This window comes from Giraffa tippelskirchi, chromosome 10, assembly GCF_054371585.1.
Source record: "Giraffa tippelskirchi isolate mGirTip1 chromosome 10, T2T-mGirTip1v1.2.pri, whole genome shotgun sequence".
NCBI lineage: Eukaryota > Metazoa > Chordata > Mammalia > Artiodactyla > Giraffidae > Giraffa > Giraffa tippelskirchi.
The window spans coordinates 25,216,217-25,288,305 of NC_137284.1; the positions used below are offsets into that span (position 1 = coordinate 25,216,217).

Consider the following 72,089-nt stretch of genomic DNA (forward strand, 5'->3'; position numbering starts at 1 on the left):
AAAAATGAAGCCCTTTATTCTTATTACATATTCAACACTTTTTGTTTCATCTTTATTGTTCGCTTTTTGTATTTTAAAATTTATGAACATGTCTGTCCCATCCACTAACTTATTAGCTTCTGGAATAGCAGAAGTAAAGCTTATTTCACATCACACACATTTTGGAGGCCTTGGTTTATTAGCTGTGTAAGAGATGCATCATATTCTAATTAAAAATGTACAATGTGCATATAAACGCTCAGTTATTATATATTGCACCTATTCATGTCTTCAAACATAAAGCTCAATATAGAGCATCTACACTTGTTTGCCTTAAGCTTTGTATTGATTTTCTATTGCTGAATAACAAATTACCACAAAGAATTAGTGACTTAAAACAACATAAAATTATCTTACAGTTTCTGTGGCCCACAGATCTGTCACAGTATCCATTCACTGAATGTTTCTTGCTGCTAAGTCGCTTCAGTCGTGTCTGACTCTGTACGACCCCAAAGACAGCAACCCACCAGGCTCCTCCGTCCCTGGGATTCTCCAGGCAAGAATACTGGAGTGGGTTGCCATTTCCTTCTCCAATGGATGTTTCTTGAGGGCATCCTAATAGCAACTAATCAAGTTTTCTGTGCCCACCTATCACAGACCTGAGCTCCTGAACAAATTAGACCCAGGAATTTATTTTGATTGATGTTTCATGGTCAGAAATGCAAACCAAGTTTCAATACAATCATTAATTTTAAAAAACATTAAAAAGCACAATACATTTTTGAGCAATTGTTTTCTTCTAGATTCTGTGCAAGCATTTTATATATATTATGCATTTTGCAAGATGAGGAAACTAGGTAGAAAGAGATTTCATTATTTAAGTCAGACAGCTAGAAATTATTAGAGTCCACATTAAAGTCTGAGACTATCTGAAACCACACTTCTACTCTAGTGCCATTATTTATCTCTTATTATTTTTCATCTTGCTGAATATCAAAAAAACCTAATCTGCCATTTTGCATAGTCATTTCTAAGACTCTCCGTTATGCAATCAGATTAACTCCTGGCTAACTTGATGAACTGGTTGATCCCAGGGTCAGGAAGACCCCTTGGAGGAGTAAATGGCAACCCCCTCCAGCATTCTTGACTGGAAAATCCCATGGACAGAGAAGTCTGGCGGGATACAATCCATGGGGTTGCAGAGTCAGACATGTCTGAGTATGAGAACAAACTTAGTAAATTAAAGTTGGATGCATTTATTTATACTTACTAGACTTTTCAGTCATGAACAGTATTAGTTTTTTGATGTTTAAAATATTTGAACTTATTCATATTTTATGCAGGCATGCATGGGTGCATTCTAGGCGGTTTCAGTCATATCCAACTCTTTGGTCATCTGATGCGAACAGCCAACTCATTGGAAAAGATCCTGATGCTGGGAAAGATTGAAGGTAGAAGGAGTAGAGGGCATAAGAGGATGAGATGGCTGGATGGCATCACTGATGAAACAGACATGAATTTGGGCAAACTCCAGGAGATGGTGAGGGACAGGGAGGCCAGATGTGCTTTAGTCCATGGGGTCGTGAAGAGTTGGACACGACCTAGTGACCAAACAACAATATATAAATAATCAGAACTTGAAATTAGCTAATTATTAGTTTTTAATTTGACGTTGAAAATGTATATTATTTATTTTTTCTTTTTATATGTATAAAATACATATATGAAGGTGATTATTGCATATACGTGTGTATATACCTATATATATTCTCTATCATCACTGGCAAATAGAGGCTCTACTCTGTCAGATATGGTACGCATTTTACATAAATTTTCTGATTTCAACTTCATAAAAACTTTCAAAATAAATGTTAGTAAGGCTCATTTTATTGATGAAGAAACTGAGAGCTAGAAATGTCAAATATCTTATTGAAATTCTATCACTAGTACATATTAGTGCTAGAATTTGAACATTTTGTACTTCTTTCATGTATGTGATGTCATTTTCCAAATAACATATACTAGTGATTAGTAGGCAGGGACCATGTTTTTCATTTCTTCCATATTTTACCCAGTGCTTAGCCTGGTTTATAAATCTTAGGTGACCAAAAAATATTTTCTGACTGAAGCTTAGAGGCTGAAGCTTCATAGAAATTAATTTTGAAGAGAAAGGAAGCTAGAGAAGACTAAAAAATGTTCATATCACTTATTTCTACAGAGTGTACCCTGAAAAAAAGTGGAGAATTCATTCCTGCAAAGATCATAAACATTACATAGGCAATATCAACTATCGCTGTTGTCTTGAGGAAAGAAAACTGAAATTTGCATTTGGAAAACTCTTTAAAATAGTTGACGTATTTTCACAGATGTCTTCAATCAAGGAATGGCTTTCGATAATAAAATTATAGATGTAGCTCCCTACAGTATTATGCTAATGAACAGGAAGGACTGATCCCTTTAAACTGAAAAATTAAATAAACGTACACTAGTTTAGAAAATCTTAGCCAGCAACAGGGTATAGTTCACCTAGTTGCTGTAACATTTTGTAAAGAATGGATTTGGAAGTCGGCCTGCTTAGCTAAGTAGGCATATTTGGGTGCGGTGAGCTGTTTCAAGCAAGCCGTTTCAATTATGTGAGAGTATAAACTACTTTAGAATTACATTGTAAACAGCATTTTCAATCTTGTTCTGCAATTATACATTGAATGTAGAATCAAATCAGAATATAGAAATCCTAAAGACTTCTGGCAGGAAGAAAAAAGGGGCCGATTCTCTAAACAAGGCCACAGTTTCCCAGCAGCTGGCTTGGCTTTCCTAGCAGCCACTCAGTTAAATTCTTGTTACACAGGCAAGTTCCATAGATATCAATCGTGAGCAACTCATTCATGGCAAAACCCTGCCACTAAACACATCCGCTAGTTATATCCTCTTTTTGCTCTCTTAGAATTAACTCTTTATGCAAAGTAGTGGAGCATGAGAGGCAGCAGTGATGATGTGCTGAAAAGCATGAGTATTAGAATTGATTAGTCTAAGTCAGAGGTTTGGCACCTGAAGGACCTCAGGCAAAATGACTTAACATTTGTGAGCTTAGCTTTCCCCTATGTACATGGGGATAATATTACCAGCTACATCTTAGAATTACAAAAGTATGAAAGATAGAGTATATGGAAAGATCTTATCTCAGTGCTTAGAAGCATAATTCCTCAAAAAATATTAATTTTTCTCAGAGTTGACTTTCCAAATGGTGGAGTAAGGAGCTCAAAAGAAGTGATAATAACTGGTGGAAAATATTTTTAAAAATTAAAATCTCTGGAAATAGTCCTAAAGACATATAGAACATGAAAATATATATATATTCAAGTAAGACTACTAAATCAAGGTAAAAATAGTGAGAGACTATGTCATTGAACACTCTTCCCTTTCTGCAGCTCAGCAGATGGAAGCTCTCCTCTGGGCAGGTTGAACCAAGAACACTATGCTCTCTCTCATCCCAGATCTGAGTAAAGAGATGTGGTTTCTATTTGGTAAATATACTTCAGTATATTTCAGCTCCTAGTTATGAAGCTAAATAAATGCCAGGCAGTTGCCCCCAAGAGATCAGAGACATTTAAGCCTGAGGATGCTGCTGAACAAAAAGAGAAAGAGAGCAAGAGAGGGATTTCTAGTGACAAGTAATTAAGAGGAAGCTGATAGCCCTATGAGAACAATAAGCTAAATCATACGCTAACTAGGAGTCTATCAGAGAATCATAGAAAGAGACAGCTAAGAAAAGCTCTTCAGGAGCCAGAATGAACTGAAAGACTGGCCTCAAAAACTACTCCTGCAATTGGGAGATGGAGGCTGACATATACACACTACTATATATAGAATAGGTAACTAATAAGAACCTGCTGTATAGCACAGGAAACTCTACCAAATACTCTGCAATGGCCTACATGGGAAAATGACCTAAAAAATAGTGGAGATATATGTATAACTGGGTATATGTATAACTGATTCACTTTGCTGTACATCCAAAACTAGCACAACATTGTAATTAACTATCCTCCAATAAAATTAAAAACAAGCAGACAAAACTAGCACTGCAAAATTATCCTGTTTAATTAGACCAGAATGAGAGCAAATCATGCTCCACCACATTGTTGTAAACAATAAAGCTACTGGCCAACAATTAGTGAAGGCAAAGACCTGGCTGTGATGCCAACAGAGGCAGCTAGTGTAAGGGGAAAGATGGGGGAAAGAGATAGTAAAAGAAAATCCTTCTAAAGCCTCTCACCGCATGCTGTGCCCTGCATGGAGTGATAGCAGAGGTTTCACACTGCAGGGGAGAAGACTTCACTAAAATAATTCAGCCAAGTCACCATAACAGCCAAGTCATCATAAATAAATAAATAAATAAATACAAGGCAACAATAACAAGCTTTGGAGGAAGATTAGGATTCAGAGTTGCTACAACACATTTCTAGCATGTTTAGTTTCCAACAAATATTTTAAAATATGCAAAGAAACAGGAAAGTTTGATCCATGTAAAAGAAGAAAACAGAGGCAACATAAAATGGTTTTGAAAGGGCTATCAGAGATAAAACACAAAGCCTTCAAAGAGACTATAGTAGATGTGTGTAAAGTAGCAAAGGTAATCAAGCTGCAGAAAGTAAAGGAAGGTTCAAGGACAAGGATTCTAAAAAAAGAAGATCAATAAAGAGATATATAACAACAAAATGAAAATTTGTAACTGAAAAGTACAGTGTTAAAATATCATGAGAGCAGCTCTACAGTAGATGTGATGTGTAGCAAGAAAAAAATCATATATTCACCCAAGAATGGGATACCAATTCTTCTCAAGTATACATGGAATACTCTGAGGGGTAGATTATATGTTAAGTCATAAAACAAGCCCCAGTAACACAACTATACTTGAAGAAAGTTTGATAGAGTTTATGAAATCTAAAGAACAGAGAAAAAATAAAGGACAATGACCACAGATTCAGAATTAAAGGATACAATTAGGAAGAACAAAATATACATAATGGAAGTACCATACAGAGAGGAGAGAGGGAAAAGGGAGAAGAAAGACTATTTCATGAAATAAATGTCATATTTAAAGTTTGGAGGGGAAAAAACAAGCAAACAACTCTGTAACCAAAAAACTTAAATTCACAGAAACTATCCTTCAGAACCTAGAGCAGAGCCATTACTTTACCAACAAAGGTCCATCTAGTCAAAGTTATGGTTTTTCCAGTATTTATGTATGGATGTGAGAGTTGGACTATAAAGAAAGCGGAGTGCCGAAGAATTGATGCTTTTGAACTGTGGTGTTGGAGAAGACTCTTGAGAGTCCCTTGGACTGCAAGGAGATCAAACCAGTCCTTACTAAAGGAAATCAGTCCTGAATATTCATTGGAAGGACTGAAGCTGAAACTCCAATACTTTGGCCAACTGATGAGAAGAACCAACTCATTGGAAAAGACCGTGATGTTGGGAAAGATTGAAGGCGGGAGGAGAAGGGGAAAACAGAGGATGAGATGGTTGGATGGCATCACCGACTCGATGGACATGAGTTTGAGTAAGCTCCGAGAGTTGGTGATGAACAGGGAAGCCTGGTGTGCTGCGGTCCATTGCATTGCAAAGAGTCGAACATGACTGAGAGATTGAACTGAACTGAACTCTCCTTCAGAGAAATAAAAGAGAATATAAAGTCATCCTTAGATAAATAAAAGCTGATAGACTTTTGCTACCAGACCTATTTTAGAGAAACACTAAAGAGAGTTCTTCAGAAAACAAGTGATCTCAGATATTAATTTGAATCCAAAGAGCACTGGTAAAGGTAATTCTGTAGGTAATTACAGAAAGCAGTGCAATTGCTGTTTCTTCTCTTTCTTCTCTCAGCTAGTTTAGACAGCTATTCCATAAATATATATTTTACAGGTAATTGTATTGTTGGGCCTAAAATGATGTATATGCAATCTATTTGACAATAAATCAAAAAGGGAGAGGTGGAAACAAAGGTACATGGAAATGGTGTCAGATGGTGTGCATGCATGCTAAGTCACTCCAGTCATGTCTGACTCCGTGTGTGGACTATAGCCTGCTAGGCTCCTCTGTCCATGGAACTCTCTAGGCAAGAATACTGGAGTGGGTTGCCATGCCCTTCTCCAGTGGGTCTTCCTGATGCAGGGATCAAAACTTGTGTCTCTTGCAACTCCTGCATTGGCAGGTGGGTTCTTTACCATCTGCACCACCTGGAAGCCCTATCAGATGGTGTCTAGAATCTAAAGGAACAAGGAAGAGAGTGAAATGGTAAATGAGAAGATCCACATTAGCAAACAGTAAGTATATACATGTCCTCCTTTTAGCTTCTTTAAAAACATATATTTATATAAAATCAATAATTATAACATTATATTGCTGAGTTTGTAGAATATAAATGCAATGTGTTTAGTAATCATATCAAAAGAAGGGAGGCGAGGGATTTGAGCTATGTAGGATTTGGGCTATATAGATATTTCTATATCTCACTTGAAGCACATTCTGATAAATTAAGGGGAGTATGATAGGCAATTAAGCAATCACTAAGAAAAAAGTCCTTTAAAAAAAGGTTTGTCTGGCTTCTTTTACTTAGAATAATATTTTGAAGATTGGCCTATACTACTTTGTGTTTTATTAGTCCATTCCTTTTTAATACATGATGGTATTTCATTGTCTGAATGCACTAAAATTTGTTTACCAAGTCTCTTATTTACTTTGAATAACTTTGCTTTACTTTTATTAACTAAGTCTACTGGTTGGTTGATCATTAGGCCAACTTGTCTCTGTTAATTGGATCAAAAATGGTGGCTAGTAATGTACTATCGAAAATAAACTTATAATTCAATTTAACAGTGTGTAGTCCATGGAACAGGTGGTAAGAACACACAGAAGAACTGTACAAAAAAGACCTTCACGACCCAGATAATCACAACGGTGTGATCACTCACCTAGAGCCAGACATCCTGGAATGTGAAGTCAAGTGGGCCTTAGAAAGCATCACTACAAACAAAGCTAATGGAGGTGATGGAATTCCAGTTGAGCTATTTCAAATCCTCAAAGATGATGCTATGAAAGTGTTACATTCAATATGCCAGCAAATCTGGAAAACTCAGCAGTGGCCACAGGACTGGAAAAGGTCAGTTTTCATGCCAATCCCAAAGAAAGGCAATGCCAAAGAATGCTCAAACTACCGCACAGTTGCACTCGTCTCACACGCTAGTAAAGTAATGCTCAAAATTCTCCAAGCCAGGCTTCAGCAATATGTGAACCGTGAACTTCCAGATGTTCAAGCTGGTTTTAGAAAAGGCAGAGGAGCCAGAGATCAAATTGCCAACATCCACTGGATCATTGAAAAAGCAAGAGAGTTCCAGAAAAACATCTATCTCTGCTTTATTGACTATGCTTTCAAAGCCTTTGACTGTGTGGATCACAATAAACTGTGGAAAATTCTAAAAGAGGTGGGAATACCAGACCATCTGACCTGTCTCTTGAGAAACCTGTATGCAGGTCAGGAAGCAACAGTTAGAAATGGACATGGAACAACAGACTGGTTCCAAATTGGGAAAGGAGTACGTCAAAGCTGTATACTGTCACCCTGTTTATTTAACTTATGTGCAGAGTACATCATGAGAAACACTGGGCTGGAAGAAACACAAGCTGGAATCAAGATTGCCGGGAGAAATATCAATAACCTCAGATATGCAGATGACACCACCCTTATGGCAGAAAGCGAAGAAGAACTAAAGAGCCTCTTGATGAAAGTGAAAGAGGAAAGTGAAAAAGTTGACTTAAAGCTCAACGTTCCAAAAACTAAGATCATGGCATCTGGTCCCATCACTCCATGGGAAACAGATGGAGAAACAGTGGAAACAGCGTCAGACTTTATTTTTTTGGGTTCCAAAATCACTGCTGATGGTGATTGCAGCCATGAAATTAAAAGATGCTTACTCCTTGGAAGGAAGGTTATGATCAACCTAGATAGCATATTTAAAAAAAGAGACATTACTTTGCCAACAAAGGTCCATCTAGTCAAGGCTATGGTTTTTCCAGTGGTCATGTATGGATGTGAGAGTTGGACGGTGAAGAAAGCTGAGCGCCAAAGAATTTATGCTTTTGAACTGTGGTGTTGGAGAAGACTCTTGAGAGTCCCTTGGACTGAAAGGAGAACCAATCAGTCCATCCTAAAGGAGATCAGTCCTCGGTGTTCATTGGAAGGACTGATGTTGAAGCTGAAACTCCAATACTTTGGCCACCTTATGCGAAGAGTTGGCTCATTGGAAAAGACCCTAATGCTGGGAAGGATTGGGGGCAGGAGGAGAAGGGGACGACAGAGGATAAGATGGTTGGATGGCATCACCAACTCAATGGACATGGGTTTGGGTAGACTACAGGAGTTGGTGATGGACAGGGAGGCCTGGCATGCTGCGATTCATGGGGTTGCAAAGAGTCTGACATGACTGAGCAACTGAACTGAACTGAACTGAGTTCATGGAAGTTAAAGTCTTATTAACTGATATTTTACAAAGAATTTTCCATTATGAAATACGGTTTGAAAACTGCAACTTTATCTCTCTCACGTGCACACCAACTTATTCCAAGCATTGAGATATCCTGCAGTTAAAGAACCCTGTTTATCAATTGAATCCAGATTCTCAGTTTATTAACATTAGAACTCTGCCACTTTCCAGGTTACATTACAATTTTGGAAACATTGTTCTACATACATTCTGTATTTGTATTTAATATACATACGCACAAAGTAGCACACATTATATTAATACTAAAACACATGTACACGTGTGTTTCACAGGTACACCTGTGTAGATTATTGAGGCAATTACCAGAGTAATTTAATGGAACACTATTCTGCTTCATGTCTAATAGTTCATGGGAAAAATTCCCACAGACTTGTGGAAAGGAAATGCATATGAAACACGCATTTTGAAGTCAATAATTTCACCTTTCAGCAAAAGTACAGAGAAGGGTGGAAATTTTTCTTAAAGCTATATAAGAATTAATGTAGACAGTTGGAATTTTTTCCAATGATTCGCTCTATCTTGCCTCTTTGTATGTAATTTAATCCCTTTTGATGATAAATATACATGTAGACATAAGAGGATCATCTTAAGTAAGATAGGCTGCACATCCCTTAGACATGCTGCTAGTACATGGATAGCATTTCAATAAAAGACTAGCTTGCCCTGGGATGAGTATTTGTAATCATTTCAATGTGATATTCTGAAATTTCCAGAAGCAGAAAGTGCAGATATAGCATGATTTATTGTTTCCAGTTACTGAAAAGGTGTAGCATAAACATAAGAGTGTGGAAATTGATAGCTTTGGTGAAAAAAATGATTTATACGTTTAACTATGATGTCCACGTCTGGTAGAAGGAAGGCCTGACCAGGTGGGAGTGGGCAAGCTGAGAAAAGATGGAATAATTAGCTGTTAGAGGACTGAAGGACATTGAGGACTATATAAAGTAGAAGAATAAGTCAGTTTTTCTTAGGAGACCTAGAAGGATAGGAGGCTGTAGTTAAACTTTGAAGAATAAAATATTAAGATTTTGTAACTACAAAGTGGTTCAATGATGAAGTTTAGTGTTTGTAGAGTTGAAACAGGAAATGTGTCAATCATCAGTGGAGTGAGTCAGAGAAGAAACTGTGAGCTGGATGCTAAACAGGTTACTCACATAGAGTTTAAAGGCCCTTAAGAAGATGAAAATGCCTGAGTACGAAAGCAAATATGTTAGGCAGCAATGTTAGACACCAATAAGGAGTGTGAAGAGTCACAGAACATGGCAACATACACCTCAAATGAAGAGAGGATTTTACAAAAGAGAGGAGTGTTGTTCTGGAAGTCATGTTGAAGTAGAAGTTGAAGTAGAACAAGGGAGGAGGCACGGTTTCTCTTGAAATAAGTGCAAAGGGGATTGGGTTTACAGAGAGGGAGTCAGATTTTTGTTAGAGCAAAAGGGAGAGTAAACATTCTATAAAAAAGTTTATTTATTTATTTTGACAGCAAAGATAGAAATATTTAACAGTCTTGGTTTCTCTAATTAGCATCAGGGGAAGGATGACTGCAGACCCAAGCAATATAATAAAAACAAATTTTTAACAAAAGATCTTTAAAAGTAGGAATGTTTTCACTGTGGAGGATTCCTGAGGGCATAGTAGAAATGGATGGAAAGGAGAGGAGGAAAGGAAATTAGTCAGAGAAGAGGAAGTACAGAGAAGCATTGGTATGGGAGTTTAGAGAGGTACGGGTAATGAGTATGAGATAGTGTTGTGGTTATGAGCAAAGGCTCTGGAGTTAATCCATCTTGGTTAAGATCCTAGTTCCACTGAGTCACTTGCTGTGTGTCCCTTGGAAAATTGCTAAACTTTCTAAGCCTGTTTTCTTATCTCTCAAATGGGAAAAAATTGAATGAGATAATACATGTACCATTTTTCTATACAGTGCCCTAGATACAGTAAGTGCTTAATTAAATTATGAATATATATATGTACATTCTGGCTTCAGAAGACCAAGGTTGTCTAGTATGTGAAGCACAGTTAGCTAGCCTAAAGGCTCTGGGTTTCCAGTAGATCTCTGTCACTGGGTTGTATAGATGCAAACTAACACCCACAGAAGAAGAATAAGAAGCCAGAAGAATTTTTACTTGTTGTTATAAGCACTTTACTTATTACATTAGCAGTGTAACTACAATTTTAGTGCAGGGTGATATTTTCTCTATTGGAGAATACATATAATAGTACAAGAGCAAAAACAAGGCATGACTAATTCTATTGGGTTAGCCAAACAATTCATTTGGTTTTTTCCATAACATCTTATAGAAAAAACTGAAAAATTTTTGGCCAACCCAAAAACTGTGTGGGAAGTCTGCAGTACCATGAAGACATTTACTATTGAGATTAAGTCAGATTATAAAAGTGGAATAGGAATAGAGAGGGAACTGCAGGTGCAAAGACTTTTAGTCATGAAAGGCATAGAATATTCTGCTGAGAACAGTAAGAACATTCATGTGATAAAGCCTTGAGACAGAAGTAGTGAAGGAATAGGAACTGAAGCTGGGAAGTGGGCTGATTCTAAAAAACCAAGTAACAAGGAGCCAAACAATAGCTGAATGAGTCATTTCAGATCAGTAAGAAAAATAAGCTGTTTTTGGAAAGACATCCTACACTGGATTCTCCCGAGGAAGAACATTCTTGGAGGGAGAAAAAAGGAATTCTGGGAAGACAAAGGCAATGGATGTAATAGGTACAATGAGTTTGTAATAGACAAAATGTCCAAAAGCATTCAATGGAGGCTGGCTTCTAGAGAGAAACATAGCTTTCAAATCACTGTCACATTCAGATCAGGGCCTCAATTCCATCAATAATTCATCTCACATTGTTTAACTTCAATAATTCTCCCAAATCGTTCACACCAAAGGGTCAATGACACATAAAAATTTACCAGATCCAATCTTTTATTTAAAGATAAGGAGACAAATTCAGAAACATTTAGGTGCCTGGACCCAGAATGTGTTGTTGCTTAGTGGCAGAGTTAGAACTTGAATTCTGGCATTTGGAATGGTAGTGAGATGGGAATCCAAGTTCTTGTCCAGAGAGCCAAAGAATGGAATCCATGAACAAGCAAACACTCATGGTAGCAAGCAAATAGGATTTATGATAGAGGAGGAATGTAGAAAGCTCTCAGCATAGACACTGAGAGGGGGTAAAGAGTCCCCTCAAGGTGGGACTTACAGCAGTTTTTATGTCCTTCCTTAAATCATATTATTTCTAACCAATCAATTTAGGTCAAGATACTTGGAGAAGGAAATGGAAACTCACTTCAGTATTCTTGCCTGGAGAGTCCCATGGACAGAGGAGCCTGGTGAGTTATAGTTCATAGGGTCATAAAGAGTCACATGACTGAAATGACTTGGCATGACTTTTGTTGATCCTTGGATTAAGTCACCACCCCTTTTCACCCTCTGGCCATTTTCTCATGGGCTTAAGATTAATGATCACCAGTTGTTTTTCCCTTAAGCATATTGAACAGAATTTAATTGCTGCACTTCCCTGGATCTGAGTGCTGATAATTTATCAGACTAAACACACATTCCAGGAATCCAGGACAATGGAGCAGAATGTCAGAATGTTTACTGAAAACAAGACCAAAGTCTCAGAAGCCCTCTCCTCCTAAGATCTATGACAGGAGAGGTTAAAAAAAAAATGTGTATTGTGAGAGTTGCAAGGTTAAGTTTTATTTGGGGTAAAATGAGGACTGCAGCCTGGGAGACAGCACCTCAGATAGCTCTGAGAAACTGCTCCAAAGAGGCAGTGAGGGAAGGTCATTAAGGGGGAGTTCAGTGCAATCAAGCACTCATTTTACAAAAGGTTTTCTGCTAGTCATCAGGAGCTGATGTCACCATGAAGGGATTTATTGCTTTTCTAGATATGAGGAGATGAAAGAATTGGCATCATGAAATCAGTTCCTAAAAATATCTAACTATCTAAAGATCTTGAGAAATGCTGGACTGGATGAAGCACAAGTTGGAATAAAGATTGTGGGGAAAAATATCAATAACCTCAGATATGCAGATGACACGACGCTTATGGCAGAAAGTGAAGAAGAACTAAAGAGCCTCTTGATGAAAGTGAAAGAGAAGAGTGAAAAAGTTGGCTTAAAACTCAACATTCAGAAAACAAAGATCATGGCATCTGGTCCCATCACTTCATGGCAAATAGATGGAAACAGTGGAAACAGTGACAGACTTTATTTTGGGGGCTCCAAAATCACTGCAGATGATGACAGCAGCCATGAAATTAAAAGACACTTGCTCCTTGGATGAAAAGTTATAACCAACCTAGACATCTTATTAAAAAGCAGAGACATTACTTTGCCAACAAACGTCCATCTAGTCACGGCTATGGTTTTCCAGTAGTCATGTATGGATGTGAGATTTGGACTATAGAGAGAGCTGAGCATCAAAGAATTGATGCTTTTGCACTGTGGTGTTGGAAAAGACTCTTGAGAGTCCCTTGGACTGCAAGGAGATCAAACCAGTCCATCCTAAAGGAAATCATTCCTGAATATTCATTAGAAGGACTGATGTTGAAGCTGAAACTCCAATACTTTGGCCACCTGATACAAAGAACTGACTCATTTGATAAGACACTAATGCTGGGAAAGATTGAAGGCAGGAGGAGAAGCGGCTGACAGAGGATGAGATGATTGGATGGCATCACTGACTCCATGGATGTGAGTTTGAGTAGGCTCTGGGAGTTGGTGATGGACAGGGAGGCCTGTGCTGCAGTCCACGGGGTTGGAAAGAGTTGGACAAAACTGAGTGACTGAACTGATATAAAGATCTATTCTACCAGTTTCCCTGGAGTACAGAGTGCCTCACTCTCCACCCTGAATTCCACTTGAGGGTGTTGAAGGTCAGCAGCTGCAGCAGCACAGGCAGATGGCAAGTGCTCTTGTTGTTGTTGTTCAGTCACTGGCAAATGCTCTTGGCAACTGGCAACTTGTAGCTGACTTAGACATGTGTAAAAGGGCAAAAGGGCTGGGGTGGAGATAGGATGGTTGAGAAAGGGGAGAAAGGAGAGAGACTGAAGAGCTGTGGAAAAGAATAGTACAGAAATGACAGAGTGGGGGATGTATTTGTTGCTGAAACTTGGTCTCTATTCACCTGTGCAGAATAGAAACTTGGAGATCTAGGCTTGGGTGAAGTCGAAAAGGATAGCTTTTATTTCTTTGCCAGGAATAAAGGGCCAAAGTGGGCTAATGCCCTCAAGTCTGTGTGATATAGTGTTCACAGAGCAGATCATGATCAGCTCATGGACAATTCTTGGATTGGTTGGCATTGTGGTGAAGGTTCAAGTATTATCAATGTCCTGGTTTCAACCAGTCTAGAGTTTATGGTCTTGTGGTCAGCAGTTTTCATCTGGATGCGGTCTGCCTATAAAAACAACTTAGGAATGTGTGTCAGGCCTTTATCTAAATCTTTCAGGGAGCTATGAGTTCAGTGATTCTGCTATGTGGCAGATTTACAGTCTAAATTGTTACTAGTTCCCCAGCTCAACAGCTATTCTTTGTTTCTACATCTTCACATTTCCCAATCATTAACTCTTGAGTCAGCAATACACTTCAAAAGGGAAGGATACAGGGTTTGTACATGGTTTCATACTGAAGGCCAATGTCCTTTACCCTCAATGGAGTGTGCCTATACGTGCTGTGATTATGCCTTCCTGGTAAAGGTATTTTAGACTTTTCAGCTCAGGTAGTTATATAACTAAGACTCTCATGAGAATTTTCCCATTAGTTGTTTGTTTGGTTTTTTTTAGATTTTTATATGAAGATATTTAACATGGGTCAATAGCAAGAGTCTCCTACAAGTAATTGTGAAAAATTATGATCTCTGAGATTTAAAATGTAGGAGCAATGTATAATGCCAGAGATCCACAATATATAAAAGCGTCTTAAAAAGATGGAAACCCTCAAAGGGCTTGACCCAAGGGGTTAGCTTCTCTATAGAGGATGTTTCAATTAGGAAGCAGCTCATTTGCCAGAAAGAGCAGAAGAGAAGAGTGGAAGGGGTAAACCTTGACAATGTCTATCCTCCTCCATTCACTGTGAAGAGGTGTCCTGATACAAGCTCTCAAGATGCCAGTCCCTCTGGCAAACTGATCTCTATTGTGGAAATGGTTTCATGAAGACATCAGAGGTTATGCCTGGTGCTACTGAAAACAAAACGGTACAACTCACTCACTAGCCTGGCCCTCTTCCTTGCTCAGCCAACAAACGCAGATTGTAATTTGACTTCCATGAAGATTTGCTTAGTGGAAGACTGAAGTGGTCATATTGATGCAAATGTGCTCAGCTTTATGACAATTATATTTCTCATTGTAAATCAATAGGATAGCCTTTGCTTTTCACATCACTCAACTTGAGATTGACTCATGGGAACTCTTTGAAAAGACGAATATGTTCTCAATACGTTGACAAAATTGTGTCTCTGAGTTGGCAAGGCTGAAGGCCAGACTGTGGACTGTGGTGAATTCTCCAAACCAAGGACATTTCATGTGCCTTTTGGTAGCCAGCTTTTCCCTTGAGGGCTTTGACATTTCTGTGTCCTTAGCTTCAAATACTTACTCTTTCCTACCCAAAAACATATGCCTAAAGCAGAAAAAGATTTTAGTTATCTTAACAAATAAAGATAAAATTCCCTTAGTAGGGTTCTTTTTTTTTTTCACTCCAAGACCAGGAAAATACTAAATAAACATTATATCAAGTATTAAAGGAGCACTACAGAAAAACAAAGGAATTTTTCCTCTTTTAAAGCTTTCAGTTACATTTAATAAGCTGTCAAATCACCTTATTTTTACTGTGGTGCATTATGTAGAAGACAGTTTAGATGCAATAATCTATATTTCAAATGATGCACACTAATGATTTTAGTAAATAGCCATATTTTTATTATTGTTTTAGCAAACACTGTATCTAAAAGGTATCCTGTATTTTAAAGCAGAAAAAATGAGCTCATGAATTCTAATACCTATTTTCTTGACAGTAAATTTTTCCTAATGCGTTAATTATGACTCCAGATAGACCAATGATTATTTCATATATTCTAATTAGGAATTACTTTATTCAGTCAGCCATACACTTCAGTAAACAAGTGGAATAAATTCCCCAGGGAAATGATAAAAAGACAATGATTTCCTTCCCACTACAGCTTGGAGAATTTACCCCACAATCAAGGAGTAATTAGAGAAGAAAATGGAGAGTTAGAAAATATAGTTGCAGGTGTAAGTACTTGGCAAGTCATGTTGCTTTGCAAGGATGAGATGAAAATGGACATCTTTATTACTTATCATATACAGGGAACTGCACTAGTTATTATGATCTCCTTTAAGAAATAAGCAAAAATACAATCAAATTAGTTGTTTTTGTAGGAGAACAAATTGGAATGTAATCATCTCATTTAAATACTAGATTTACAGAAAGGAGAAAGAAGAAACCAACTCAGCACATTTCTAATTATTTATTCCTTTAATACACAGATTTATCCCCTCAAGATCAAGCTTATCTATATTAATTTTTGAAGCTACCATATGCAATGGAAGTCCTCATTTCATGTTTTGGTCCAGGATCTTATGATGAAAATAAGGACCAGAGGGGGTAGTGGGAAGAGGGAGATTCGTTAAGCTGGCTGATTTAACTACTGTCTGTATTTGGATATCCCAGTTATCATTTTATTTTTAGCTGTCAAAGACATTTTCAAAAATCATTGTGTAGAGGGAAATGGTATGGCTTTAAAATACATGCATTTGTTATATATATTTTTTCTTATCAAGTCAGTGTCACAAGTATAAGCTGCATTCTTCCAGTATAGCTTTTAGACTTGTTTTGAGTAATTTGTTCACTCGCCAGCCTTTGTTACACCACATCAGTAAATAAAATCTCATAATTAACAGTGATCCACATTACTTAAGGTGAAATACTCAGAGGTCCTTTAGTTCACATTAGGGGCTTGGAAGTAGAACATTTTAATTATCTGGAATGCAGTCAACAGCAAATCAAACATTAAAAGACCAAAAGCTTTTTTATAAAATCACAATTCAGCTTCTGGGCTTTTATAATAATTTGTTTTTCTGACCATGGAAAACCTTTAGAAAAAGTCAGCAAATCATTCTATTTGTTTTAAAGGAGGAATAAAGTCTTGAACTCATGAACAGCTGGTTGAAATAATGGCTAAAGGTCCCAGCTTATTAAAATTAGTGTCAATCAGTTTAGACAGATAATCAATAACTGTCCACTTACATTGTTCATCCAGGCATAGTACACAAAAATAACTCCTGTATCTATTTTAGTTTCACTAATACTTTACTAGGAATAAGTTGTGAGTGAGGAAACTGATCATTTTGGAAAATACCTTGGAAAAAAATTTACCAAAAGAGTTGTAAACCTTAAGTAGTTAGTTGTGGTTCTCCTGTTATGCTAACCTGGACTGATAATGAGAGGAAGTTTTAAAAAAGAATCTGGGAAAATAATGTTCAAGAGCAAAAACTTTGACAATATTCTTTTGAAATTTTAAAGACTTTTTTTGTTTAAATCTGTTTGCTAATGGATTATGGGTTTAATACACCATAATAAATGTTTCAAAAGAAGAGATTATTTTTGAAAGATCATAATTATATGTGTTAAAAAGATGCATATTTAGGTATAGACCAATCACTTAACATATAATTCAATAAAGTTGTGAAAATAAAAGTCATGGTAGTTCATGGATGATGTATTGAATGGTTATGGCAAATGATGGTATCCATATGCCAGTTAGATTATCGCATGGCTCGCTTTCTTGTCAATAATACCAAGCCCTAATTTTCAGATATATGTTTCTCAAAAGCCATTAGAAAAAACCATCTAGACACTGAAATTCTCATTTACTCTGGAAAAGTCAACAGGCATATGAGATTCACACACATACCCAAATGAAAAAGAAAAGGAGAGCAATAGATATGTTTATTGTATCCTGAGTGTCTGTGAAAAGCATATACTAGAATAGATGCTAGAAAAGACAGTGGAATATCTAAATCTTCTATTTTAGAGAGGATGGAAAAAATTTCCCAAGAATATCAGCTACTTAAAGGTAAAGTATAAATTTGAAGGAATATTTTAAGACTTCCTGTTCAGTGTTTTATCCCACTGGATCCAGAAACCATCTTTTTATAACCCTATAATGTTTTCATTTTCACTTAAGCATTTTCATATACAAATAAAATAATGAAATAGGAAAGTGTTTAAACCTGAAATTAGGTTATCTCAAGCTTTGGGTCACTTTGAAACAATGTTTAAGTGTGTAGATTTCTCCTCTCAGATATCTTATGTAGAAACAACAAACATTATAACATATCTCTAAAAGACAAAATGCTACCTATATTAATGAAATTCTATCATAATCACACTTAAAGAATTATCCCAGCAAGCTTTCAGCTTTAGTCGTTCAACAATGTTCCTATAAGGGAATAATTAACCATCCTTTCAAAGGGTGAAATCCACTCTCATAAATAGTCTCTGAATGATTTATTTTCTAAATGGTTTAACAGGAGACAGGCTCATGTTTTCCTAGCGCAAGTAGACATCACTTCAGAAAGAAAATAAAGCAGTCATAAAAATAAACTTTTATTATATGCATTGTATGTCCAAGTTCTTTTAAAAATAAAGACACAAGAGATGCTAAATACCAAGAGAGGGCAGAGATCAAGATTGCAAAGTAGAAGAACATGGACCCACCACCTCCCACAAACACATTAAAACTTCATCCAAAAGTGGAACAGTTCTCACAGAATACCTACTGAATGCTGACTGAAGGTCTCATACAACCAAAGCTGTAGGAAAGATTTCCATGTAACTGGGTAAAGGGGAACAAAAAGTAGGACAAAAGGGGAACAGAAAGGAATAGGGATGGGACCTGCACGCCCGGGAGAGATCTGTGAAAAACGAAAGGTTTCTTCACCCTGGGAACCCCCTTTACTGACTGAGAGGTCAGTCAGGACAGAAAGGGAGCTTCAAAAACTCAGAGGAGAGTGCAGCAGCCGGTTTGTAGCAGACACAACAGGGAGAGACAAGAACAGATAGTCTTTGCCACATCACTGCACTTTCCAGCCTGAGACACATGTTTGCTAGTGTGCTCAGAGGCTGGCTGCTAAAAACTGGGCTTCAGCAGACAGACCTGGGGAAAAGTTGACTATGTGGAGACAGTCAGAAGCACCTGGAATGTGGTGCAAGACTCAAGTAGGGGTGTGCACAGGACAAAGCTTGGGTCTGCCAAAGGAGCCCCAATGTCATTGCATGCAGGGGAGGGGTGTGACTCCACATTGCAGCCTCATTCGCAGCTTGCTCACAGGAAGTATAGCTCAACCACTAGGAAATCTAGGAGCACACAAGCGTCAGGGTGTTCCCACACATGGAAGTAGGCCTGAAATCTGAGCCCATTACCAGCATGCTCACAGCTAAAGTGGGACAGAGGGCGGTGCCAACAGCAATGTACTCATACACTGGGTCACAGGCAGTGTCACCGAGCGCATGTCCTGGTGGACAGCTCCTAGGGAGAAAATGACAGTGACTCTGTTCCCAGCAGGAGCACTCTCATCCTGCCTATCTCACATGACAGTTTAGAAATGAATCTGAGGAGCAGACCCTGCCCCTGACAGGACTGTGACAACCACAGAGCAAAGAGGAGACACTATCCAACACCCACTGTAGGTCCTGGATACTAATAGCCAGTAACAACACCAATAACACCCCTGGATACCAACCCCTTATCCAGGGGAAAACAATCAGTACAATCTGAGGAAAGATGTGGTATACCAAAAACCAGCCCTAACTTCAAAAACATTGGACACAGAGTGCACACAGTGATGTTCCTACATAAAACACCCATTTAAGACCACAGTAGATAACAGCTTCTCCTAAATCACAGTCAGAGAAATACAAGTAAAATGAAAAAAGCAGAACCATTCACAACTGAAAGAGCAAGAGAAATTCTCTGAAAGGACAGTGAAAGAGATCTCTGCAGTCTACTAGAGTTGAGTTCAAAAAGGAGGTAATAAAAATGCTAAAGGAGTTAAGAAAGTCTTTCTTGTGGAAATGCAGATCTCTGTAATAAGGAACTAGCAACTACAAAGAGGAGCCAATCAAAATTAGACAAATCAATTGCCAAGATGAAAAATCAAGCAAATGATAAAGACTCTCATCAACTAGGTATAGAGAGAATATAATACAAGCTATTTATGACTGACTCATAGACAACATAATATTCAGTGATAAAAAGCTGTATTTTCCAGCTAAAATCTAGAGCAAGACAAGGATTCCCACTCTTAACACTTCTATTCAACGTAGTATCAGAAGTCCTAGCCACAGAAAACAGAAGAGAAAAAGAAAGATTTCCAAATCGGAAGAAAGAAGCAAAATTTTCATGATATGTAGATGACATGATAGTTTATATATAGAAAACCCTAAAGTCTCCACACAAAACTATTAGAATTGATACACGAATTTAGCATGTTAGCAGGATACAAACTCAACATACATAAATCTGTTGCATTTATTTATACTAGCGATGAATATCAGAATGAAAAATTTTTAAATAATCTCTTCAAAAATCATGGCAAAAAAAAATCCCTTGGAATAAACTTGATCAAGGAGATAAAAAGTTATTTTCTGACAACTATAAAATATTGATAAAGGAAACTGGAGATGATTCAAAGACATGGAAAGATATCCCATGCTCCTGGAGTGAAAGAATTAATATTGTTAAAATTGCCGTTTTACTCAAAGCAATATATATAGATTTAAAGTGATCCTTATCGAATTATCCATGACATTTTTTTATAGGACTAGAACAAATAATCTTAAAATTTATATGAAATCACAGAAGATTCAGAATTGCCAAAACAATCCTGAGTAAAAAAGAATAAAGGTGAAGACATAATTCTCCCATTCTTAAGACAATACTATAAAGTTACAGTACTCAAAACAGCATGGTACTGGGAAAAAACACACACATGGGTCAATGGAATAGAACTGAGAGCCCAGAAATAAACCAATGCAACTACAGTCAATTAACCTTTGACAAAGGAGGCAATAATGTACAACTGAGAAAAGACAGTCTCTTCAATAAGTTGAACTGAGAAAGCTGGAGAGCTTCATGTAAATTATAAAGTTAGAATACTCCCTCACACTTTACAAAAAAAAAAATAAACTCAAAATGGCTTAAAGACTTAAACATAAGATGTGTCACCATAAAACTCCTAGAAGAGAACATACACAAAACATCTTTTGACATAAATTGCAGCAATACTTTCTTAGATTTGTCTCCCAAGGCAAAAGATATAAAAGCAAACATTTAAAAAATGGGACCTAATCAAACTTATGAGCTTTTGCACAGCAAAGAAAACCATGAACAAAATGAAAAGACAACTATAAAATGGGGGAAAATTTGCAAATATTGACTTAATTTCCAAAATATACGAACAGTTCATGCACTGAATATAAAGACAAAAAAACACATCCTAATTGAAAAATTGATAGATCTAAAGAGACATATTTCCAAAAAAGATACACAGATAACCAAAAGCCACATGAAAAGATGCTCAAATTTACTAATTATTAGAGAAATGAAAATCAAAACTACAATCAGATACCACCTCAGACCAGTTAGAATGGCCATCATAAAATGTCTGTAAGCAATAAATGCTGGAGAGGGTGTGGAGAAAACAATCAGATACCACCTCAGACCAGTTAGAATGGCCATCATCAAATGTCTGTAAGCAATAAATGCTGGAGAGGGTGTGGAGAAAAGAGAATTCTCCTGCACTGTTGGTGGAAATGTTAATTGGTACAACCACTATGGAGAACAGTATGGAAGTTCCTTAAAAAACTAAAAAATAGAGTTACCATATCATCTAGCAATCCCATTCCTGGGCATATATCTTGGAGAAAAATCTAATTCAAAAATATACATGCACCTCAACATTCATAGCTGTGCTATTTATAATTGACAAGACCCAGTAGCAGTCGAAGTATCCATTGACAAGTGAACAAATAAAGAAGATGTGATATATATATATATATATATATATATATATATATATATACATACACACACAACATATATATGTATAACACACACATACAATAGAATGCTGCTCAGCCAAAAAAACTGAAATAATACCACTCACAACAACATGGATGGACCTAGAGATTATCATACTAAGTGAAGTAAGTCATACAAAGAAAAATATCATATGATATCAACTGGACTTCCCTGGTGGCTCAGATGGTGAAGAATTTGTCTGCAATTCAGGAGACCCAGGTTTGATGGCTGGGTCAGGAAGATCCTCTGGAGAAAGGAATGGCAACCCACTCCAATATTCTTGCCTAGGGAATCCCATGGACAGAGGAGCCTGCAGGCTACAGTCTATGGTGTCACAAAGAGTTGGACATGGCTGAGCAACCAACACACACACACGATATTAATTATATGTAGAATCTAAAAAATAATACAAATAAATTTATTTACAAAACAGAAACAGACTCACAGACATAGAAAACAAATGTATGCCTATCAAAGAGGAAAGGGGGGGAGGGATAAATTAGGAGTTTGGGATTAACAGATACACACTACTATACTTAAACAACCAGGACATACGTAAAGCAGAGGGAATTATATTCAATTTCTTTTAAGGACCTATAATGGAAAAGAATCTGAAAAAAAAAATTGTGTATATATATATATATTGGGCTCAGCTGGTAAAGAATCTGTCTGCAATGCAGGAGACCCTGGTTTGATTCCTAGGTTAGGAAGATCTCCTGGAGATGGGATAGGCTACCCACTCCAGTATTCTTAGGCTTCCCTGGTGGCTCAGACAGTAAAGAATCTGCCTGCAAGGCTGGAGACCTGGGTTTGATCCCTGGGTTGGGAAGATCCCCTGGAGGAGGGCATGGAAACTCACTCTAGTATTCTTGCCTGGAGAATCCCCATGGACAGAGGAGCCTGGTGGGCTACAGTCCATGGGGTGGGGTGGCAAAGAGTCGGATACAACTAAGCACAGCACAATACAAAATGTGAATATCTGAATATTTTTTTGTGATACAATATCACAATATCTGATCACTTTGCTGCACACCTGAAACTAACACAATATTGTAAATCAACTATATCCCTCCCCCAACAAAAAATTCCAAGAGATGTGTCTACTGCCACCTAGAAACAAGGTGAAGGCCATTCCTATATTAAAGAAGCAATAGTAGATAGTGTCAAGGCACAGATCTTAGTTGAAAATGTGGTCACTAATCCTACTACTGGGATGTTAACGTTGGCTTCCCACTGACTAGTTGTGGGTGCATAGGTGATATACTTTCTACTTCAGTTTTCTGGTTATTGATAAAATAGAACCAAAAATGATGCCTCTCATCATCAGGACTTCTATGAGAGTTAAATCTGTTAGAATTATGTAAATAGCACACAGTAAGAACTCAATAAATATATGCTGCTATGACAATTATTAACTTCCTTTCTTCTTTGTACCGGCCTATATTTCATCACTTAGAGAAGTCTTGTCTTAGAAACAGAAGACTAAGACATTTTCCAAAATTAATCTTGATATTTCAAAAAGAAAATTAGGGATTATAAGGGCATTATATTGGGGCATTTGATGTAGTTGAAAGTAAAATTTTTTTTTTCCATTTTCCAGTCATATTTGCGCCTGTAAATTACATATTAGGGTAGATCATCAACACAATAAAATATTATGGTAAAAGAGACAATTCTGAATCTAAATATAAAATTCCTTGGCTAAAATATCAATTCCAAGGTTAAAACTATAGATTTTTGCTTTGGGCCTAAATAGAGAAACAACAGTTTATGAGGCTTCTTTCACGAAACAGAATCTAGTTTCAACTTGGTGACAATTTAATTTTAGTGCTGCATTCATCTAACAGATTCAAAAGCATTCACAAGCATGTAGTGTATCATTATCCTTGTTTCACAGAGACTCCAAAGCATGGGCAGAAATTAGTGTTTTCAAGCAACTAACCAAGCTTTTCTCGGTCGGGTGCTGGGTACTGAGCGTCCTAGGAGTTAAGGTATGTCTTAAAATATCTCATTTATTGACATTTTCTTAAAAAAAAAAAAAAGAAAGGCTAATTTAAGTAGAAAATGAGTGAGTTATACAAATTTAACAAAACTTTGTAACACCTAGCTCTACACTAGTTGCATAGGGAGATATCAAACTGATTGAAACAGGATGCTTTCCTCAAAAGACATGTAGTTTGTTAATGAGATAATAACAATGATAATGGCTAACATATTCTCAGCGCTTGTGTGTTTGTGTGTGTTGTCTCAGTTTTTGCAACCCCATGGACTGTAGCCTGCCAGTCTTCTCTGTCCATGCAATTTCCCAGGCAAGAACACTGAAGTGAGTTGCCATTTCCTCCTGAAGGGGATCTTCCTGACCCAGAGATCGAACCCGTATCTCCTGCTTTGGCAGGTGGATTCTTTACCACTGAGCCACCTGGTAAGCCCATTCTGAATGCTTACTAGATGTCAACCATTAATACTGAGTTCTTTATATGTTGTGCCAATTTATTTTTATAATCAACCCTATAGTCAGGTACAAATCTACCCAATTCATAGTAAAAAAGAAAACTAAGGATTACAGAGGTTGAGAGATTTTTCCCAAGGTTACATGATGATGGCTGGGGTGAGGCTAATAAAATTCATTTGCCTCACCACAGGTAGGACCTCACTGTTGGTGAGACTCTGCATCCCCAAGAAAAATACCCTGACCCTCTTGGGACTTGACATAGTAGTCCTTCAAGAGCTTCACATTTACAACCTCATAGCTTCTCTTTTCTTGCCTCCTTAAAGATTTTTTATATAGATTAGTATCTTGGCTTTTGACGGATTCAATAATCTATGCTCTTTTAATGGTCTCATCATCTCCTCCATTCAACAATCCATTCCCACAACTTCAGTCACTAACATTGTTTTCATTATGGCAATTCCAAGTATCACATCCATAATCAACACCTTTCTTTCTAGTCTACTGCCTCTATTCCAGACTCACAACAATTTTTCAAACCCATATAAATGCAGCCCATTGAACCTCCATTTTACCCCCTCTCAGGACTCCTTATGTTCTCATTTCCCTCCTTAACCAGCTTAAATTTCACTGTCCAACCTGACTATCTTTCCCTTTCCCTCTGATGTAGTTGCTTGGCAAATTCTAACCTTGGATCATTCAGCACCTCATCTACATTGTGTCAGTTCCTAGACATCAGACTTTTATAAAAGAAAGATATAAAAATACTAATGGATTTCTTTTCCCAGCTTTATTGAAATATAATTGGCATATAAATTTGTATTAGTTTAAGGTGTGCACAGTAATGATTTGATACATGGATATATTGCAAAATGTTTACTGCAAAAAATTTAGTTAACATCTACCACCTATCATGCTGCTGCTGCTGCTGCTAAGTCGCTTCAGTTGTGTCCGACTCTGTGCAACCCCATAGACGGCAGCCCACCAGGCTCCTCCGTCCCTGGGATTCTCCAGGCAAGAATACTGGAGTGGGGTGCCATTTCCTTCTCCAGTGCATGAAAGGTGAAAGTGAAAGTGAAGTCGCTCAGTCTTGTCCAACTCCTAGCGACCCCATGGACTGTAGCCTACCAGGCTCCTCCGTCCATGGGGTCTCCCAGGCAAGAGTACTGGAGTGGGATGCCGTTGCCTTCTCCAACCACCTCTCATAGTTTCACATTATTTTCTTGTGGTAGGCACTTATAAAACCCACGATCTTAGCAACTTTCCAACATAAAACACAGTATCATTAACTGTAGTTACCATGCTGTACAGAACATTTCCAGAATTTATTTATCTCATAACTAGAAGTTTGTGCCTTTTGACCACCTTCACCCATTGCCCTATACTCTATTTGCTTCCTCTGGCAATCAGCAGTCTGTTCCATATCAATGAAGATTTTTTTTTGTTGTTTTATTTTGAAATTCTACATGTAAGTGAGATCACAAGTATTTATCTGACTTAACTTAGGACAGTGCCTTCAAAACTCATCTACATTGTCACAAATGGCAAGACTTCAGTCTTTTCATGGCTGAGTAAAATTCCATTGTGATGTATATATACATATATATAGACGTAAGAGAATATACATACATATAGACATAAGAGACGGAGAAGGCAATGGCATCCCACTCCAGTACTCTTGCTTGGAAAATCCCATGGACGGAGGAGCCTGGTAGGCTGCAGTCTATGGGGTCGCTAAGAGTAGGACACGACTGAGCGACTTCACTTTCACTTTCCTCTTTCATGCACTGGAGAAGGAAATGGCAACCCACTCCAGTGTTCTTGCCTGGAGAATCCCAGGGACGGAGGAGCCTGGTGGGCTGCCGTCTATGGGGTCGCACAGAGTCAGACATGACTGAAGTCAAAAATCTATGTATAACGTTACCTTCAGCCCTCTCTACCTGCAGTTTCACATCTGACTTCATTGGTAGTGATTAATCCTTCAATTTGATTTAGCCAAATAAATTCTTGGATGATTTCAAACATAAATAATCTTTTTCCACTTCTCAAAACCATTCGGCTTAAAGCCAATATCCCTTATTTAGCCTACAAAATCTTGCATAACTTCGTGGTCTCTGGTCTTATCATCTGCTACTCTTTCCCTCATTCACTCAGCTCCAGTAACAATAAACTTATTTCTGGTCCTTGAATGCCATGCTACATGCTGAGGGGTCTGGACATATTTTGTGGGCAAAGGGAAGTCACTGCATCACTTTATTTCTTCAAACAGGCCAGTGTTTGTTCTCTTGCAGACTGATCAACCCCAAGAAACCGAGGCAGCATCTAAAGATTGACAAAGCAATTCCTATGATCTAAAACTTTTAATTTCTTTCACAAAAAATTTAATATTGCAGTGTATTTCAATACCAACTAGAGTCACTGAACTGAGTTTTGTGGGGTCAAAGTTACACTGAGAAAATTTGATTGTATACAGTAAAAATACATGTGTTTGATTAGTAGTACAGAAAATGAAGCTTCTAGAAATTCATAAAAAAGGATAAATGAATTCGATGTCAGAAAATGTTTAATGGGGAAGATTGCTTTTTAGCTGTATCTTAAAGAGTGAGTCAAATCTGGAGAAGTGGAAATAAGAAGGATACTCACAGGAGGCAGGATTCTTGGGCAAGAAGGCAAGATTTACGAGCAGGGCATCATGAAGAATCAAGTTGACTGGGAAAAAAAAAAAAGCTTATTTTAGAAGGTAATATAAATGAAATGTTTACACCTGGCTCCTCTAAATTTAATGAATGTAATCCTACATTCTGTAGGGCCTGTAAATTCAAACCCACATAGATTTCATGATAAGATTGTGATGATTTGTGTGTATTTACAGCAACTTTGATTGTATTTTTTGGAGTAGAATATATTCACAAAATATGCAAACATTGTGTTTCAATAGCCATTTATTTCTTTTTAAGTAAAACAGCACTCACAGTCAAGTTGTTTAGTTTAAAAATCAGGCAGGTCTTCAGGTAGCGCTTTTCCTACAATATATTTGATTGGGTTTTGAAGCAGAAATCAAATCATATCTGATTACCATTCAACTTGTGGCAGAGCTATTGTAGAATAAAGAGCCAACAGACAAATATGAACAAAGTCTCATCCTCTTCCCTAATGCTCTCAAAAATTCACTTTATAAGTCACTGTCCCAGACTAAAAATATAAACAAGCATTCACACTCACAAACATTCTGTCAGTGATTCAGTATCAGCATCCTTCTCCACCATCCATCCATTTTTTGCTCTATGGCCGCCGTTTTTTCCATAATCAATCTTTGGCTGTTTGTGATTAGGACTAAGCACCTCTTGTACTTTCAAGATATTGGAAGTGGGTGCAAACCAAGGAGAAAATAGTTTATTCAAACACAAGTTTTATTTATGTTCTGACACCAATACCCTTGCCTTCACCTTTTTCCATGTATAACCTGATTTCCCAACAGCTCCTCAAAAGGTAAAATCTCTTTAATAGTACGGTAGAAATTGGTCTCTAAAAGCAAATTTGGCCCATTCTTTGCTAAATTATTACAATTTAAGCCATATTTGCTACAAAGAAGAAAAAATTTCACTGAAGATCCGTGTAGAATCTGTAGATTTGATTTTTCACTTTTGTATTTTAAGCATAAGACCAGATCAAATTTAGAGACAATAGTTTTTTTTTTTTTTAATTCTTTTGAGATAAAACCTTCACTCTCTGAACAAGGACAATATCAATTAACAGAGAAATTTTAGAAAATTCTACCTAATAGATAATAGTTTTAGTTAATTAACTACATGGTTTCTAAGTTCCTATTACCAGTCATGATTGTGTTCCTTTTTAACTGTACCAGGCACCTACAAAATGGACATTTAAAGATAATTGCTTATTTTACTGTATTGCATTACATTTGAAAAAATGGTCTTTTACATTATTTGATGTCTTCTTTTTTTCAGTAATAAAATCTATTTTCATATATTTAACCTTAAATTGCTTTAAAAAATACCCTTAATTTGATCCTTACTCTGGTTCCAAATCTATTTCACTCAGCTTTCATGAAGACATTTTTCCCAAGTGTTAATGGAATTTTGAGCTTTTTTATTTCCTTTCAGAATTTAACTTCTCACTTTGAAACTTTAGGTAAATAATATGAAGGAGGAAATTGGTGTTACAAAGAGGAGACCTGAAAAGCAGTTTAATAGGTGTATTTTATGATTCAGTCTTGGAAGAAATTAAAAGAAAAAAAGAGACTGGGGAGAAGTTTTCTTGAACAGGAATTTCATTCCTTCCCTGCTAAATCAGAAGAATCTCAAACTTACAGAATGAGTCGCTGATAAAACTAGATTATGGTGTTACTTATATCTTGTGTTTCTGGTAAAAAGTGAATTGAGGTAAAACTAAGCCCACAAAACCCAACAGGTTGGGAAAGATCTTTTAGAATTAATCCTTGGGCATAGTAGGTAGATTGTCCATCAGCTTTGCTAAACTGAGTCAGATAGACAAGAAGAACCAAAACTTGAGAAATTATTGCTTCAGAGGAGTCAGGAGTTAGCAAAATGATTCACAAATTTAATTAACATATGTCTTATTACTTAATTCTTATGACTAGTAAGGAGATACTAGGTTATATTAGGCTTCCCTGGTGGGTCAGTGATAAGGAATATAACTCTACAGTAAGCCATCTTTTCAAGTTAATATAAAAATAATCACTAACATCTCTTTGGAAGTGATCTTTAAGCTAGTTGTTGAAATATTTAATGCATGAGCAACATAATGAAGGAAACAGGACATTTCTTAAATAAAAGATGTAATTTTATATTTTTAGAGAAACACATTCTTTATTATATTCTTAAACTTGACATAAAACATCAAATTAAACAGGAGACAATGACCTTACATAAGAGGTAAGAACTTACATTTACCAAAGACTACAAATCATGAAAATGTAAGCTAAAAGCTATGATATATTTGTAATTCTTATGACTGTCATAGGATTAATATCCAGACTATCTTGCACAAGATGTTCTAGTGATGAATACTTAGGTGATGATGATGACACAAAAACATCTGAAACAGTTCTTGCCATATAGTTACTAGATTTTCATAAAAAGACATGTACACACACAACAGATAGGTTTATTAACCATATAACATGATTACTTACTACATTAAGTAGAAATGAATCATCATAAATGTCTTCATCCTTTTCATCTTCATGTTGAGTATGATAAGGAGGAGGAGAAGGAAGGGTTGATTTTGCTGATTTAGGGATGGCAGAGGCAGAAGAGGAAGAGAAGGTGAAAGGGGAGACAAGAGGGGCAGGGATACTGGATAAATTTTATAGAAATACATTGTAATTTCTGTCTGACTTTTAAATTTCTCTAAAAGTTTTTTATATGGTCCCAATCCTTTGCTGGAATTAAATTCTCCAACTTTATATTCTCTACCTGCCTTTTGCTTTAGGTTGTCATATAATGACTTCACTTTTTCTCCAATCATATTAGAGTCTATGTGTATTCTTTCTTATAACAATCCTGCACCCACATAAAAGCACTGTCAGTATGAGATAAGAAGGTATTTTGCAAAAAGTACAAGGTTTTCATACTTGCTGGTATAGCTGTAGAGATGACTTCATAATTTGTTCTTTTAACAATGGTCCTTACATGGGATTCACTTATCTCTTGAAATGGTGGCAACCACAGCTGCAAAACTCAGTCTACAATACATGTCAAGCAATTCAGCTTTTTCTTGTAATATCATGACTTTGCTTCTTAGGAGCTTTCCCGGCATCACTAGTGGCATTTTGTATGGGTCCCACGGTGTTATTCAAGGTTTACAATATCTCATTAAACATGATGGAAATTAGACAAGAACAGCAAGAGATCGTGATAATGGGAGAGATCAGGTTTGGGAAGAGATCGTGAGAAACTGCAGAGATCAGATTGCCAAGATAAGAGATTTACTGAAGAGATGCCAGCTTACTGGGGGATGATTGGCATCTGGGGCCTTTGAAGCTGATACTCACAACACTCAAGCTCTCTGCAGTAGCAACACCTGGCTACAATATTATCACAGGACTATGGTGTGTATTACCATTAATTTTATGCAGTTATGAATTAATTCTGCATCTTTACCCTTGTTTACTTTTCTCTTGGCTGTGAATGGCATTATGTACAATTTTGGTGTGTAAATTTTGATAAATTTTAACTTGTTATAAGAAATTTCTGTATATTTTATAGTGGCAAATGATGAGATAGACTAGTATCAATATGTATCTTATGCATTTATGACTGAAAGTCAGGTAGTCTCGTACCAAAAGATTTTTGAGAAAGGGATTGAGAGCTAGATTGAAAGATTGAGAGACAGAGAGAACATGTAGAGGCCACCAAAATTCATTAACTTAGTGCTTTGACAACAATTTTATGCTTATATTTTGAATAAATAAGGTTATTTTTGCTAGCTAAATTTTTTCTCTTTTAACATCTGTATTCACACATGCAGTTATAGGACATATTACTGAAAATACATGATTGAGCATGTAAAAAGGACTGACCACTTTTCCCACGTGTACTTGTGTAGCCAGGATGGACTTAGCTGAGCATTTAATGGAAACTTAGCTTGGGGGTATACTTGGGGGTATACCTTCCACTACTCAGGGCAAATTTACACTAAATGCATTAGAATCTAGAGAGAAATCTGTGTTGTTTAGACGGTATTTAGAGTACTACATTATTGTTGCCATTATTTTGGCTGTAAACAAAGCATGATTTGGTGTACAGAAAGCTGGGAGAAATAAACTAGTATGGTCCTGACACAAGAGAGACTGAAAGTAAACATTAGAGCACGTAGTACCTTTGTAGCAGGAAAGTAGTTGTTTTCATGAAAACACCAACAAATTGGTAGCACTGACAAAGAGCCTCAATCAAAGGGTTTGTAAGACTGGCCTTTGATGAGATGGCCAGAGTAGAAAAGGTTTTCTTGTCTTGGCTAGCTCAGCACCCATTCCCCCCTTCTTCTGATAACACCATCTTGAATTTAATTTGCAACCACCCTACCATCAATTCATTGTGGGACTTCCCTTATCCCTCAGGAGTAGGGATATAACCCAGGCCTGACAATATAGAGCATTATAAAAAATTGTTTAACACTTTTTAAAACATAGAGACATAATATGCATATCATAATCCACTCTTTTCTAGTGTACAGTTCATTGATTGTCAGCATATTTACAGGAATGGGCAACCATCACCAATATCTAATTCCAGATCAACTGTATCATTCTCCAAAAGAAATCTTGTGCCCATTAGCAGTTATTCCTCAATGGCATCCACAACCAGCACTTGGCAACCACCAATCTATTTTATGTCTCCTTGGATTTTCCTGAATGGACATTTTATGTAAACAGAATCATACAGTACATAGCCTTTAATGTCTATCTCCTTTCACTCAGTGTAAAGTTTTCAAGGTTTAAACTAAAGAGCCTCTTGATGAAAGTGAGAGAGGAGAGTGAAAAAGTTGGCTTAAAGCTCAACATTCAGAAAACTAAGATCATGGCATCTGGTCCCATCACTACATGGCAAATAGATGGAAAAACAGCGGAAACAGTGGCTGACTTTATTTTTTTGGGCCCAAAATCACTGCAGATGGTGATTGCAGCCATGAAATTAAAAGACACTTACTCCTTAGAAGGAAAGTTATGATCAACCTAGACAGCATATTAAAAAGCAGAGACATTACTTTGCCAACAAAGGTCTGTCTAGTCAAGGCTATGGTTTTTCCAGTGGTCATGTATGGATATGACAGTTGGACTATAAAGAAAGCTGAGAACTGAAGACTTGATGCTTTTGAGCTGTGGTGTTGGAGAAGACTCTTGAGAGTCCCTTGGACTGCAAGGAGATCCAACCAGTCCATCTTAAAGGAGATCAGTCCTGGGTATTCATTGGAAGGACTGATGTTGAAGCTGAAACTCCAATCCTTTGGCCACCTGATGTGAAGAGCTGACTCATTTGAAAAGATCCTGATGCTGGTAAAGATTGAGGGCAGGAGGAGAAGGAGACGACAGAGGATGAGATGTTTGGATGGCATCACTGACTCAATGGACATGAGTTTGGGTAAACTCCGAGAGTTGGTGATGGACAGGGAAGCCTGGCATGCTGCGGTTCATGGGGTCGCAAAGAGTCAGACACGACTGAGCAAATGAACTGAACTGAACTGAACATGTATGTATGTATGTATCACTATTTCCTTCTTTTTGTGGCTGAATAATTTTTCACTCTATGGTTATAAAACACTTTGTTCATCCATCTATCAGTTCATTCATCAGTTGAGAACATTCTAGATTTTAGCTATTATGATTGATGCTACTATGAACAATCATGTCAAATTTGTGTGGAAATATGATATCAGAGGAAGAACTAAAGAGCCTCTTGATGAAAGTGAAAAAGAAGAGTGAAAAAGCTGGCTTAAAGCTTAACATTCAAAAAATGAAGATCATGGCATCCGGCCCCATCACTTCATGGCAAATAGATGGGGAAACAATGGAAACAGTGACAGACTTTATTTTCTTGGACTCCAAAATCACTGCAGATGGTGACTGCAGCCATGAAATTAAAAGACGCTTGCTCCTTGGAAGATAAGCTATGACCAACCTAGACAGCCTATTAAAAAGCAGAGACATTACTTTGCCGACAAAGTCCATCTAGTCAAAACTGGTTTTTCCAGTAGTCATGTATGGATGTGAGAGTTGGACTATAAAGAAAGCTGAGCACCAAAGAATTGATGCTTGAACTGTGGTGTTGGGGAAGACTCTTGAGAGTCCCTTGGACTGCAAGGAGATCAAACCAGTCAATCCTAAAGGAAATCAGTCCTGAATATTCAATAGAAGGACTGATGCTGAAGCTGAAGCTCCAATACTTTGGCTACCTGATGTGAAGAACTGATTCATTGGAAAAGACCCTACTGCTGGGAAAGATTGAAGGAGAAGGGGATGACAGAGGATGAGATGGTTGGATGGTATCACTGACTCGATGGACATGATTTTGAGTAAGCTCCGGGAGTTGGTGATGGACACGCAAGCCTGGCAGGCTGCATGAAGTCCATGGGGTCACAGTCAGACACTTCTGAGTGACTGAACTGAACTGATGATATCAGTTATCTTGGGTACATACTCATACTATGAGCAGAATCACTGGATCATACAGTAACGTTAAATTTCCGTTTAATAGGGAAAATAATAGCAGCTCTCTGGGCAAATCTCAAAGGGACTTTGATTTCATTCGCTCCTTTCGGTGGTTCCAAACTGCATTTTCTTTTCTTTTATGAACGATTATGGAGTGCTAATTTTCTAGGTTGCTGTGAAGCACAAAAGAGAAAACTGGGAATAGGATAAGTTAAACCACTACACATCTCACTATTCTTAACCAATATTGAAATGGTTTTCTTGAATAAATACTCCCCAGGTGGTGGAAAACTACTAGTTAATATTTAGAGTTCTGAAAAAAAAAAATGATTGAAAAAAAAAGAGGTCCTTAAAAAAAAAAAGTGATTGTGATCATTTCTGCCAGTATGCTCACTGCTTTTATAATGACAGGATTTGGGGAGCCCTTACTCTGCCATTTGTAGCTGACATCCCTATACTTCTAGTTTTTGCAATGATTATCTTGGTCAAAGCATGTGATATAATATGGTCCTAAGAAAAATAATTGTACTTTTGTAACATGCTGAGGGTTTAGAGCTTGGGATCTGAGAGTAGTAGTTATTTTAGATGCATTGCCCATATCCCTGGAGCCTCTGACTTCACTGCACGCTTGCCAACTTCCAGTTGTGTATATTTGCATATGGTTGCTGCCTCAGAACTTTCTAAAACCATTTACATCTGCTCTAATCTCAATGACATCAGCCTGGACTTGCTTCTTAAAAACAATGACTAATAGTAGTTGACGTGCAGAGATAAGTCTCCCTGGTCCTTTAGGTGGTATAATTTTGAGAAGGGTGTTTTACATTAGTGCCTGAAGTATCCCTTCAGGGTTAAAAGCTTTAGTTGCCCAAAGCGGCAGTTAACTTATAATGTACTCCTCATCAGTTTTTCACCTTCCCTGTCCTGTCTTCCACTTTCCTACTGACATAACCTTCACAGATGAAATCCCTGGAGTTGAATCTTTTGCTCAAGGTCTGTTTCTGGGAAAACCTGACTTAGAAGGAAAGCCTAGAGCAAACTGAAACAATGCATTCTACCATAAGAGTGCTGACCTGGGAAATAAAATCTGAAGTGGAAGTAAAATCTGCTACCTGGGGGTAAAATCTGAGAAAGTAAAGCTGAGTTCTGGAGACCATGTTTAAGCCTTTCTATTAAGTACTGACTTTCTAGTCACCTTCAATTATTGAGCCGAGATATTCTCTTTTTAGTTTTAAATTAATTTGAGTTGTTTTTTCTACTTTTTTTCTTTTGAAAGAATTCTGAATAAAGAATAAAGAATTCTGAATATGGTGGACTGCAGACTTAAAAAAAAAAAGCATAATATCCTTAGATGAGCAAAGCTAATTTTATGAAAACAATGGAAGTAACAGCACCCTGATCGAGACTTAGTTGCTTCTCACAAGCAGGGATCAAAGATATTTAAAAGGTTTAGGATACAAGCTTCGTTGGTTTAAATCAGGTCTTTTCAGGTAGGTACCTAATTGAGATTAGGATGAAAATATGACACAATTGCTTAGGATTGGTGGATCAGCATGGTGAGCATCTTGAAGCAACTCTTGATAAGTAAACTGTTTGATGATCATGCTATTTGCCCAGTCAAGAAAACTATTTTTTTCAGATAAACTGATAATGCAGGAATATCCTGAAGCAAACAGTGACACTATTTATTAATTTAAAATCTTCCTATAATAAATAGTTGTCTTGTTGACATACTTATTCTCAGTTCTCAATCCTGATACGTAAGTAATGTCACACAGGTGGTCTTAATTCTCATAAAAATAAGTAGGATTTGTCTCATGGGAGGAAGTGTCAGAGATATCAAAGGAATTCTAAACAAAAGACAAGAAAACATAAAGATGATAAAGAATGGATAAAATATCAAGAACAAAGCCATAGTGGAATTAATAAAAAATTAGCAAAGAAAGCGAATTTTGGTGAGATAGTAAAGAATCGAACAGGAACTTTGTCCTCTTTTCATGAGGAGCCTTGGAAGATTATAAAACACCTCACTCTTGGGAAATATATGTGTTTGAAATTTTTTGTTTTGTTTTGCTTAGAAGGCTTGGTTTTTAAGTGATTACACAATAGAATGTATGATCAACTGAATAACTGTTACTTCAAACTTCTAGGTATTTGAATTTTTTTTTTCTTTTTGGTATAATAATATCAAACACTGTGCTTTGAGGATTGATTGGAAAATGTAAATTAAATTATCTGCAAAGAATGATAACAGGCGAGTGAGACTATGAACGTCTTGACTTCCATCTTGGCATACATTATGGGAGCCATATAAAGGGCATTTATTCTGGGGAGCTGAGGAAAGGACAGCCCAAAGTTTGACATTTTTGTCAAACAACACTGCCAAAACTTAAGACAAAAAGCTCTGTTCAGTTCAGTCACTCAGTCATGTCGGACTGTTTGCAACCCCTTGGATTGCAGCACTCCAGGCTTCCCTGTCCATCACCATCTCCCAGAGCTTGCCCAAACTCATGTCCATTGAGTTGATGATGGCATCAAACCTTCTCATCCAATATTGTCCCTTTCTTTTCCTGCCTTTCAATCTTTCCCAGAGAGAGGGTCTTTTCCAATGAGTCAGTTCTTCGCATTAAACTCATTGGAAAAGACCCTGATCCTGGGAAATATCTTATTTTGTTTTCATATTCCGAGAAACCCCAGCAAGAAAACAATAGCAATCTAATATTCTTAGACCAATCACAGCTTCACATTTAGAATATAGTTTCACTATATTCTTATGCTGACCTAGACACTTAATAGAAAGATGGCTCTGGGAAAATAGCTCATTGTCTCTCGGTCACCTTATATTAAATACAAATTGTGGGAAATGATAATATTACCTCACAAATATGAGGCAAAAAATCAAACGAGTGAAAAAAAATAGTGAAACTAACAAAGTCTGGCATAAAACTGGAAAACACTAAAGGTTAGTTGTTTTGTTTTGTTTTGTTTTAGACTTCTATGAAAATTTGCAAGGGAAATAAAAGTCTAGACCAACTTGGATGGATACAATGACTTCATGCTTATTTGTTTATTTCACCTGTGAATCTCCTTTCAGACTCTTCATTCACATTAACATATCAGGAAAGGTCACAATTCTGGGTTACTTTTTTCCCAGGGAGACATACTGCTTAATCAGTGCTTTATCTGGAAGGGAATGATTGTGATTGGACATTTGACCATCGGGCAGAAGAAGAAACCCTCCTGCCTTCTGGGTAAGTGTGAGGAATTTAGGAGCTAACATGGAGGGGATGGGCAATGAACTGGAAGTTGGGAGACAGGCTCTGCAACCCTCTATACATATTTAACCATGTGTCACAATTTCTTGAAATCTCAATTTTTCCCATCTGTAGAATGGGAGACTTTACAAGTCCCTCATGAGGATTACACAAGATGATGCTGAGTGAAGTATTTTAAAAATTCTTAAAAGATAGATGAATGTAAATTTCAGTATTTTTTCCATATTACTTCCCCCTAGATACTCAAAGTGAAAGTGAAAGTCATTCAGTCATGTCCAACTCTTTGCGATCCCATGGACTATACAGTCCATGGAATTCTCCAGACCAGAATACTGGAGTGGGTTGCCTTTTCCTTCTCTAAGGGATCTTCCTTGGTGGCTCAGACGGTAAAGCGTCTGCCTACAATGCGGGAGAGCTGGGTTCGATCCCTGGGTCGAGAAGATCCCCTAGAGAAGGAAATGGCAAACCACTCCAGTACTCTTGCCTGGAAAATCCCATGGACAGAGGAGCCTGGTAGGCTAGTCCATGGGGTTGCAAAGTCAGACACGACTGAGCGACTTCACTTTCTTTCTTTCACTTTCTCTAGGGGATCTTCCCAACCCAGAGATCAAACCCAGGTCTCCCGCAAAGAGCTGTAAAGTAAAAGCAAATAAAATGTGAGGCAGCAGCAGTCAGGCTAGCTGCTGGTCCCAGAGAAAGTTTTTGTAGTGTCTTTCCTACCATGGTTCGTAATAAACCTTACTGAAGATTTGCAATGGTGCCACTGAAAGTATTTCTGGAAGTTTGCAAGTTCTCAGTGCATGAGATTTCAGCAATGGAAAACAGTAGGCAAGAAAGAAGGCCTCCCAAGAAATATATAAATATTCTATGTGATATGAAAAGAGGAATTTGGAAATTTACTCTCAACCTTGGTTTCTTAGGAAAGGTACTCTATCATGAAACAAAATCTTTATTGAGCACCTACTGTGTTCCAGGATGTTAGCTGCCCTTAATGGAGAGCCATCTGTGTTCCAGAGAGTATGCTAAACACTTAACAACTTTCATTATCTCATTTAATCCTTAAAAGAATGTATAAGAGTAATATTAACATACCCTTTTGATATACTTGGAAAATGAGAACCAGAGAAATGAAGTAAGTTATTTAAGGTAGATACTGGTAGCTTTTGGCAGAATCGTGGTTCAAATCTAGGTCTGCACCATTCCAAAGACTGTGCCTTCAAACACAATGCTCTACTGACACACAATGAAGTCTTTCAGAGACTTTACTCTTATTCAACTAATTAAGCAAATTCTATAAAGTTCTCTAAAATAAACACAAACTGAAAGTTACTTCACTCCAATTTTTTAAATGGAATTGCTCCTTCCAGCAATTTAGGGACCACAATGAGAATGAACATGGGATAAACAGACAATTGAAAATTCTTATCAAGAATGTGTTTAGGAATTTTTATTTTATATTAAATCCTGAGAAGTAGGAATTTAAACACTCTGTTTTACATCTAAAAGTGTTGGTCAGAAATCAGATTTTCAGAAAGTTTTCTTTGTTCTTCAAATCAAATAATTATTATCTGGTAGTGTAGCTTATTTCTTGCAGTCCAGGCTATTCCACTGAAGTATTACAAAATAGGCCTCTCATTTAGAGTTACCAAAAAAAATGTCATTTCTTCTATTCCAACTTTCCATGAGATGGAGCCTGAGAATATCAGAGTTGTTGGAAGTGTTAAAAAGAAAGGGAAAGAGTTTTTTTTTTTTTAAGCAAGTGAGAGAGCATAGGTTTCTGTTCAAAACTCTTTCATCAACAATACTAATGTACTCATATTTGAAATGGAAAACCAATGAATTGAAAATATTCGTGCCTAGAAATTGCAAGTTGTAATAACACCAAAAGACTTTATTGTATGTCCAGGCATACATAGAAAGAAAACCTGTGAGTCACTTGAAATATGAATAACTAAAGATCTGAAACTTGGTTCTTTAAAATTCTTCTTCAAAATGAGTATTACAATGGAAAAGATTATGTATCTTTACCAGAGATAGTTTTGGAGGCCTACAGATCTTTTGCATTGATATCAACATATCACACAGGCAGGTAGCCATAACCCAGTCTGGCTTTCCATTTATCTGACAACATTTTTGTCACAGCAGAGGATCTGAGATGGTGTAAAAGTGTTTGTATCCCAGCAGCAGGCCAAAACCAGGAGTTGTCGGTCAAGGTTGTAATGTGTATATTCTGTCATGTAGCTGCAGATAGCTGCCTCAAGGAGTATGTCATGAGGAATTCTAAGGATGATGAGGCCAGACTTGACTCTGCATGGATCCACAGCAGGTAAGCACTGGAATAAATGTGGCTGGCTGCCATCAGATGTAGGAGATCCTTTGCATTTGAAGCTGAGCTTTTAATAGTATTGAGGTGAAAAAGTACAGTTGAAGAGTTTTTGCATCATATCTGTAGCAGGAGAGGAATGTATATCAAAAAGTCTAATTGGGATGGTTAGCTTTCACTAGCTAGTGACTACATGCACTAAAAATGATTTTAATCTATCAAGTTAGCTAGGCAGTAAGACTCTCTGGCAACAAAGGTGATGCAACCATTCTGGAGGATAATTTAGCAAAATATATTACAAGCTTTGGGCTTCTCAGGTGGCTCAGTGGGTAAAGAATCTGCCTGAAATGCAGGAGACAAAGGAGATGTGGTTTCTATCCCTGGGTCAGGAAGATCCTCTGGAGAAGGGAATGGCTACCTACTCCAGTATTCTTGCCTGGAGAATCCCATGGGCAGAGGAATCTGGCAGGCTGAAGTCCATACTTTCGCAAAGAGTCAGACATGACTGAAGCAACTAAGCAAGCAAGCAAGCATTAAAAGCCTCAAAATGTCTATATGCTTTCTCGAGGCAATTTCAATACTAAAAGTTTAATTTTAAGGAAAATCTGTTAGAGGATTGACCTGAAAAATGATTGTTCATGATAATATTAACTATTAGGGTAAAAATTTGAACCAACCCTGTTCCTATATAAAGAATTAGTTAAATAAACTACCATATGTCAATAAAGGAAGTGTGTGTCAGTCGCTCAGTCATATCCGACTTTTTGTGACCCCATAGACTGTAGCCCACCAGGCTCCTCTGTCCATGGGGATTCTTCAGGCAGGAATACTGGAGTGGGTTGCCATGCCCTCCTCCAGGAGATCTTCCCAAAACAGGGATCGAACGTGCATCTATTATGTCTCCTGCATATAGGTGAGTTATTTACCCACTAAGTCACCTGGGAAGCCCAATAAAGGAAATATCATGCAGCTATTTTGATGATCCCTGTACATTTTGATTCTTAGACATTTGTGGGTTACAGATCATTCTTAGAATCAGATTAACACCATGGACACTCTCCTTTTTTAAAATGTACCTGAGTTTAACTAAATTCACACCAGGAGTTAGATACAAAATGCTAATAAGGCCATGAATCTCCAAATTCAACATTAACTACCACCAAATTATAAAATGTTCACAATGTATTAAATTTTAGAAATCAGAATATGTAACATATACATAGCATTATTCCTTTTAACTTAAATATATAGATTTATACATGAATATTACATTTTATGATCCCTAAAAAAGCTATCACTAGCATAGGTCTTCTGCCTACCATTAGATTAAATATTTGTTATTGTTCTTTCTATAAATTTTACCAGTTAAGGTTTTTGTTATTTTTGTTTTGTTTTTGCTACAGAGTGGTTTCATAGAGTTATTCCCTATCCCATTTTTTGGGGGTTTTTTTTGGCCATATTGTAGGGCATGTGGAATCTTAGTTTCTTCACCAGGAATTAAAAAAAAAAATAGTAAAAGACTGTGGCTCTTAAGCTACCACTTACTCTCCCTGAAAGTCGTTCAGTCGTGTCTGACTATTTGTGACCCCGTGGACTATACAGTCCATCGAATTCTCTAGGCCAGAATACTGGAGTGGATAGCCTATCCCTTCTCCAGCAGATCTTTCCAACCCAGAAATCAAACTGGGGTCTCCTGCATTGCAGGTGGATTCTTTACCAACTGAGCTTTCAGGGAAGCCCTTTTAATTTAAATATATATATTTATACATGAATATTACATTTTATGATCCCTAAAAAACTATTCAATGGCATAGGTCTTCTGCCTACCATTAGCAGACAGAAATTACATCTAATATTTGAATTATTTTCTCAGAAGTTTACTTTTTCCTTTTTATAAGTTTGTTAAAACAAAGACGAAATCCTCAACTACCTACCAATTACACATACAGACATAAGACTTAATTACTTTTAATCAGAGGGAACATATTTAAAAAAATTCTTATACAGAAACTAATGATGAATCTCAGTTTGTCAGTTTTCTGCATTTCTGTGTGTGTGTGTTTGTGTGTGTGTGTGTGTGATTGAAAGTTGTTAGCTGTGATCAATAGAAACCAACTCTAGCTAATTTAAGCAGAAGGGGTAATTATTAAATGGAAATGAGCTAGTTAATAGCTTCCAAGATGACAGTGTAAAAAACTTTAAGAGGACTTCCTTGGCAGTCTAGTGGTTAAGACTCCACATTTCCATTGCAGGGGGTATGGGTTTGATCCCTGATGAGGGAACTAAGATTCCACAGTGTGGCAAAAAAAAAAATGGGGGGGATAGGGAAGAACTCTGTGAAACCACTCTGCAGCAAAAAAAAAACAGCAATAACAAAAACCTTAACTGGTAAAATTTATAAAAAGAACAATAACGATATCAACTATTTAATCTTTGGAAAATCTCCTCAGGATATAATGCAAATAAATAAATATTTATTGAAAGAAATCTAAAGCTTATTTTAAAAAATAGTAAAAGACTGTGGCTCTTGAGCTATGACTTACTCTCCCCACCCCTATTCAGCCTGATGGAAGTTCCTTTCCAGGTAAGTGAGACCAAGAAAATAGGTCTCCCACTCCCCCCAGTTTTCATTCAAGAACTATGGTACCTCCATGGGAGAGACAATTTGCCATCATTTTTCACCTCTTCAAGCTCCATGTTGCCAAGGCAAAATTGAAGGTTTATGTAGTTGAAAAGTCAGGGATCTCCCCTTCTCCACAGCTCTTATTCATAGGGCAGAGGCTTTTATGCCACATGTGACAGGCTAAGAATGTGTGTGTGTGTGTGTGTGTGTTCAGTCATGTCTGACTCTTTGTGACACCATGAAAAGGAATTTTCTAGGCAAGAATACTGGAGTGGGTTGCCATTTCCTACTCCAAGGGATCTTCCCAACCCAGGGATCAAACCCGCATCTCTGGTGTCTCCTGCATTGGCAGGCAGATTCTTTACCACTGTGCCACCTGGGAAGCCTATAATACTGAGTCCTCAGTTGAACTTACCCCATCTCACTTGTACGATGGAGGTTTCATGCAGGGAAAGGCAAGTTAAGGAGACTAAAGGCTGCCACCCTACCCAGTTCCCTGACTGAAAAACAGGAATGTCACTGAGAGAAGCAGTCAATTGAATAATGGTACCGACATATTGCCTTGGAAAGGCAGGTGATAAGAACACAGGGCTCCAAAGTTCTTCCAACTGAGCACTCACGTAGATCAAGTATGCATAAGATCAGCAAGGAAATCGATGACTTGAACAAAAACTATAAGTAAAGATGGGCACAATAAAGAACAGAAATGGTATGGTCCTAACAGAAGCAGAAGATATTAAAAAGAGGTAGCAAGAATACACAGAAGAACTGTACAAAAAAGATCTTCATGACCCAGATAATCACAATGGTGTGATCACTCACCTAGAGCCAGATATCCTGGAATGCGAAGTCAAATGGGTCTTAGGAAGATCACTACAAACAAAGCTAGTGGAGGTGATGGAATTCCAGTTGATCTATTTCAAATTGTAAACGATGATGCTCTGAAAGTGCTGCACACAAAATGTCAGCAAATTTGGAAAACTCAGCAGTGGCCACAGGACTGGAAAAGGTAGTTTTCATTCCAATTGCAAAGAAAGGCAATGCCAAAGATGCTCAACTACCACACAGTTGCACTCATCTCACATGCTAGTCAAGTTAATGCTCAAAATTCTCCAAGCCAGGCTTCAACAGTATGTGAACATCCAGATGTTCAAGCTGGATTTAGAAAAGGCAAAGGAGCAAGAGATCGAATAGCCAACATCTGTTGAGTCATCGAAAAAGCAAGAGAGTTCCAGAAAAATATCTATTTCTGCTTTATTGACTATGCCAAAGCCTTTGACTGTGTGGATCACAATAAAATGTGGAAAATTCTGAAAGAGATGGGAATACCAGACCACCTGACCTGCCTCTTGAGAAGTCTGTATGCAGGTCAGGAAGCAACAGTTAAAAGTGGACATGAAACAACAGACTGGTTCCAAATTGGGAAAGGAGTATGTCAAGGCTATATATTGTCACCTTGCTTATTTAACTTATATGCAGAGTACATCGTGAGAAATGCTGGGGTGGATGAAGCACAAGCTGGGATCAAGATTGCCAGGAGAAACATCAATAACCTCAGCTATGCAGATGACACCACGCTTATGGCAGAAAGCGAAGAAGAACTAAAGAGCCTCTTGATGAAAGTGAAAGAGGAGAGTGAAAAAGTTGGCTTAAAGCTCAACATTCAGAAAACTAAGATCATGGCATCCAGTCCCATCACTTCATGGCAGATAGATAGGGAGACAATGGACAGTGACAGACTTTATTTTTGGGGGCTCAAAAATCACTGCAGATGATGATTGCAGCCATGAAATTAAAAGACACTTGCTTCTTTGAAGAAAAGTTATGACCAATCTAGACAGCATATTAAAAAGCAGAGACATTACTTTGCTGACAAAGGTCCATCTAGTCAAAGCTACGGTTTTCCAGGAGTCATGTATGGATGTGAGAGTTGCACTATAAAGATAGCTGAACGCCAAATAATTGATGCTTTTGAACTGTGGTGTTGGAGAAGACTCTTGAGAGTCCCTTGGACTGTAAGGAGATCCAACCAGTCCATCCTAAAGGAAATCAATCCTGAATATTCATTGGAAGGACTGATGCTGAATTTGAAACTCCAATACTTTGGCCACCTGATGCAAAGAACTAACTCATTTGTAAAGACCCTGATGCTGGGAAGGATTGAAGGTGGGAGGAGAAGGAGATGACAGAGGATGAGATGGTTGTATGGCATCACCAACCCAACAGATATGAGCTTGAGTATATCTCAGGAATTGGTGATGGACAGGGAGGTCTGGCATGCTGCAGTCCATGGGGTCACAGAGTCAGACACGACTGAGCGACTGAACTGAACTGAAAAACTATAAGAGTAGAATACACATTCCTAATAGCATATGGAATATTCTCTAGGATATGTCATTTGTTAGGCCACAAAACAAACTTCAGTAAAATTAAACAGGTTGAAATCATACAAAATGTTTTCTCCAACCACAATAGACTGAAATTGGAAATAATTGAAATAAACCTAAGAAGTTCACAAATAGTGGAAATCAAGCAACATACTCTTTTAATAACCAATCGGTCAATTAAGAAGTCATAATATAAATTAGAAAATACTTCAAAATGAATAAAGATAAGACAGCATATCAAAACTTATAAGGTGCATTGAAAGCAACCATGCTTCAAAGGCAATATATAGGTATAGCAGGCTATAGCTGAATAAAATATTAAATCTCAAGCCATAACCTTAATGTCTCATATTAAGACACTGAATAAAAGAGCAAAGTAAAACTAGAGCAAGCAGATGGAAAGAAATTATAAAGATTTGAGTATAAATGAAAAGAAGTAGAAGATAGAAAACCATAAATTCAACGAACTGAAAGTTACTTTTGGTAAAAATATCAAAACTGAAGCTGTACTGACCAAGAAAAAAAGAGAAAAGGCTCGGAGTACTTAAGAATCAGAAAGGGTTCATCACTATCCATCTTTTAGAAATAAAAGGGAGCATGAGGGAATATTATGAACTATTTATGCTAACAAACTAGATAACTTAGGTAAAATGGACAAATTCTTAAAAACAGAAATGAAATTTATTCAAGGATAAATGAGAAGTGTGAATAGACCTTTAAAGAATAAATAGATTAAATTAGTACTTCCCAGAAAAAAAATCACAGGCTCAGATAGCTTACCTGGTGATTCCTACCAAATATTTAAAGAAAAATTAACACTGATCTTTAAAAGTTCTTCCAAAAATGTGGAAAAGGAGAGCATACATCCCAAATCATTCTAGGAGGTCGTATTACTCTGATACTAGAACCAGACAAAAAACATCACAAGGGCGCTAAAGACCAATATCTCTCATAAACATATGTATAAAAATTCTCAAACAAATAGTGGATAAAATCCAGCAACATGTAAATAGAATTATAACCCCAAATTATGTGGTATTTACTCCAGAATTGCAAATTTGTTTTAACAGCTGAATGTCAATTAATGTAATGTACCATATCATAGGATAAAAACTCCATGATTGTCTTAATAGATGCAGAAAAAGAATGTGATAAAATTCAATATACTTTCATGATAAAAACTGTAAACAACCTATCAATTAAAGGAACTCCGTCAACTTCACAAAAGACACCTACAGAAAACCCATAGCTAAGATTATATTTAATGGTAAATTACAAAATGATCATGAAAAAGGTAAGAATTTCCACTCGTGTCACTTCCTTTCAATATTGTAATGGAATTTCTAGGGAGGATAATTAAGCAAGAAAAATAAATAAAAGACACAAGATTAAAAATATAAAAAGTAAAACCAACTTTGTTTTCAGGCGATATGGTCTTCAAAGAAATCAACTAAAGATAGTATTAAATGACTTAAACAAGTTTGCAGGATACAAGCTTGATAAGAAAATAAGAAAAATTAACTTTATGTGTACACTGGCAACAAACAATCTGAAACTATTCCAAATACAATAGCATACAAAAGCAAGAAATATTTATGAATAAATTTTACAGAATGAAAAATTATATGCTGAAAACTACAAAACATTGTTGAAAGATATTATATTGTAACTATACAAATGGAAAAATATTCACGTTCCTGAATCAAAAGACATAATGTACTTAAGATGACAATATTTTTCAAATTGATCTGTAGACTGTACATACTCATTTTTAAAATGCAAGATTATTTTTATTTTTTTTCAGAAATTAAAAAGCTGATTCTAAAGTTTATATGGAAATGTTAGGGACTCAGAACAGCCAAGGCAAGCTTGAAAAAGAAAAACACATTTGGAAAAATCATACATATGATTTTAAAATTTGCTCCAAAGCTGTAGTAATCAAGGGGGTCCTGGCACAAGAATAGAGGTGAAGATCAGTGTAACAGAATTGTATATCTGAAAATAAACATTCACATTTATGGGTAGTTGAATTTTTATAAAGGTATAATATAATTCAACAGGAAAAAAACAGGCTTTTCAATAAGTGATGTGCAACAAGTGGAGGTCCACATGAAAAATAATGAATTTAGACCCCTACCTCACACCATACACAAGCTGTAGTATAAGATGAAACCTCTAAGAGGAAGCATGGATAAATCTTCATGACCACAGATTTGGCAATGAATTAGTAGATAGGACACCAAAAGCACAAGCAATAAGAGAATAAAATAGACTAACTGGATTTCAACAAAGTTAAAAGTTTTATGCTTCAAATACCTACAGAATGAGAGAAAGCATTGTATTTGATAAGGAACTTGTACAAATGGCCAATAAGCACATGAGCTATGCTCAATGTCATTAGTCATTAGGAAACTGCAAAATAATCGCATGGTGAGAGAACAATTCATACACATAGGGTGGCTAATGGCCTTTACTGAAATAGTTCATCAACATTTGAAACTGAAACTTGCTTTATCAGTGTTAAATAATCAGTGGAAACTGGGACTGCTGCTTCTACTGTTGTTGACAGAAAGAATGATCTCTCTTATCAGTATTTCCAGATGACCTATACTGAGTGATTGCATCTGATTAACTAAGGTTAGGTTACCTCCCTACAAACTTTCTGCCAGAGAATCTGGGAAAGTGATAAAGCATCTCCAGCCTAACAAAGACAAGTTCTGCTTTTCATCAAGAATTGAAAGCTAAGGAATTCTTCAAATATAGTAAAAATGTACAGATATTGGACAGTCAGAAAAGATAAAAATGTACACTGTGATATGCATATGAATGTGGGAACTTACATGTAAAACAAGCCATGCAGACAACTACATGTACATTCATTAAAACATTTAGAATGCTGTAGTACCAAAATCTCATTTTTCTTCTTCTACTGATCAGTATTTTGTGAATATTTTAATGAATTAAATAAAACTTTAAATAGTAAAACAATCTTAATTATTTTTAAAATAATTACTAAGGTAATATTCATTTTTTATAAGTTTTAATTATTTCACCAGGTGGGTTGGAATGCTCTACTTGAATACTATAGACACAGTATATTATTCTATTCTAATAGCTTGTTTTCGTATTAATTAAATTTCTAATATCATTCATTGCACTTAGAAAATGATTGTCTTTTTACCCACGCATTTGTGAAAGTCTCATCTATAATCATATCTGTCATTCCCGGTTCAATCATATACTCATAAATCTTGCATGGACAGTGTAGTCTGTTTCTAATGAAAGCCTTCAACTTAGTCTAAGAAGCATTCAACTGAGGCACTTTCAAAATCTTCTTTCATTCAAATCGCTGAGGAAGTTCTAAGTACCCCGCTGTCCAAATGACTTAGTGAAATTAATGATCCAAAGGAAAAGTTAAAACCTCTAAAGTCCTTTCTAGACACAAAATCAGAGCATGAAATGCAAGGAAAAGCATGCCAGAGAGGTCTCATGATCAAGCCAGAGGTTCCTGGGCTTTTCTAAGGAGCCAGTAAATCAACATAATTTCATATTCTCAGAGTTCATTGAAAAGAGTAATTATGTTAGTCAAAATAATAAGGCTGAGGCTAGGATCTGAATCATATGCCAAGTGTGATGATAATGAGGATATTGAGGATCCAAAGAAATAGCATAATTTTTTTTTCAAATGAGATGTGATTTTGTGGTAAGGTTAAAAGTACAGACAGTGGAATTTAACAAATGAAGGTTTATATCTAGACACTTCATATAATGCTGAAAATTGTTACAGGCAGAAACCATTACCTGAAAATGGAATGCATTAAAACAATTAGACCATGTTATGCTCAAATCAGGCAGACACATCACTTGTTTACATCTATAACTTTACAGGCAAATGGAACAATGAATTCACATACTTTAATAAAATAATTAACTTCGAAGAAGCTCATTCCTCTGAGTTATTCATGCATTAATTAATTCAGTAAATATTTAATTAGCACCTACCATGTACCTGGCAGTCTAGAGATACTTGTATGTATATGATCTCAGAATAAGGAACCGTGGGGAGGAGTGTGCGCATAAACAGACTGTTTACAAGTAGCACATATTGTTGGGGGGAGGGGGAGTGGAGAGCTGCTCTAAAGATGCGTGTAAAAAATAACATACACACATGCACATACCTACAGCTTACTTTCTAAAGTATAAGATGTTCCACTATAATAATTAAGGTTTGGGGGAGTCTAGAAGAGAGTCAGATTCAGTCTCTGAATTAACTTAACAGATTAAAACTTCTGCTAAATATTTTAGCCATTTGATTGATCATTTTTCCTAATCTGAAGATTTTTAAATAGCATGACAATGTTATCAGTCATATCCAAAAATGGGAAGGGGCTTAAGTCATTTCTAAAAAGGAAAATTATTTTCAAATTTGACTAGGAAAAACACAAATATATTCTTTATAAAGAGAAACACTTAAAAAATAATTCAGAAATAAACAGAAATAGTAAAACAGATATTGCTCTGTTGATTTCAAAGTAGAATTTACATTAAAAAGTATTAAATTCAACAAAGAATACTTTTTAATTGTGAAAGCTACAATTCAGAAAATGATATGCTATGAATATATATAGAAAAAGTGACAGCAAATGTCTTAGTAAGGCAAAAACTATAGGGAGTATAGTGTATTAAAATACATTAATAGTAGAATGATTTTTGACTCTACCCTGTATAAGACATAATATAGCCAGAAAGTAAATATCAAGAACTTGAATAATATAGTCAATAAAGACTGTTTTATGTCTATATATTTAACTGTGTCCTGATGATAGAAAACATAACTTCATCTCAAAATATTTGGAACAGTCACAAAGTTAGTCATATAGGAGGCAAAGAGAAAGCATTAGGAACTTAAACAGAGTAAAAGTAATGTACATTGATCACAATGTAACAAAACTAGAAACATAGTGATATATAAACTAAAACCCTTCAACTTAAAAATTAAAAAGGCATGATGTAATAAATAATTCATGGTTAAAAGCAGAATGAAAAATCACAATTATAAAGTATCTAAAAATTAGTCATAAGACACCCATATATCAGAATCACTGGGACCTATTTAAAAATTGACCAAAGAAAAATTAAAATAAACATAAATAATTTCAATAACCATAAAATAATAAAAAAAACAGTGAATTAAGTTCCAACTAAAATGCCAGAAAAGAAAGAGAAAACATAGCAATTTATAACAGCATAAATTAAAAGCAAAAATTGTTAAGGCAGAGCATAGAAAAATCAACGAGTGCAATTTAATAAGTCAAAATCCCATTTTTTGGTTAACAAAGTAGATAAACTACTAGTTAATCAAGGGAAAAAGAAAAGACGTGTGTATACACAATAAGAAATGACAAAAAGAAAATAACTATTGAAACAGAAGAAACTTTAAAAATTATTAAGAGACTACTTACAGATAGATCATTGTGACCATAGTAGACATGTAAACTTGACTACACCAATTTTCACTGAAGATACAGAGTGTTACTAAGGAATAACAAATTAACAGGCACAGAGGGACTTTACACTGAATAGTTACAATAATACGTAAATTGTTCCAGAGCCTAGAGGATAAAGGACATTTTAAAATTCCTTTTTAACATTAATACCTAAACCTGATATAAATCGATGAAAGGAAGAAAATTATAGAACCAATATCACATATAAAGCTACAAAAAATATTTCTTTAATAGAACCCAAGATCACAAGAAGAAGAATGCAGTCTTTGTTTATTAGTGGTAACTATATTACTATCTTGAGGAGGGCATGACAACCCACTCTGGTATTCTTGCCTGGAAAATCCCATGGACAGAGGAGCCTGGTGAGGTACAGTCCATAGGGTCACAAAGAGTCAGACATGACTGAGCGACTTAGCATGCATACATGCATGCATGCATATTACTATACTATACTAACAGATCTAAGCAGAAAAACTATACGTTCCTATGTTTTCACAAACACACTCTCACTTGTAATTTTTTAAAACCCATTATATTGGAATTATATTTTATGGACATTGGATATTATTCTGAATATAATTAGAAGTCAATGGCAAATATTCAAGCAAGACAGTAACATTATCTGATTTATGTTTCAAAGATATATCATTCTGGTTTGGTTCTATTAAATACTAAAGACTTGCATAGACATTACTTTGCCAACAAAGGTCCGTCTAGTCAAGGCTATGGTTTTTCCAGTAGTCATGTATGGATGTGAGAGTTGGACTATAAACAAAGCTGAGGGCAGAATAATTGATGCTTTTGAACTGTGGTGTTGGAGAAGGCTCTTGAGAGTCCTTCGGATTGCAAGGAGATCCAACCAGTCCATACTAAAGGAAATCAGTCCTGAATATTCATTGGAAGGACTGATGCTGAAGCTGAAACTCCAATACTTTGGCCACCTGATGCGAAGAGCTGACTCATTGGAAAAGACCCTGATGCTGGGAAAGATTGAAGGCAGGAGGAGAAGGGGATGACAGAGGATGAGATGGTTGGATGGCATCACCAACTCAATGGAAATGAGTTTGAGTAAACTCTAGGAGTTGGTTATGGACAGGGAGGCCTGGAGTGCTGCAATCCATGGGGTCCCAAAGAGTCGGACACAACTGAGTGACTGAACTGAACTAAACTGAAAGACTTGCCAGAACTGGAATCTACATTGCAGAAAAGGAGAAGAAAAGATGATCTTTCGGGAAACAGTCTTAAAGGATCCTAGCCTATTTTCAAGCCAGGGGTTGCAAAAAAAGGGACCACAAATCCTAGAGAAGTTAGTTAAAAATTGTGAACTATTTAATGCCCAGTTTCTTTTATATAAAAGTACCTATTGCATGATTTTTTTTAATCAGACAGTTCAATTCAATGTATGTTATTATAGTTTTCCTATAATAGAAAAGAACCTTTACAACTGTGTTAAATATAAACACCAAAAAATGGCTTTTCATCCAATTGGTATTAAATTGTTTTTAAAAGAGTTAATGTAGCCAGCCACAATTACATTTTATTGATTTACATTTTTAATTACACATTGCATGACTGAAAGTTAATCTGATGATGATTATCCATTGAGTAAATATTGGGGAATAATTAGAAGATTAGACTTTCTCTTTAGTAGTGGCAGGCAGGGAAGAGGGATCATTCCTTTATTATATACCATTATAAATGTGTAATAGCCATACGAGACTATGAAGATTGAACAGCATTTGTTAGTAAGCATACAGATCAGGCCCTGTCTGTGTTTTCATCAGAAATCCTGAACTTAAAGCTAGAACCTGGCATGCTGAAGAGTATAGAAGAAAACATCTGATTGATAGGAATTGAGAACTGGTATCAGTTCAGTTCAGTCGCTCAGTCGTGTCCGACTCTTTGTGACCCCATGAACTGCAGCACGCCAGGCCTCTCTGTCCATCACCAACTCCCAGAGTCTACCCAAACCCATGTTCATCGAGTCGGTGATGCCATCCAACCATCTCATCCTCTGTCGTCCCCTTCTCCTCCCGCCCCCAATCCTACTCAGCATTAGGGTCTTTTCCAATGAGTCAACCCTTCGCATGAGGTGCCCAAAGTATTGGAGTTTCAGCTTCAACATCAGACCTTCCAATGAACACCCAGGATTGATCTCTTTTAGGATGGATTGATTGGATCTCCTTGCAGTCCAAGGGACTCTCAAGAGTCCTCTCCAACACCACAGTTCAAAAGCATCAATTCTGCGGCGCTCAGCTTTCTTCACCGTCCAACTCTCACATCCATACATGACCACTGGAAAAACCATAGCCTTGACTAGACGGACTTTTGTTGGCAAAGTAATGTCTCTGCTTTTTAATATGCTATCTAGGTTGGCCATAACCTTCCTTCCAAGGAGTAAGCATCTTTTAATTTCATGGCTGCAGTCACCATCAGCAGTGATTCTGGAGCCCAAAAAAATAAAGTCTGACACTGTTTCCACTGTTTCCCCATCTATTTCCCATGGAGTGATGGGACCAGATGCCATGATCTTAGTTTTCTGAATGATGAGCTTTAAGCCAACTTTTTCACTCTCCTCCTTCACCTTCATCAAGAGGCTCTTTAGTTCTTCTTCACTCTCTGCCATATGGGTGGTGTCATCCGCATATCTGAGGTTATTGATATTTCTCCCGGCAATCTTGATTCCAGCTTGAGTTTCTTCCAGCCCAGCGTTTCTCATGATGTACTCTGCATACAAGTTAAATAAGCAGGGTAACAATATACAGCCTTGACGTACTCCTTTTCCTATTTGGAACTAGTCTGTTGTTCCATGTCCAGTTCTAACTGTTGCTTCCTGACCTGCATACAGGTTTCTCAAGAGACAGGTCAGATGGTCTGGTATTCCCATTTCTTTCAGAATTTTCCACAGTTTATCGTGATCCACACAGTCAAAGGCTTTGGCATAGTCAATAAAGCAGAAATAGATGTTTTTCTGAAACTCTCTTGCTTTTTCGATGATCCAGCGGATCTTGGCAATTTGATCTCTGTTTCCTCTGCCTTTTCTAAAACCAGCTTGAACATCTGGAAGTTCACGGTTCACGTATTACTGAAGCCTGGCTTGGAGAATTATCGCAGCCGCCTGGCTTCTGCCCGAGAACTGGTATAGGTAAACCTAAAAAAACATGACTTGTATTTGTCTTTATGTCAGAAAATCTTTTTTGATTAGAGGCATCATCTTCCTTACCCTTTTTTCTGGTAATCATTAAGTCAGCTGAACTTGTTATTTGGCTCATATTTTTAAGCTCATTATGTACATGTTCATCACTGTAGATGGTGATTGCAGCAATGAAATTAAAAGATGCTTACTCCTTGGAAGGAAAGCTATGACCAACCTAGACAGCATATTAAAAAGCAGAGACATTACTTTGCCAACAAAGGTCCATATAGTCAAGGCTATGGTTTTTCCAGTGGTCATGTATGGATGTGAGAGTTGCACTATAAAGAAAGCTGAGCGCCAAAGAATTGATGCTTTTGAACTGTGGTGTTGGAGAAGACTCTTGAGAGTCCCTTGGAATGCAAGGAGATCCAACCAGCCCATCCTAAAGGAGATCAGTCCTGGGTGTTTATTGGAAGGACTGATGTTGAAGCTGAAACTCCAATACTTTGGCCACCTGATGCGAAGAGCTGACTCATTGGAAAAGACCCTGATGCTAGGAAAGATTGAGGGCAGGAGGAGAAGGGGACAACAGAGGATGAGATGGCTGGATGGCATCACCGACTTGATGGACATGGGTTTGGGTGGACTCAGGGAGTTGGTGATGGACAGGGAGGCCTGGCGTGCTGCGATTCACAGGGTCGCAAAGAGTCAGACATGACTGAGCGACTGAACTGAACTGAACTGATGTACATGTTCACAGGAAAAAATGGTGCAAATGGCTCTGAACTTGCAAGGGGATATTTCTCCTCTTGATTGAATTCATCTACCCTTCCCTGAGAAGAGGCTGGAGACCATTTTTCTTATTCTCTCAGCTATGACACAGCATTTTTTTTTTAATCCAAGAATGTAATCATGTTGTTTCTTTATTTAAAATCCTTTAAAATTCTACCAATTGGACTAGAAAGTCCACACTTTTTACATTGTTTCCAAAATCCTGAACCTCACAGTAACTTTTCCAACCCCACTGAAACTCTCCTTCTGACCATTCCCAATTCTGTATTTTGGGACACATTTCCCCCTTCACCTGAAATAACATCCTCTTATTTACCTCTTGGGTGACATTCTATTCATCCATTGAAACTCAACTCAAATGTTATTGTCCTTGCCCAGAAGTATCTGGCATATACCTCACTTCTGTGTATCCATAGCACTTGATGCTATATCTTCACTACAGGATTTAAAATATTACATTATTGTTTATAAGTTTGTTTCTACCCAATATAGTTTGCTCTTGGTGTTAGGAGTTAAGTCTTCATTTTAAGTTTATTTATGTTTTTGTTTGAAAATGAAAGTGAAAGTCACTCAGTTGTGTCCAATTCTTTGTGACGCCATGGATTGTATAATCCATGGAATTCTCCAGGCCAGAATACTGGAGTGGGTAACCTTCCCTTTCTCCAGGGGATCTTCCCAACCCAGGGATCAAACACAGGTCTCCCTCATTGCAGGAGGATTCTTTACCAGCTGAGCCATAAAGAAGCCCAAGAATACTGGAGTGGGTAGCCTATTCCTTCTCCGGTGGATCTTCCCAACCCAGGAATTGAACCAAGGTCTCCTGCATTGAAGGCGGATTCTTTACCAACTGAGCTGTCAGGGAATTTGTTGAGTGTCTACTGTGTACCAAGTCATGGATGATGGAGAGGGATGAAGGAGCCAGCCAGTGAGAATATGCAAGAGGAAAAAGGAGTCAGTCTGATATAGAAATAAGGTTGGCCTGTGTGAGAAGAACCCAAGAAGAACCCAATGAGACTGGACCAGAGTGAGGGACAAAGAAAATAGTTATATGACTAAATGCACATCTGTTTTTATATGCCTCATGCTGAGCCTGACAAAGAGAATAATTCATCAAAAGCAATTTCCAAAATAAATATTGCTAACAAGATAAATCTTAATCAACCATCAGGGTGTTTGACATAATTTTAAGAAATTATGGGGTACTGTAAAATCATACCTTTCATCACAAATGGGAAAATAAGGCCTAGCCAGACCCTGAGTCTTATTCTTGTTGACCTAAACAAATAGATTGCAAGAAATTTCTCCAACAAAGATTGGTTTATTTGAGATCAGTGGAGAATTGCAATTCTCAGTGCAGCCACAGTGAGCTATGTGCAAGCTCCCCTATGCCACCCCTCACCACAAGTTTTTGTAAAGGGGAAAAGGAAATTGAGAGGGTTATAGGAGAAAGAGTCTATGGTTTTTCATTGGCTGAGTCCTTGCCACAAAAAGTCTTCCTTCTTCCTGTTGAACTCTGTTATTGTTACAGCACATAAGGGCTCCCTCCCTCTATCTATCTATCTATCCATCTATCTATCTATTTATATTAGATTTTTGCACAAGAATCATTTGCAAAAGGGGGTATGTGACTCAAAAAAGTTAGAAAACTGTTGTTCTTAGAAATATTTAGTTATTGACTGAACCCCAGTGTCTCTTGAAGTCACATTAACATCTACTCCATTCTCCTGGGCAAACTATTATAGGCCAGAGCAAGTACATAATTACCTCAAAAGTATTATTCCTGAAACTGTTCCTTTGCTTTTCTTAATGTGGGATTCCAACTTGTTACTGATTTTCTTGATACAGCCTTAATGTTTAATGACTCATTTCTGTCTTGTCTTGACCTTTGGACTTCGCATTCTTCACCATTTCCCTGGCTATTACCTTTGATTGACTTCTCTCCACAGCTCTTTTTCTTTTCCCCAGAGTTATACTGCCTTGGGTCACATCTTCTAAACACTTCTTTTAATTTGGTGGTACAACCCTCTAATGTTTGTATAACTCAGAGACAGTGCTTCCACCAAGCCCATCCCATTCCTTCAATGAAAATGTCCATAAAGGGACTTCCTCGGTGGTTCAGTGGTTAGGAGTTCACCACCACCAAGGTGCACACAGGTTTGATCCCTGGTCCAGGAAGATTCCACATGACTTGGGGCATCTGGGCCCATGTGCCACGATTGCTGAAGCCCAGGTGCCTTAGAGCCTGTGCTCTGAAACAAGAGAAGCCACCACAATTAGAAGGCTGTGTGCTACAACTAGAGAGGAGCCCCCACTCTCTACAATTAGAGAAAGCCCATGCCCAGCAACAGAGACCCAGTGAAACCAAAATCAATCAATCAATAAATGAAAATGGCCAGAAAGAGTCACTCTACAGGCCTCTGAGACAACATTAAATGCACCAACATTTGCATTATAGGGGTCCCAGAAGGAGAACAAAGGAAGGACCTGAGAAAATATTTGAAGAGATAATAACTGAAAACTTCGCTAACATGGGAAAGGGAATAGTCAACCAAGTCCACAAAGCATAGAGAGTCCCACGGAGGATAAACTCAAAGAGGAACACACCAAGCCACAGAAGTCAAACTGACAAAAATTAAAGACAGAGATAAAATATTAAAAGCAACGGGGGAAAAACAACAAATAACATACAAGGGGACTCCCATCAGGCTATCAGCTGATTTCTCAACAGACTTTACAGTCCAGAAGGGAATGGTGGGATATATTTTAAGTGATGAAAGGGAAGAACCTATAGCAAAGAATACTCTACCTAGCAAGACTTTCCTTCAGATTTGATGGAGAAATCAAAAGCTTTCCAGACAAGCAAAAGTTAAGAGAATTCAGCACCACAAAACCAGTTTTATAACAAATGCTAAAGGAACTTCTCTAGGCAGGAAATAAAAGGAAAAGACCTGCAGAAAGTCAACCAAAAACAATTAAGAAAACGGTAACAGGATCATACATATCATAATTACCTTTAAATGTAAATGGATTAAATGCACCAATCATAGGACACAGACTGGCTGGGTGGATGAAAACATGTATTATGAATGCACTTCCATTTACCACATCACTCTGCTTGATCCCTCAAATTGTATGTGATTATTTTACATTGTTACGTTAATCATGTTCCCATTATGGCTTGCAATTGTAAATATCTTTTATTTTTTGTCTGGCTATCTATTTTGAAAATGCATAAACTTTTACTACTGTGTTTATGTAACTATTACTTACTTAATACCATGGTACTATGACTGGTCAACAGAAAAATAGTAGAATTCTATACCACCAAAACTACCATTTAATAGAAAAACCTGTAATCACTTTTTAAAATCCAGATGCATATAAGAATTATCTTTGAATTTTTTGAAAAATACAAATGACCAAGTATTACTTTTTTTTCTCCAATGTTCCTGATATGTTTCTAATGAGCAGCCATGTTTAAAAACAACTGGACTGTATGATGTTCGTTTACTTTTATCTAGTTTATTTCACTTTTTCTATTTCATTTTCAGTGCTCCCGTTTCATTTAGTTTATGTTTTCCAACTTCTCCATCTCTCTCTTTTTTTTTCTCAAGCCTTTATCAAGCATAGTAGAAAAGTTTTTGTATACATAGTATGGATAATATATATATTTCAGCAAACCAAATAGATATACAATAAGCAACAAAGGTTTACCATATAACTCAGGAAACTATAGTCAGTATCTTTTAATAACCTATAATGGAAAATAATCTGAAAAATAATATACGTGTTTGTGTATAACTGAATCACCTTGCTGTGGACCTGGAACATTGTAAGTCAACTATACTTCAATAAAAAATATATATATTAAGAATAAAAAAAAGAGTCATTCTATAACAAGAGGTAGGACGTTGTGAAATGCCAAGTTTTCTACTTGACCTTCACTAGAATCTACTCTCGACTCAATTCCCTCCTTACTTTTATACTTTAACTCATTTCTTACTATGAGACGATGAGAGACCATTCATTGGAGGAGTGGAAGGAACATGGTCATTTAGTGATAGAAGGCATGAGTTTCCATCTGTGAGATCCTGAACAATCAGCAAATATCTCACAGAATCTCTGTAATTTATCACTGCTTCATCCTTCTAGATGAATGACATAGCACCAGGTATGGGAAAACAACTATGAAAGTACAAATTGCCACATAAGGTTCATTCTGATTATGTTTTAACTATAGGCTTAAATTTCAGACTATTTCCCTTTGTAAGTGCATGTCATATCTGTTTTCAGCCCTTTTTCTCTCTGAAGACACTGATTAAATTTCTGAGTCCATCTTTTATGAAAGCTGATGACCTGTGTGAACATATCATGAAGGCCTCTAGGGCCTTGGAAGGGACAACTGGCAGGCCCTGAGGCTTAAGCTTATTTAGCTCCTTGGTAAATCTACTTTTGAGAGGAATGAAACCCAGGGCAGATAAGAATCAGTCATGGGCTGTTGACCTTTGAACATGGAGACCAATGCAGGTCACCTGTATTCTAATTGACCATTGTCCTATTCTCATCAAGATTCAGTCTCGTATTAAAAAAAAAAAAAAAAATCATGATGAGCAACTGTGTATTTGGATGGCAACCAAATGAGAAAAGACCATATTCTTTAGAAAATCCATCTGCCAACTTTCATAGCCTGAGATGATGCAAAAATGTCACTCCATGATCTATATCCCATTTTCTTATGATTATCTCTAGAGCTTGTAAAAATCTCTGTACTTTTTCTAGTTTAATCCTATCTAGATTCCATTACACCTTGATTTAATTGAACAAAATCCATTACATAATGTTGTGTGGTGATTATGGCTTTAATAAGCCCAATTTTAACCTATTTTATTCAGTTCAGTGCCTTCCCAAATGCACTGACTGAAGTGAATTAAATTTTCTTCTCTTTCTTTCACCTTGCCCCAAGTTAATGTAGAGAATAATATTGTATTTAAAAAAGTAATTGACTCTGCATGGTAAATAAAATTTTTAAATGACCTCCAAGATTCCTGCCCTCTTGTGTTCACGTAATACGTAATCCTGTTTCCTTGAATGTAGGTAAGGGCCTGTAAATATGATGATATAACACTCCTCTGATTGTGCTATGTCAATTGCCAAAGGTGAAGAGACTTTGTAGATGCACTGAAGACCCCTAATCTGTTATTGTTGTGGTTATTGAGTCCAGCTCAGTCATATCTGACTCTTCCAATCACATGGACGGCAGCCCACCATGCTCCTCTGTCCATGGGATTTCCCAGGCAAGAATACTGGAGAAGGTTACTGTTTCCTTCTCCAAGGAATCTTCCTGACCCAGGGATTGAACTCATGTCTCCTGCATTGCAGGCAGATTCTTTACTGCTGAGCCACCAGAGAAACTCCTATTAAATCAAAAGAGAGGTAATACCTGGTGAGCCTTACCTAATCAAATGAGGACATTAAAGGCAGTGCTAATGGTCAGAGATAGAGCAAGTTAGTATGATTAGAACGTTCCAACACTCTCTTGCTAGCCAGGAAGAACTACTCTTCCATGTTTTAGAGAAAGATACATTTCAGGGAATAGTGGGAAGGTCAATAAGTCAAAGACCTTACTCCTCAACTACAAGGAACTAAACTCTGCCAACAACCACTGAATTTCTAAGAAAATCTCCACATCCAGATTATATCACAGCTCCAGTCAACACCTTGATTTCAGCCTGGTGATTTCAGCTTTGAGACCTCTGACCCACAGAAACGGTGAGATAATAAATTTTGTCATAATTTGTTAGGCAGTGATAGAAAACTAATATAATATGGTTTAAGGTAAAAGGTAACAAGGTAAGCCAATACACTAGAAAATTAAACTTAATAAAAATAATGACTATATGTTATCTATGAAGTATTAATAGAATATCTCTTTGGGCCTTTTATCTTCCCATCTGTGAAATAGTAATATGAAGGAGAATCTTATGTTTCAGTAGTGACTTCTAGACTTTTGGCTTTTAGGGAACAGTAAAATTTTCAATACATTATCTTTGAGACCAATTCAGAATTTTCAACTTTTTATTTTGATATAGAAAGTATATAGTTATTATGATTAAACTAGTATGAAAAATGAAGAATGTTGTAATGCAATGGTGATGGTCAACTTTATGTGCCAGCTTATTGGCTAGGCAATAGTCCCCAGTTATACAATCAAGGTATTACTCTAAAGGTACTTTTTAAATATGATTAAGGTCCATAATCAGTTAACTTAAGTAATAGAGTTTATCCTAGATAATCTGGGTGGTCCTGAATTTGATCAGTGGATAAGGCTTGAGAGCAGAGCTGAGGTATCCCTGAGCAAGAAGAAATTCTACCTGTGCATAGAAACTTCAGCTGATCCCAGAGAGTTCTAGCCTACCCTTCCAGACAGCCTGTCCTGTAGATTTCAGAGTTGATTTGACATTCTCCACAATCCTTAAAACCAGTATCTTTCAATGACTTTTTAATATATACCTCCTATTGATTCTGTTTACTTGGTGGAACCCTGGCTGATGCACAGCTATAAAATAATAAAATAGTAATAATTTAAAGTTAGGATGGCCTCCTATATCACAATTATTTTTATTCATTTCTTCAAAAACTGACATTGACATGAGGTTGGCTTTGGCATTCAATGATTTCATAGCACTGCTTTGAACTTTACTCCTATCATTTCAAGCACTCATAAGCATCAGCATAAAAAAAAACAAAAAAAATAAAAATAAAAACCACCCAATATCTTTACTTTGTCTAGCTGAAAAAGAGATAAACTGGGTAGGAGTAATATATATAGATACCTCAAGGTTCTATAGGAGAAGGCAATGGCAACCCACTCCAGTACTTTTGCCTGGAGGATCCCATGAACAGAGGAGCCTGGTGGGCTGTAATCCATGGGGTCGTGAAGAGTCAGACACGACTGAGCGACTTCACTTTCACTTTTCACTTTCATGCATTGGAGAACGAAATGGCAACCCACTCCAGTGTTCTTGCCTGGAGAATCCCAGGCAAGATAGGCTGCCATCTATGGGGTCGCATAGAGTTGGCACAACTGACGCGACTTAGCAGCAGCAGCACCAAGGTTCTATATTATAAAGAAAAGAGGAAGGAGACAGGAGGGAAGAAAAAAAGGAAGACAGGCATTATCCAGCTGCCAGATTCCTCCATCTTTTGAATTAATCTCAAACACTTGAAAGACAATGTCAAGTATGTATTTCATTTATGAGTCGTGGTCATATCAAACTCTCCTCCAGGTTTACACATGGAAGAGCAAGATTCACAATGATTGAAATGTCATTTTCCGTGGACAAGCTCAGCAGAATCCTTATTAGAATAAGCAATAAACAACACCATTCTCCACTTTTAGGAAGTAGCTCTGTCCTGCTGATTGCTTCAATTACACACATTATTTTCAAATCTGGGACTGACTTTTCCAGAATCTGCATCACAACAATAGTGTTATCCAAAGGAAGTGCTGTGCTTTCTTAATAATTACATTAGTCCTTGAAAAGTACTTTATAGAGTGCATGAAAGAGGAACACCTTGTTTAAAAGCATTACATTTTATTGACACCTCTATATTCCTAGAACACTTTGGTTGAAGACATGGTAAGCTAGAATTTCCTGTCAGCACCTTGGCAATGGTTTTAGAGCTACTTGGCAGTTTTTAAATTGCACTAAAATCCTTCGGGCCCTAAGCGCTTGGTCTTGCTCAAGTAATGTTTATTGGCCATCTCACAATCCAGACAGGCAGCTTGTAAACAATTAATTGCAAATCAGGGGGATTGATGCAATAATATAGGACGTAAAGTTGTAAACTCCTGAGAATCTGAGGGTAGCAACAATAACAACAACAAAAGCCAAGTCAATGTTCAATCATTGAAGCTGGGAAATTGCTTTTATACATCTGAAGTCAAAAGAAATTACAGAGACTAGAATCAAGTTCCTTTCAAAATTGTTCTTTTTGATCAAGTTTAGCATAGATCATGCTACCCAGGTGGCTCAGTGATAAAGAATCCACCTGCCAATGCAGGAGGTGCAAAAAGACTCGGGTTAGATCCCTGGGTTGGGAAGATCCCCTGGAGTAGTAGGAAATGGCAACCAGCTCCAGTATTCTTCTTTTTTTTTTTTAACTGAAGGATAATTGGTTTCTACAGCATTGCATTGGTTTCTACCAAACATTAACATGACAGCCATAGGTTTACCCATGTCCCCTCCCACTTGATTCCATGGACAGCAGTGAATGCTCTCTGACATAAATCACAGCAGGAACCTCTATGACCCACCTCCCAGAGTAATGGAAATAAAAGCAAAAATAAACAAATGGGACCTAATTAAACTTAAAAGCTTTTGCACAATGAAGGAAACTATAAGCAAGGTGAAAAGACAGCCTTCAGAATGGGAGAAAATAATAGCAAATGAAGCAACTGACAAAGAATTAATCTCAAAAGTATACAAGCAACTCATGCAGCTCAATTCCAGAAAAATAAACGACCCAATCAAAAAATAGACCAAAGAACTAAACAGACATTTCTCCAAAGAAGACATACAGATGGCTAACAAACACATGAAAAGATGCTCAACATCAGTCAGAATGGCTGCTATCAAAAAGTCTACAAACAATAAACGCTCTAGAGGCTGCAGAGAAAAGGGAACACTCTTACACTGTGGGTGGAAATGCAAACTAATTACAGCCACTATGGAGAACAGTGTGGAGAGTCCTTAAAAAACTGGAAATAGAACTGCCATACAACCCAGCAATCCCACTGCTGGGCATACACACTGAGGAGACCAGAATTGAAAGAGACACGTGTACCCCAATGTTCATCGCAGCACTATTTACAACAGCTAGGACATGGAAGCAATCTAGATATCCATTGGCAGGCGAATGGATAAGAAAGCTGTGGTACATATACACAATGGAATATTACTCAGCTATTAAAAAGAATGCACTTGAAACAGTTCTGGTGAGGTAGATGAAACTGTAACCTATTATACAGAGTGAAGTAAGTCAGAAAGAAAAACACCAATACAGTATAATAACGCATATATATGGAATTTCAAAAGATGGTAACAATGACTCTATATGCGAGACAGCAAAATAGACACAAATGTAAAGAACAGACTTTTGGACTCTGTGGGAGAAGGTGACGGTGGGATGATTTGAGAGAACAGCGTTGAAACATGTATACTACCATATGTGAAACAGGTCTCCAGTCCAGGTTAGATGCCTGAGACAGGGTGCTCAGGGCCAGTGGACTGGGATGACCCTGAGGGATGAGATGGGAAAGGAGGTGGGAGGGGGGTTCAGGATGGGGAACACATGTACACCCATGGCTGATTCATGTCAATGTATGGCAAAAACCACTAAAAATTATTGTAAAGTAATTAGCTTCCAATTAAAATCAATAAATTAATTTACAAAAAAAACCTAAAACAAAACAAGTGGATGAACACACACACACAATATACATCACAGGAATTGGGTCTCATCAATGTTCAGCAAGAGGGTGGGTTTTTAATATGTATACTTTCCAGAGTCATTTTTATTATATATTTATGTTACATGTTGAATATGGTTGCTTTAAATAATAGTATAATATTCTTTACTATATTTTTGGATGATAGTACCCTCAAATACTGAATCACCATCTTGACTTTCTGGCACCCAAACCAATACCTAATTTTTGTAGACCTCAATTTCTTTGGACTATTGAAATTTTACAAGTAAAGCAGGTTATATAAAAATGTTAACGGCATATAGATTTTTATCCAGATCATAAGAATCTACAGCAAGAAGGATATGAAAAATTAGCTAGAATTCCCTATAATAGCTAGATAATAGGAGAGGCAGAAGGAAAACTTCTAACATGTATCCTCCCATCAAAAATCACTTCAAAAAGTAGAAAAAAAAGTAAATGCAGTAACAGTTTTAAAGCACTGGAAAACAGCACAGTGATATGTGAGAGAAAGCAAACATGCAAAGTTAGATCTGCTTTTCAAAGCACTGGCAGTGGAGCTCAAACAGAAAGCACAATTGTCTCATTTAACTGTGTAAGTACAGATCATAGTTTAGGGGTCAATATGATCAGGCAGCCAGAATTTGCAAGATTAGGTAATGTAGAAGAGAATTCTAAGCATACAGTCGTTCCATACACCTGCACGGCTGTGACTTTGAGGCTTTGGCCAAATATTAAAATGAGTATTCGAAGAGTGAAACTGCATGACATGGCCAAGAACAGCTTCTGGGAGGCTATGAACTGAATGGAAAACTGGGGAATAAGGCTGAAATCAACCAAAGTGGAGAGAGTTGGAGAAACTTAAATTTAACATCCCAGGCATTATTTACCTGATACCCTACCAAGGCCACACCTGCTGTTCAGTCTCTCAGTCGTGACCAACTCTTTGCAACCCCATGGACTGCAGCATGCCAGGCTTCCCTGTCCTTCACCATCTCCTGGAGTTTGCTCAAACTCAGGAGTCAGTGATGCCATCCAAACATCTCGTTCTCTGTCGTCCCCTCTCCTCCTGCCTTCAATCTTTCCTAGTATCAGGGTCTTTTCCAATAAGTTGGCTCTTGGCATCAGGTGGCAAAATTATTGGAGCTTCAGCTTAAGCATCAATCCTTCCAGTGAATATTTAGGGTTGATTTCCTTTAGGATTGACTGGGTGGATCTCCTTGCAGTCCAAGGAATTTTCAAGAGTCTTCTCCATCATCACAGTTTGAAAGCATCAGTTCTTCAGGGCTCAGCCTTCTTTATGGTCCAACTCTCACATCCACACATGACTACTGGAAAAACCATTAAAGTGAAAATGTTCAGCATTCAGTCGTGTCAGACTCTTTGCAACCCCATGGACTATAATCCACCAGGCTCCTCTGTTCATGGAATTCTCCAGGCAAGAATACTGGAGTGGATTTCTATTTCCTTCTCCAGGGGAATCTTCCTGACCCAGGGATGGAACCTGGGTCTCCTGCATTGCAGCAGATTCTTTACCATCTGAGCCACCAGGAAAAAACCATAGCTTTGACTATACGGACTTTTATCAGTAAAGTAATGTCTCTGCTTTTTAATACCTTGTCTAGGTTTGTCATAGCTTTTCTTCCAAGGAATGTCTTTTAATTTCATGGCTGCAGTCACAATCTGCAGTGATTTTGGAGCCCAAGAAAATGAAGTCTGTCACTATTTTCATTCTTTCTCCATCTATTTGCCATGAAATGATGGGACTGGATGTAGTGATCTGCATTTCTTGAGTGTTGAGTTTTTAGCCAGCTTTTTCACTCTCCTCCTTCATCTTCATCAAGAGGCTCTTTAGTTCCTCTTTACTTTCTGCCATAAGGATGGTGTCATCTGCATATCTGAGGTTATTGATATTTCTCCCGGCAATCTTGATTCCAGCTTGTGCTTCATCCAGCCCAGCATTTCACATGATGAACTCTGCATGTAAGTTAATAAGCAGGGTGACAATATACAGCCTTGACATACTCCTTTCCCAATTTGGAAACAGTTCATTATTCCATGTCCGGTTCTAACTGTTGCTTCTTCACCTGCATACAGGTTTTTCAGGAGGCAGGTAAGGTGGTCTGGTACTCCCATCTCTTGAAGAATGTTCCACAGTTTGTTGTGATCCACACAGTAAAGGGCTTTAGCGTAGTCAATGAAGCATAAGTAGATGAATTTCTGGAATTCCCTTGCTTTTTCAATGATCCAACTGGATGTTGGGAATTTGATCTCTGGTTCCTCTGTCTTTTCTAAATCCAGCTTGTACATCTGGAAGTTCTTGGTTCACATACAGTTGAAGTGTAGCTTGGAGAATTTTGAGCATGACCTTGCTAGCAAGTGAAATGAGTCCAATTGCATGGTAGTCTGAACATAATTTGGCACTGCCCTTCTTTGGGATTGGAATGAAAACTGACCTTTTCCAGTCCTGTGGCCACACTTAGTAGCAGTGCTATACTAGCATTAGAATGACAGCTATTTTACATGAATATGAAGAAAAATTAAAATTACACCTCAGTGGTATAAAACTAACCCTCCATTAAATGAATAGGTTGTTAGAAAAAAACTCAATATTCTCTAAATGAAGAAAATAAAATTCCCTCTTTCAACAATGCCGTAGTCATTCTGTCCAAAATAAAATTTAAAATTACCAGATATGCTAAGAAATAGGACAATGTCACCCATAACCCAGAGAATAAACAGTTAACAAAAACAAATACAGTGACAACACAGCTGATGGATTTAGCAGATAAGGATATTAAAGTGTCACAGTTAAGTACTTAGATACCATTATAATGAAAGTAGAAATCAGAAAAAGTAAAACCATAAAAAAGAAACAAATGAAGCTATAGAATTATAAAATAGAATAATAAAATGAACAATCCACTAAATGAACTTTTAACAGATTGTTGTTTTTTAGTCATTAAGTCTTGTCCTATTCTTTGTGACTCTATGGACTGTAGCCTGCCAGGCTCCTCTGTCCATGGGATTTCCCAGGCAAGAATACTGGTGTGGGTTGGCATTTCCACCTCCAGGGCATCTTCCTGACCAGACCCAGGGATCAACCCATGTCTCCTACATTGGCAGGTGGATTCTTCAAGCAATGAGCCATCTGAGAAGCCCCTTTTAGCTGATTGGACACTGAAAAATAAAAATCAGTGAACAGATATATGTGCCAGTAGAAACAATCCAGATGGTAGCACAGAAAGCAAGGAATACTGGGAAAAAAATATTGTTAAGCTACTATAAATACTGCCTATTATGAACTTCAAGTATTGAGGACTGACAGATGGCAGGCACAGATGTGGGAGGGGCCCACTCACTTGAGTACATCAGCAGCTGCCTCTCCTCTTTGGCCAGAGTGGCTTCTTCCCCATCTCTGAGACTATAGTTCACGATTCTAAGGTTTGAGTGGTCAGATGCTGATTTAGCCTTTAATTACATTTTCTCCTGAGCTGCACTGAACCCTTTCATGTGGAAGCTTCATCAGGAGTTGGCCACAAGTTGGATGGTCTCTGTGGTTATCGCTGTTTATATGATGATGGGCATGTCTGTGGCCTGTCACGTGTCCGTGTTCAGCCGCAACAGTCACAACTGTTGCCACAAACACTCCTGGTGCACTGTCAGTGCCCTCCCCTCTCACCAGACTGTGTTCAGCATGGATAATATCAACATTTCAGTGGGGTGGTCAGTGAGTTATAGGCAGGGGCCAAAATGAGGCCCAGCAAAATCAAAGAATTGAAAAAAGGATAGATCTAGAAGGAAAAAAAAAAAAAAAACCTGTTGTAACCCACCTTAATTGCAGATGATGATGTCTTGGTCTAATAGGGCCAGTTTTAAAGTATCAAAGATGATGGCTACCAGATCTGACTTGAAATGATAAAATATGTAATTTTATTTGATATCAATAAGCCAAGAAAAGCTAAGTACACAGTCAAGATCTTAGCCATTGTGGGAAGTACCTAAAGATTAAGTCAAAGGTGTGAAAATTAAGAAAAGAAGACCCTATGTCACATGAAATTCTGAGAATAAGACCAGAATTAGAGTACGTTTTCTTAGGCTCAAACATAAGATGTTAGCCTATGAGATTTGCTGAGTGAAAATTCCAGACTGAGTCAGCAAAGCAGTAACATGGAAAGAGAAAAAACCCTGGGTGTAGGGACAAGGACCTAGGTTGAGGCTCTATCTGAATATGGGTAGGAACAAGGAATACAGTTTGGAAAAGAAGAGCGACTTTTTAAAGCGATAAAGTCTTTCTATATAAATGAAAAAGATGAAGGTTCTGGTTGAACTGAGAGCCACGGTCTGGGAAACACATAAGCTCTGCCTTCTCAGCTTCCACTACAACTTTCATAGAAGAATTTTAATCGTTCCCACAGAAACCTAGTACCACAAGGAACAGTTTGAAACCATGGACATGGATACTGAAGGCCACCTCAGAATCTGGAAGTTGCATAAAATCAACAACTCTAGTGAGGCAGAAGCAGCAAGAATTTGAGTCTGATAGGCACCGTTTTTAAATGTAGTTCTCAATCTCTGTGACCTTGGGAAACAAACTACTCCTGGGCTGCAGGTTTCTGCACTTGAGCTTGTGGGGAAGGGCCTGGGAAGTCACTCTTAAGTCTTTGACATAAGATGAGGCCTCCACTAAATTTCTCCCAATGGCCTTTCTCAATTTTATTACTTTCTACTTCCTAATACTTGGGGTTAATATTCAGCTGGTACAACCCAGCAGAGCTGTCTAGTTGGTTAAGACTGAGGGAGATGTACCTGTGTCTCTGATTTTAAATATTTTGAATATGATTCTCTCCAACATTGTACTAACGACTGCCGTAAACTGGAGCATATATATGTCAGGCATTGTATTAATAGAATATGCACATGAACTCATGCTATCGTCAACTTCACCCTCTGGTGGAAGTAGATTATCACCATTTTATAAATGAGGGAACTCTAATTAGATACTTCTTCAAAGTCTTAAAGACTTCCCTGGTGGCTCAGATGGTAAAGCATCTGCCTATAATGCAGGAGACCTGGGTTTGATCCCTGGTCAGGAAGATCCTCTGGAGAAGGCAATGGCAACCCACTCCAGTACTCTTACCTGGAAAATGCCATGGACGGAGGAGCGTGGTAGACTACAGTCCATGGGGTTGCAAAGAGTCGAACACGACTGAGCAACTTCACTTTCAAAGTCTTAAACTAAGAAGTGACAGTGCTAGAATTAAGACCCAAGTCTCTTATACTCCAAGTTCTTTGATGTTTTCACTAAATCATGCTCTCTGTCTTAGCACAGATAGTCCATAGGAAGGAAGTCCTAAAACAAAATAATGTGACTTATTATATAGTATGCAGGAAAAAATGGCTGCCAAATATATCCAGTAATGGCTGAATATCAATAGAGTTTTAAGCTGGAATTCAAGAGAACTGGAAAAAATAAACAAAAACTTATTGTACAAATATGGCAACATTTTTTTTTCTGGTGTTAATTCAAATAGGCTTAAAATATAAATAGTGTCAATCCCTTAACTAGAGCAGTAAGGAAAAGATCTTAGTAATTTATTGATTTAACTAGCTTTTGCATCATTAAGTTAGATGAAGATATAGACCTTATCTGAAATGGCAAGGGAGTCTAAGAAAGATCTATTAATAGTTTTAAATATTGGCTTAGTGACTAGGATACAATTATATTTTGTGTCTGTGCATTCACAGAGCATTAATTTTATGGTTAGTAGCTTATCTGCCTTTGAGCTAAAAAAGCTTTATATTTTTAATTGTGTGTCTAAATAACATGTTATGGTGAAATGATCTCCCATTAAAATGTCTGCAAGTTATTTTCTTTCTCCTGATGGCCAAAGATAAGGATGAACATGATCTAGAGCAAAGAGGAACATTAACTATTACAGATTTTCTGCTTAGCTAAAGAAGAGATGATCTTTGGTTTTCTGTTTTTTGCTTATTTGTTTTCGATTGAAAGGAATGCAGCTGCCCTTATATGGGGTTTTTAGAAGAAACTCAATTCATGGCTGCCTCCTCTGAATCCTCCACACTAACCGAGCATCTTAAAGGACTAAAGCTATTTTGGTTTGGAGATATGAGATAATCTGTTTCCATTTAATTGAGTCTCTGATTTTGTGGTTACAAATGAGAAAACCCTAGCATCATTTTATATAGACAGTAGAATCATTGTGTTTGATCAAAACTGGACAAGGAAATGGCAACCCATTCCAGTACTCTTGCCTAAAAAAATCCCATGGACAGAGGACCTGGTGGGCTATAGTCCCTGTGGTCTCAAAAAGTCATACATGACTGAGCAACTAAACACCAACAGTTTGGTCAGATACACTGAGTTTAGTAAACTGGATTAAAATTCTTTATAACTGACAAAAATCCTACTAAGTCAGTAATCTCAAATATTACTAGTTTCCTACAACCCTCAGCCTTACAGAATTATATGAAAGCCTTCCTCTCAACTGAAATCCTACTTCCAAACACATGAAAACATCCTTGGATTTTGAAGGTATCAAAGATGGCAGCAGAAGTAATCCTCTTAGTTCTCACATGGACTTAATTCCTCTTGCTTATCCAGTTTTTTTCATGCCCTACATCTAGATTCTTTTTGTGCTCTTGCAGCATTCAAAAAGAAAAGAAAAAGCAAATCCTCTTTGGAAAAATAGTTGAGTTCCTATATTATGGCAGAGATAAACACTTGTTAGGTTATCACACACAATAGCAAGACATCCTGGGGAACTAGAGTTCAAAGAGCTTTCTCACCCCACCCATTAAGCAATTCAGAGGGATCCTGCTATGTAATTTGCAATGAAAAGAACACCTTCATGAGTTAGCATGTTTCAAAGTAGACTCAGGCAAAATCTGCAAACCATGTGTCCTTGTTTATCCAAGATGACAGGAATGGCTTTTCTATATCTGACTACCTCTAGTTCTTTTTGCTCTGCCCTGTTCTGTTCAGACAACTAACTACTATAGGGAAATGTTAGCACAGTTAGCTTCCCAAATAAAGAATTCTAGTGATGGCCTTTATTTTTTATGCTGATTGAGTTTTCATGTGCATAATTTTAAAAACCTGGAATGCTCTTAATGAATCTATATTCCTAAACAAATTAAAATTGGCATTCCCATAATAAGAGGTCTCTATGAGGGAAATTCTGCTTGCCACAGAAATAACTGATGTTCATAATGATGACTTAGAGACTTTCAAAAGATTCTCAAGTGCAATCTGAGTCATCAAAAAATTAAACTATCAAACTACCCATTATCAAACTTTTAATCTATTATCTCTTTATACTATATAATTATACTTTATTAAATTTTGTATTTAATTTACTATGAAATTCCTATCCATAATCATTTCATACAACAGCAAGTATACTGAATTGAATTTTGGCTATGTACAATATAGTCTGTATAGTCAAGGGGAACTAATACTTCTTCAAAATTTACTATTAGCATATTTGAAAACACAAGTAATTTTTTAAAATAAACATTATCATTTAGAATAGTTTTAAATTTACAGAAAAGTTGTGAAGAAGATGTTGTGGGGCGTTCCCAAATACTACACATCCAGTTTCCTCTATTATTAACATCTTTCATTAGCATGGTGCATTTATAACAGTTAATAAACCAACATTAATATAAAATTATTATATAAAGTCCATGGTTTACAGTAGAGTTCATCTGTTATAGAGTTCTATGGATTTTGATAAATATAATATCATCATTATTAAGTATACCATCATTGTTAAGTATAATGTCATCTTATTCTATCATAAGAATAGTTTTAGCATCCTAAAAATCCCTTGTTCTCCACCTTTCACCCTTCCTTCCCTCCCTCCAAACCCCTGGTAACCACTGATCTTTTATTCTCTTTTATAGTTTTGCCTTTTCCAGAATATCATACAGTAAAAATCATGTAGTATGTAGACTTTTCAGACTGGCTTAGCAATACACACTTAAGTTTCCTTCATGTCTTCTTGTGGGTTGTATTGGCATATTTTCCATTGTATGTATGTACCACAGTTTATCCATTCACCTACTGAAAAGAATCTTGGTCGTTTCCAAAATTTTGCAGTTTTGTATAAAACTGTCTTAGAAATTTTTGTGAGTGTCTACAAAATAATTTGCTGGGATTTTGATCGAGATCGTGTTGAGTTTATAGTACAAATTCAGAAGAATTGACATCTTAACAATATCAAATCTTCTTATCCATGTACATGAAATGTCTTTCCATTTATTTAGATCTTTGATTTCTGTATCAGAGTTTTGTAGTTTTCTTCATATACAACTTGGTTATATTTTGCCAGATTTATACCTAAGTATTTCATGGAGGGGATAGTATAAATGATGTTGCAATTTTAATTTTAAATTTCAATTGTTCATTACTGGTATATAGGAAAGAAATTGATTTTTATATATTAACCTTGTATCCTGAAATCTTGCTCTAACTGTTTAGTAGCTGCAGGTTGCTGATTCTTTAGGATATTTGACATAATCATGTCACCTGCAAAACAGAAAGAGTTTTATTTCTTTCTTCCCAATCGGTATATCCTTTACTTCCTTTTCTTGTCTTATTATGTTAGCTAGGACTTCCAGTATGATGCTGAATAGAATTAAAGTGATGAGACAGGACATCTCTTCCTTTTTCTTAGGGGAAGTTTAAAGTTTGTCACAGTGAACTATATTATTAGCTACAGGTTTGTTGTAGAAGTTCTTTATTAAGTTGAGGAAATTACCATCTCTGGTTTGTGGTTTTTAAATTATAAATGGGTATTAAAGTTAATTAAATGCTTTTTCTGCATCTGTTAATGTGATCAAATAATTTTTCTTCTTTAGCTTATTGATTTAATTGATTACATTTATTGTCTTTCAAATGTTGCACCAGTATCATAAACTTGGGAGAATTTCACTAAGTTGTGGTGTATAATTAACTTCATACATTAGTAGACTCAGTTTGTTAGACTCAGTCATAGTTTGTTGAGGATTTTTGCATCTATGTTCATGAGAGATGATGTGTTCACTGGATATGAAATTCTAGTTTGGATATAGTTTCTTTTTCTTTCACTATTTTAAATATCTCACTCTATTCTCTACTTACTCTGACACGGTTTTTAATCAGAAGTCCTCTATAATCATGGCAAGGACAAAGAGAAGAACAAGAGAAAAAAAAAACTGTCTGAGTAAAAGATAAGGGACACACTACACATGCACA

At 37.0% G+C, this 72,089-nt stretch overlaps 1 long non-coding RNA gene across 3 annotated transcripts; it reads left to right on the top strand.

Moving 5' to 3' along the window:
* The first annotated feature begins 11,612 nt into the window (after positions 1 to 11,612).
* On the top strand, positions 11,613 to 57,220 carry LOC145523459 (uncharacterized). Of its 3 annotated transcripts, none has more exons than XR_014066575.1 (6): positions 11,613 to 11,883; positions 23,556 to 23,649; positions 23,910 to 24,080; positions 36,449 to 36,545; positions 38,811 to 38,895; positions 52,461 to 57,220. It is a non-coding gene; the product is annotated as an uncharacterized LOC145523459 (long non-coding RNA). The 3 variants fall into 3 exon arrangements; XR_014066577.1 differs by lacking the exons at positions 23,910 to 24,080; positions 52,461 to 57,220 and adding an exon at positions 42,105 to 45,281 and having other exon boundaries at positions 11,613 to 11,691; positions 11,807 to 11,883; positions 38,811 to 38,933; XR_014066576.1 differs by lacking the exons at positions 23,556 to 23,649; positions 23,910 to 24,080 and having other exon boundaries at positions 52,461 to 55,969.
* The last annotated feature ends 14,869 nt before the right edge of the window (positions 57,221 to 72,089 follow it).